Raw genomic sequence first — 72089 nt, 5'->3', positions numbered from 1 at the left:
TAATGGCAATTATTCATTCAAACAATCACCTCACCTCCCCCAAAATTGATTTTGCTTACTACTATGGCCTGCAGGACAAATCTGGCCTATTGCACAGCCTATCTCTTAAGAATGGTTTCTACATTTTTTAAAAGTTACATTTTAAATGGTTATATAAGTGCTTACATAATATCCTCTATCTTGTCTCTTAGTCCACAAAACCTAAAATATTTACTATTTGGCTCATTACAGAAAAAGTTTACGAACCCTTGCTTTAAGCAAAAGTGCTCAGAAGCACTGCAATGTCATGGCTTTGAAGCCTGCAAACTCAGCTCTAGCACTGACCAGCTATGTGTTTTGGGGTAAGTCCTTCATCTCTGAGCCTCACTTTACTCACATATAAAGTGGACTATTAGTATCTAAATCAAATTGCTAAGACCACATGAGGTAATGTACAACGTGTGTAAAGTATCTGACACATCCTAGACATTTCATGTTAGTTCCCTTCCAGTTCCCATAAATTGTTTTGACCATTGAGTGAATCTCCAACCTACTTGTATGTGTGTGGCTGAGAGAAGCAGGGAGAATAGATTACATATTGAACAAAAACTTTTCATACCTTTTGTCTGCATAGCATTTCCCCCCAGAGCACTTTCCCACTTGTGCAATCCAACTGTTAGGAAGAAACGCAATGTATTTTTTTTTAAATCATAACTGTAGATGTTGTAGGTCAGAAAACTATTATAATGAACAAAGATGCACTAAATTAGACATGAGGTTCAGTAGACAGATTCTCCTGTTAACATCCTTCCACTTTTCTCTATTTCCAACAACCATGCTCAAATTTCATCTCTTAACCTCATTCTGGATTACATGTTGCCCTGCAGAGTTTCCTCTTCCCATCAGCCTACATCATCCTATACAGTTTAAACGTTCCATAAATGCTAGCAAACAGGGTCTAGGGGACCAAAAGACCAACCTGTGATAAAGAGTAGAGAATAGATAGAAACAAAGTCATCTTTTAGTTTCATGTGTTCTGTTCTAACTCGCAGAATCTTTGACCAGTGATTCTCAACCCCTTTCTTCCCCCAGCACACCTGAGAGGTATGATACACTCCCACCAGTAAGGTTTTCTCTGGCCACTACGATCTTCAAAATGGGGTTGTATGGCCCTTGAAAACACCTCCCCAGTGATTGTGATAGACCATTAAGGAGGAATTCCGGATCTGTTTGACAACTATTGCTTTAAATTACTTTACCCAATAATTCTAGTGCCATAGAACACTCTATGACATAAATCACAGCAGGATCATTTTTGACCCACCTTCTAGAGAAATGGAAATAAAAGCAAACAAATGGGACCTAATGAAACTTAAAAGGTTTTGCACAGCAAAGGAAACCATAAATGGTTTGTGACCACCTAGAGGGGTGGGATAGGGAGGGTGGGAGGGAGGGAGACGCAAGAGAGAAGAGAGAGCTTCCCTGGTGGCCCAGTGGTTAAGAACCTGCCTGCCAATGCAGGGGACACGGGTTCGAGCCTTGGTCTGGGAAGATCCCACATGCCACAGAGCAACTACACCCATGTGCCACAACTACTAAGCCTGCACTCTACAGCCCACGTGCCACAACTACTGAGCCCACGAGCCACAACTACTGAACCCTGTGTGCCTAGAGCCCATGCTCCGCAACAAGAAGCCACCACAATAAGAAGCCTGTGCAACGAAGAGTAGCCCCTTCTCACTGCAACTAGAGAAAGCCCGCACACAGCAACGAAGACCCAATGCAGACAAAAATAAATAATTAAAAAAAAAAAAAAGAGGGAAGAGATATGGGGACATATGTATATGTATAACTGATTCACTTTGTTATAAAGCAGAAACTAACACACCACTGTAAAGCAATTATACTCCAATAAAGATGTTTTAAAAAAAAATTCTAGTGCCATTTATACCACTCAGACTACTTGAAAAAGAGGGACTAGATCTAACAAGAGTCTTCGCCTGTATGAAACACAAGCAGATTCAGGTTTACCTTTGATTATGGTTCCTTAGAAAATAGAAGGAGGGTGGATTTGGTTTCAATGCCTAGCCTACCTATAGTTGTATTTTATGAGACACCATACCATAACCAGCAGCCCTCCTGGAGAAAATTATAGAGAAAGGTGATAGGCTTATGTTTGAATGGACTGTTAGCACCCACATAGGTACAATGAGAGGTGAATTTTTAAATACAGGTGTGATGAGGAAAAGGAAGAGAGATCTGACAGAAACCAAGGACCCGACAAGTAACCTTAATGAAAATTACAACAAAAAGAGTAGATGCAAACAGATAATCCGATAAGAGTAACCAGATTGCTAAAACACCTGGATTTTTAAAGAAAGTCACACCTACTTTCTCATAACGAGATTCTACTGCAGAGAAGGGACTATGTGATCATGATTTGTGGAAAGCAGAATTTAAGGAAAAACAGAAACAAAACTAAGTTTTTAGCCTGTATATTTCAAGAGTCTCAAATACATGCGTCTGTGTGTTCAGTTATCTAAAGATATTTGTTAAGGAAAAAAATTTTATTATAAGAGAAGATAAAAATGCAATATCCAGCAATCTATCATCAGTTTAAATTCTATTGGACAGCGCTTCCCTGGTGGCACAGTGGTTAAGAATCTGCCTGCAAGTGCAGGGGACACGGGTTTGAGCCCTGTTCCAAGAAGAACCCACATGCCACAGTGCAACTAAGCCCATGTGCCACAACTATTGAACAAAAACAGTCTATGCCCTCATGGAGCTTACATTCTACTTGGAAAGACAGACAATAATAAAATAGCTATACAATTATAAACGGGAATTCCCTGGTGGTCCAGTGGTTAGGACTCCACGCTTCCACTGCCGGTGGCCAGGGTTCTATCTCTGGTCAGGGAACTAAGATCCCACAAGCCACATGGCACGGCCAAAAACAAAATAAAGAAAAAGAAAAAGAACATTTAAAATTTAAAAATATATATATAAAGCCAGGTTGTGATAATGTGCTGTGAAGAAAAACAAAGCAAGGCAAAGGGAGACAGCCAGAGACTCTATTTTAGCCAAAGAGGTCCTGGAAAACTTCTGTATTATCTTCCAAACCTATGTGATGGCAAAGCAGTTTGAGACCTGAGAGTTCTTGTCTCCTGTCTGTTTTGAACTCTGAGCAAGCTTCCCCACTCCCACAGGTTCAACTCTGACCTGTATTAAAAACTCCAAATTCCTACCTCCAGCTCTGACCTTTTCTCTGAGTTCTAATTCCATGATGCCAAGAGTATAATAGACAGAACTAAAACCAAACTAGCTCCCCCTTGGCTCCTTTACCCCCCACCAAAAGACTATCTTCATTTTTCTAGAACTGTCTAGAGGACTTAATGTTTTGTCTCTTTCTGCTCCTTTATTCCACTGTAAAAAAAAAAAAAAGTACTAAAAGTTCCTTCTCCAAAATGCTTCCCACATATCCTGTAGTCCTCATTCTCAAAAGCATCACATTTAAGAACAGCTGGAAGTTTGTTTGGGAAAGCCCTGCTCGACCACAATTGGACCCTAGGACCTCCCATATCAAAACTAAATCTCTATGCCTCGTTTTCATACCCTTCAAAATCCAGCTGCCTCAGATCTGTTATGGGCTGAATTGTGTACCCCCAAAATTCATATGTTGAAGCCCTGGTCCCCAGTATCTCAGAGTGTGATTGTATTTGGAGATAAGAGCCTTTAAAGAAATAATTAAGTTAAAACGAGGCCATTAGGATGTGCCCTAATCCAATCTGACTTATGTCCTTATTAAAAGAGAGACACCAGGGACATATGTGCAGAGGAAAGGCCAGATGTGCACATGGGAAGGCAGCCATCTGCCAGCTAAGGAGAGAGGCTTCAGGAGAAACCTGCTGGCCCTTTGATCTTGGACTTCCAGCCTCCAGAACTGTGAGAAAACAAATTTCTGTTATTTAAGCCACCCAGTCTGTAATATTGTCATGGCAGCCCTAGCAGACTAATGCACTATCTCTTCATAGTACTATCTACTACTCAACATGCAGTCTTACAAACAATCCTGGAAAGCACTACACTAATTCTTGTCCCAAACTTCTATCCAAGCTAGAACTCTTGCCTGTAATATTCTTCATCCCTTCTTAAAAGCACAGGGTTTTGAAGTCAAACAAACTAGATTCAAATCCCAGTTTCATTCACTTAACAGCCATGTGGCTTTAATTAACTTCTCTAAGACTCTGTTTTCTCATCCATAAAATGGGTACATCACTGAATTCAGTCAGTATGTAGGTTAAATGAGGTAGTGTACATGACATGCCCAACACAACACCTGGTACACAGCATACATTCAATGGTGATAGTTGTAGTTGATATTCATTTTTCAAAGCTCCATTTAATACCAGATTGTTAAGCATTCTGGCCTCTTTGGACCACCAGCCCAACCTGAAGAGAACATAGAAGAGGAGAATCATGGAGAGAAGCTTGGAGCCCTACCCTACAGGGCCTGATGCCACCTGAGAACATTGGAGTTAATGTGATAAGCCACGGGGAGCCAGTCAGGGTTTTTGAACCGAGGAAAAGCATGATCAAAGCCATGCTTCAGGAAGGATAAAGTGACAGCTGCGTGTAGATGATCAGGACAGACACCATGCAATACTAGAGGTGACAGGTCATAAAGAACTAAACTTGAGTGGTGCTTATAGGAACGTAAAGAGGGGAGAATTGTTTAGAGAAATATTTCAGACATGTAGTCTACAAGACTGAACACTGAAAGGGAGGACAGAGTCAGAGGTCTCCCCAAGGAAGGCCTTGAGATTGCTTCAGTGCTAGCACCATGAACAGAAACATGGAGGCTGGGTGAAGATGCAGGAGCACAGGGGAGGCATCAAGCTTGATTTTAACTCTCACATTTCATTCCCTGTGCTGCTCCTGCCACTGCATCTCACCCCATATCTGCAGTCTGATCAGGTGCCTTCTTTTCCAGTAAAACTGCAAGAAGGGATTTCAAAATTAATTTACACAAAGATATAAACAGTAACCTTTCTTAAGGGCAACTCTTCATTTTAAGAAAGCCCCTGCTCCAAAGATGAACAACAAGAAACGTGGATAATTGACAAACATAAGTGAGGTATGGGATGGAGACAGCATGTCCTTTAGCAAATATTATCATTACACATTCCACCTCCTGCTGCTACGAACACTTTGGCTGCAGTCTGGTGCCATCCCTAGATTTTGACATTAGTGTTGTGTTTAAGAACCACTTTCTTATCTTAATGCTGGATGCTGTTCAACACTGCAAAAAAACAAAATTGTTTTCGTTGGCTGTTTAAAAGCTGAGACAGCACAGAACAGCAGGGCTGGGAAGGTCCATGATACATCACATCAGCCATCCTTCAGATAGTTCCAGTTCTTCTACCCTGACACTAGAGATGCCAAGGGTAAATTCAGCAGCCTTACCCAGTGCTCGTTTTCCATCTCTCCAAACCTTGTCTTCCACCGCTAATTAAACCCACCTCCTTTACCCTGGACAGAGGTATAAAATAGAAATTTCTTACAGTCTTCAAAATAGCTTTTCACACATTAGAAAACAAACAATTCTTTCACTTCTTTTTTCCACTCTGGGTTATTTATTCAATCAAAATTTATGGAGTGACCATGCACATACACTGCAGAGGTGAGGGAAAGAGATGGAGGAAAGGAAAGGAGGATGAAAATCCAAACTCCTGCAATTCTTACCCTCAACATGTTCTCGGTTCGGTTAATCTTCACTCACATCTGTGGATCACCTTTGTAGCTCTGACCCCTTTAAATCTCCCACAAGCCTTTCTAGGTTTCTTTTAAATGTGGGATTCCATGGTAAATAGTCCACATTTTCAAAAGGATCTGACCCATATTTTCTAAATTCCCAGCCATGAACTTGTTTGAAAAGTGCATACATTGTAATATGTGGGTATGCAAGGGTGAGTGTGTAGGAGAGGCTGATTTAATAGTCATGGTGCTGAATCATTCAGCAGATTATTTACCCTGAACTTCATATCACTTTCTGTCATATATTCACTGCACTCGGCCAAACACTGCACAAAATGTATTAAAAAGAAATCAACCTGGTACTGCTGCTATAGAAAATGGTAATATTAAACATCGAATTACCATATGATCTAACTCCACTTCTGGGTATACACCCAAAAGAATTGAAAGCAGAGACTAAAAACAGGTTATTTATACACCTATGTTCACTGCAGCATTATTCACAGTAGCCAAAAGGTGGAAGCAACCCAAGTGTCCATCGAGGGAAGAATGCATACACAGAACAGGGTATGTACATAAATGGAACATCATTCAGCCTTAGAAGGAATTTCTGACACATGCTACAACTTGGATGAAACCTGAGGATATTATGCTAAGTGAAATTAGCAAGTCACAAAAGGACAAATATTATATGATTCCACTTATATAAAGCACGTAGAGTTGTCAACTTCATAGAGACAGAAAGTAGAACAGTGGTTGCCAAGGGCCGGGGAAGGGATGAATGGAGAGTCATTTTTCGATGGATGTGAAGCTTCAGTTTGAGAAGATGAAAAATGTCTAAAGATGAACAGTAATGATGATTGCACAACAATGTGCATTAATGCCATTGAACTGTATACTTAATGCCATTGAACTGTATACTTAAAAATGGTTAAGATGGGGCTTCCCTGGTGGCGCAGTGGTTGAGAGTCCACCTGCCGATGCAGGGAACACGGGTTCGTGCCCCGGTCCGGGAAGATCCCACATGCCGCGGAGCAGCTAGGCCCGTGAGCCATGGCCGCTGAGCCTGCGCGTCCAGAACCTGTGCTCCACAGCGGGAGAAGCCACAACAGTGAGAGGCCCGTGTACCACAAAAAAAAAAAAATGGTTAAGATGGTAAATTTCATGTTATGTATACTTTATCACAATTTCTTAAAATATTAAAAACATTTAAGGATATAATAGAAGAAAATGTTCCTGAAATAAAGAAATATGAAAAAAAAGGAATCAGCCCTCTTCTAGAAGCAGGTGCTTTAAAAATCCATGGCAATGATGCAGACACAAAGCAAAACACAAAGAGACAACAGGCCAGGGGAAAATCTTTTTGACCTCAATTGAATAAGTATGTGTAAGAGCATTTACAGCTGTGTGTTTCAACCTTTCTTTCATTATTATACCCACTAAGGAAGTTTGTAGATATTTTTTTCCCTAATTGTCTCCTGATGAAAGTTTAAAACCACAGATAGGGACTTCCCTGGTAGCGCAGTCCTTAAGAATCCGCCTGTAGCCCATGCCCCTAGAGCCCGTGCTCCACAGCAAGAGAAGCCACTGCAATGAGAAGCCCGCGCACCAAAACCAAGAGTAGCCCCCACTCACAGCAACTAGAGAAAGCCCATGCGCAGCAACGAAGACACAGCGCAGCCAAAAAAATAAATAAATAAAACCACAGATATACTATATATCTGTTTATGTACAATGGTCCTTTAGAGGACCACAAACCATTGTGATATCTGAGATATTGCCCCCCAAGAACCAATTTTGCCCTCTTGTATGCAATATCACCCTCTTTGAGAAGGCATGACTTGCAGTATTAGCCACTCCAAAAAATGGGTGCCATGACAAATAGCAAATCTGACCGAAATAGAGAGCTGGGAATGCACACATACTAACCAACACTAAAATGTGTCCAAAAGTCTATCGCCAATATTAAAAGTATCTGCACACCACTAAACATCTGAACAAAAAGTGAGAAATTCATTTTTAGTGTCTCCAAGTATCCAGAAATTGCCATTGTAGAGATGATATAACATCTAATTGATTAACAGGTTTTTGAGAAGTTTAATTCAGATATTTGATATCATGTATAGAGAATGCAGCATTACCATTGTAATGGTAACATAACCATGACATAGTTTATTTTTCTACCTGGTAAAATGACATATGCAGATTTTATAGAAAAACTCCATAATTTTTCTTATTACCTGGAATTTAAGGAGCCTTATAATTTTGCTACTCAGAGTGTGGACCTTGCAACATCAGCATCACATGGAAGTTTATTAAAAGTGCAGAATTAGGGCTTCCCTGGTGGTGCAGTGGTTGAGAGTCCACTTGCCGATGCAGGGGACACGGGTTTGTGCCCCAGTCCGGGAAGATCCCACATGCCGCGGAGCGGCTGGGCCCGTGAGCCATGGCCGCTGAGCCTGCGCGTCCGGAGCCTGTGCTCCGCAGCGGGAGAGGCCACGACAGTGAGAGGCCTGCGTACCACAAATAAATGAATAAATAAATGCAGAATTACAAGCTCCACCCCAGATTGACTGAAACAGAATCTGTAGTTCAATGAGATCACCAGGTAATTCTTATGCACATTAAAGTTTGAGAAACACTGCCTTAAAAGACAAATACCATCCAAGTAGATTTATTTATTACTCCACTCATCCTATACTACGGAGCCTTTAGGAAGTGCAAACTGGAAAAGAATCATGCAAAAATTTAAAAAAATCACCAGATACAAAACACGCAAATTTCTATCCTGGGGCCTACGCCCTCAAAGAAGTTAGTTCAGGTAGTTGACTCACTCTTCAATAGCAGGGATGGGGCTTCCCTAGTGGCGCAGTGGTTGAGAGTCCACCTGCCGACGCAGGGAACACGGGTTCGTACCCGGGTCCGGGAAGATCCCACATGCCGCAGAGCGGCTGGGCCCGTGAGCCATGGCCGCTGAGCCTGCGCATCCAGAGCCTGTGCTCCGCAATGGGAGAGGCCACAACAGTGAGAGGCCCGCGTACTGCAAAAAAAAAAAAAAAATAGCAGGGATGGTTGAGAGCAGGTGAACGGGTTTGCCAGATGCCCGCAGCTCCTCTCTTCAGAAGCAGCAGCAGACGGCCCTTCACCAGAGGTGTGAATAGGAATGCTCTTCCAAGCCTTAGCTTTTCAGCATGGAAGAAAACATCCTGCGAGGAGCAATGTGAGCAAGCAGCAGGATTCCCCTTTCTTTATAATCCCAGCTGTTGTGTCCAAAACTGACTCAATAACTAAGAGGCTTCCTCTCCCCAAACATTAGCCCAACCACTCCCATTAATTCCACCATATAGCTTCACTCTTTGGTCTGAAAGATTTTCCCTGTGGTCTTCTTAAAATATGAAGAGTTACGGTGGTTATTAACTACCCTAACTAACTACCAGTTAAAACTGAACAGGGAGTAGATGGTAGCCAGGTGTGAGCTAGGGAAAAGGAAGGACCCTAGGGAAATCAGAGCCCTGGAAAGAGGTTGACCTCTCCCCATTGTACCTCCGCTAATATCCCAGTGGCCTGGTGGCAAGGGCACTGGCTATTGGGACACGGCCCCTCAGATTCAAATCCAAGCTCTGCCACTTACGATCTGGGGGATCTTGAACCAGCTGTCAACCCCTCTGAGCCTCAATTTCCTCACCTATAAAATAAGACTAATTATGCCTGCCTCAGATGCCATTATGAGGGCTGAATGAGATCTTGCTGGTCAACTCGCAAAACAAGTGTTTAATAAATGTTAATTCCCTATCCACTAACTCCCCCAGGAAGCAGTAGCGTATTTTCATCCACTTAGTTTGGAAAGAAATTGTTTTACCTCACAGACAGTCCCAAATTAAAGGAACAGGAAGTGCTTTAATCAGAAACCACGTATGCAAGCTTTAATGACGGGCTTCACCAAAACTGTAGAGGGCATGATGCTCTCTGAGCCTGTTAGAGATTACATAACCCTGAAACTGCCAGTCAGCAGAGAGCTGAATTCCCCTCTTAGATGTATGCATGCGTCCTCTTCTCATGGAAAATAGTGGAAATTCAAAATGGTTAAAAAGATGCTAAACCATCAAAAAAATCTTAGTTCACAAGAAATCACAGTACAATGCCTATAAAGTTCACAGTAACTTTGAGGCAACTTCAAAAATTGATTAAGGGATCCAAGAACCATAGAAATTGTAGAAACACCCCACTGCCCACTTTGACGACATCAGTCAAGGCCCAGGTAACATCTGGAATTAGGAATATCCACCTTTCACACCATCAGGAGTTCAGCATCAGGCCAAGAAAGCCAAAAGGTGAAGTCAGCCTCCTGATCTTCCTATTAACCTGGGAGGGAAAATCAAGAGGCCACCAGATCAATGTCAGCTAAGAGCCAAAAGTAAATGGTTTTCTCAGGAGCAGTTCACTGTGCATCTCAGAATAATTAGAAAATCTTCCCTCTCAGTAGTGCTCTCCACAGCTCTTTAACTTCTGAGAGGGTTTCCTTTGGTTCCAGACTTCTCTCAGGACAAAGTAGAAATGAGAGAGGTTTGCCTCAACTTCCTCAATGAGGAAAAGTCTGTAGCTGGACAACTAAATTATACTTAGCATGGTCATCACCTCCATGCTGGGAAGGACAGCGCTAAATGTTTAACACGAGGTTTTTTGTGCGCCCACTTTTTTTTTTTTTTTGGCCACGCTGCATGCCTTGCCGGATTTCAGTTCCCCGACCAGGGATTGAACCCAGACCCCAGCATTAAAAGCCTGGAATCCTAACCACTAGGCTACCAGGGGACTCCCGTGCACCCAGCTCTTGTGCTAACTCTTCCCAGACTGTCTCTCTTATAGCCTCTGTACCCTATCCAACTGTGTCTTTAACCAAAGCAAATTGATGTTATAATGAAGAGAGGTGGTAGATCATACACTGTACTCTGAAGCCAAATAAAAAGACTTTAGGGTTATCTGAATGTTTAGATGATCTGTGTGGTTGATCTCTATCAGGGATTGTTGAGGGGAATGAATAAGCCTTTGAAATTTTTCTCTTCTTTTATTGTCTAAACAACCTACTGACAGGAGAGGCCAAAAAAAAAAAAATTATTCCACCTGATCAATAATGTGTTTCTTTAGATGCCAGATTTAAAGTGAGGGAATATATATTACAAAGTGCTTAAAATTTACATAATAAATGTCATCCTCTGAGGCACCTCCACCCCATACATCAGTTCCCTAATCCTCCTGGAGACAATCTCAATCCATCCTACCTAGAAATGCACTTTTATTCACACAAAATCCCAGATTGTAATAGATCTGGGGGTTCAGCCAAGTCATCAAACTTCAAGATTTCCTTTGTTCATACAATGGTCTTGTAATACATGTCTTTCATTTTACAAAGGTAATATAAGAACTACATGCTATACAACATTTTGATCTACTCAGATATATTTTTCCATAAAGATATAGTTCTATGCCTACCCTTGGTGAGAAAGTATACCTCTAAGCCCACACTCAAACTTCCTGGGAGATTTCTAACTAGGAGTATCAAAGGCTACTTCACTGGCTAAATAAAAGTTTTTACATTAGATTTATGATACTTTCATCACCCATCCTACCAACCTTTCCCATCAGCATCTTAGTCTTTCCTGGGCCTTCAAGGCGAACAGAAACAATTCATAGTCGTTACCAAACTATGAAAACATCCCAAATTTTCCTTCCCCAAAATACTGCCCCCTAATATTTTGCCCCAAAACAAATATGATCAGCCAAATATCAGAAAGTGACTCCAAAGTAAAGAATCTGAATATGGGAAAAGAAAAAAAAAGCTTTTAAGATACTTTTTCATACTAAATATAAAATAATAAAAATATACCTTTGTGTTTGAAGAGTCAAGTCATACAAATACGTAAAGGCAAATCAACTGTTTCCAGCTGTAATCAGCGATAATAACCCAAGTACGTGAGAGCACGAGAAAGATGATCAGTTTCCTTTTGAGGTTACATGATAAGCAGCAGCGACAGTCAAGCAGCCTTTTTCTCTAAGAACTCGCCGGCGTCTGACCTCTTGGCAAGAGAAGGCCAGGCCCTCTCCCTGGCCCCCTTTATAGCGTTCGCTTGCTGCTCACCGCTCTAGAAAGAGATGGGGGCGGGGGACGCTAAGGACCTGTTTCCTAAAATACAGAATACGGTCCAACACTCATTCGAAAGGGGCTGCGTGGGCACAGAGGAGGGGCGGAGACGGCGGGAAGGGAGTAGCGAGGACTTTGTTCGTGGACTTTTTTTTCTGCACCCTGGAAATTCCCAGGCCAGAAAGGTACCGACCCTAGTCCCGGACATTCCCCTCAAGGGTCGGCTCCAAGACCTGGACTGGAACCGCGCAGAGGAATCAGAAGCAAATCTGTAAGCAAAACTTTTTTTTTAGGGATACCTTTTTTAAACGTCTCAGTGAACTTACTGCCTGCATTGGCCTTGCCCCCTCCTTAGATTCACCTTCTCTGCTTCTTTCGCTTTTTCTGTACAGCCTTTAAGTGCGGGGGCTGAGGAGGGGGATGCTTTCTACAGCAAGGCTTTTCAAATATGGCAACCAGAAAGTAGTGTCCCCATCGTGTGCCTTCACTGACAAACTAAAGGACAAGGAATCTGCGATGTAAGTAAAGCAGTGGTCCTGTAACATGAAGGTTACATTATTTTCATGTGGGGTGAATTTAAACAGAATGAACCATTGCGCAACAGTGAAAGGATACCTTCTACGACATTAGGTTTCACTGTGGCTTCTTTTTCTTTTGGGACACTTTCGACTGTCATCTCTGTACTGCTTCCCGACCCCCCGCCTCCCCAAGGCAGTCTTACAATCCAGCTTTAGAATTAGACAGGAAATATCTGCTTCTCCGATAGGAATGGGCATCTAGACCTAAACACCAGAAGATCCTTAAAACTTTAAGACAGCAGACCGTCCTTCTTATAAGAAGCCTGACTTCCTCTCATTTCACGCAGGATACTGAAGAGCAAAATGTAACACATGTAAGTTCACACGTTTTCTAAAAAGCTGTAAGTGCCCTTCTGAGACAAAGTGAACTTGAAGTGCATTTTGTGCCCTTCTACCTCCTGCGTCCTATAAACTGATGCCCTCAACAACCCTCTGATTTTCCACCCTCACCCCCGTCCTCCCCCAGGATTCCTAGGCACCCCTAGCACTCTGGGACTGTGGTCTCACTTTCTAAGAGGAAAAGAACACTTTCCAGAACTTATTTATTTATTACACACTGAGGAGTCAGGCAAATGCACTCCACTGAAGACATAAACCCTGGAGAGAATAATGTTTAACACTAGAGAATGAATACACTTGGATTTCTGGCATGAGCGACTAGCTAATCTTTAAAAGCTGAATTTACCCAGATCTACAAAGATAATGCTGAGCACCTTTTTTTTTCAGGGGGGAAGGGAGGGGGGTGGGAACGGAGTTGGGAGGTCTTATTTCTGTTGTTTCCCTTGGAGATTTATTTCCTAGTACTTTCTGGGTAACTGCTATTTCCTTTAATAGGGCCCAGAAGCAGACTCACCTCTGGCTTGCAACACACGGATATAAAGGCTTACCATACACGTTCTTGGCAAGTGCCCAGATGGATCAATCTGAAACTTAATACCTGAAGCTGGGAAGTATCAGTCAGTTGGTATTTAACAAAATGATGGCTGTTCAGAAAGGTAAAATGGATCATATTGGAACAACAAACTTATATTTGCTAAAGAAAAGTTACTCTTAACTTTTATAAAATATAATTTTCACAGAAGAGCCTTATTATGGATTCTCCCTTTCACAAGTAGCATCAAATCAATCATTTGAGTTCTAGAATATGAGGAGATCCACTAAATGAAGTTAATGCTGTCATTCCAAAATAAAAATCGATATTTTAACCCAATGAAATTATATATTAATCACCATTTTAATATTTTATTATAAATCTAAATGGCCAACCTATGTAAATAATGATATCACTTAGCTAAACTGTTGGGCAGACTTTTATAATTAAGTCATGAAAACATAGAAAAATATTTGTATGTTAAATTTAAAAACACAGATAAAAATTACATGTTCTCTGTGATTACAGCTGTGTGATTTTAAAAACCTAGAAGAAAATAAACCAAACTGCTAACGCTCATCGCAGATGATAGAATTAGATATGGATTCTATCCATAGATTTTCTTTTTCTAGATTTTACAATATGTTTATTCAATATCCTTTACATTTATAATGGAAACACAACTCTGTGGTATTGGCTTAAAATAAACTTTTCAGAAGAAATTAAAATTGTTCTGAGAATGATTTAGGTAATATTCCAAACTCTACACTTAGTCATTTTTTTTAACTTCCACACGAGCATAGAAAGACACATTAGGACAGAGTGAATGAGAATACTTTAAGAAACTGTGTCATCAGATCTTTAGGACATGTCACTAAATCAAAAATTAACGGGATGGGGCTTCCCTGGTGGTGTAGTGGTTAAGAGTCCGCCTGCCGATGCAGGGGACACGGGTTCGTGCCCCGGTCCGGGAAGATTCCACATGCCGCGGAGCAGCTGGGTCCGTGAGCCATGGTCGCTGAGCCTGTGCGTCCGGAGCCTGTGCTCCGCAACGGGAGAGGCCACAACAGTGAAAGGCCCGCGTACCGCAAAAAAAAAAAAAAAATTAACGGGATGAGATCGTGAGAAATCATTTGCACAAACAAGTAGTACCACTCCGAAGCTCTGGAGAGGCAGTAAAAATTGAAATTCTCCTGGGAAGACATGACTCAGCCTCCTCCAATGATCCTTGAGTAAATGCTCAAAAGTTCTTTCATAAAAAATAAAACCTCTTTACAAAATCCAAAAAATTCTAGTTGAAAAGGGCTATGGACTCTCCCATACCTTAGTTCAAATCTAAACTCAAGTTCCTCATCTATAAAATGGAACTATTATCTGCACTACTAGACCATGATCAGAATTAAATGTTATGGGAAAAGTTCCTAAAATAATAGACAAAAAAATATTATTTCCTTAGTTCTATCTTCCCTCTGTGTTTCTCAAAACATAGAACACCACCATTGCATCAGAACTCCTGGGCATTTGTCACTAAGGTTGATTCCACAATTCCCAGAGGCATAGCCCCTAATTCTGCATTTTTATCAAATATTCCAAGTGAGGGACTTCCCTAGTGGCGCAGTGGTTAAGAATCCGCCTGTCAGTGCAGGGGACACGGGTTCGAGCCCTGGTCCAGGAAGATCCCATGTGTCACAGAGCAACTAAGCCCATGCGCCACAACTACAGAGCCTGCGCTCTAGAGCCCGCAAGCCACAACTACTGAGCCTATGTGCCACAACTAATGAAGCCCACACACCCAGAGCCTACGCTGAGCAACAGGAGAAGCCACCACAGTGAGAAGCCCGTGCACCGCAACAAAGAGTAGCCACCGCTCACCGCAACGAGAGAAAACTCGCACGCAGCAACGAAGGCCCTACGCAGCCAAAAAAACCTAATTTAAAAAAAAATATTCAGAGTGATCCTTAGACATTCTAAAGGTTAAACGCCATTAAAATTAAGCCATCTTAATATATTTAACTACCTGCTCCACTTCAGACTCAGAAAATAATTTTAAATCATATTTATTTATTTTATAACCTTGAAGGTGGCCCTCAAGGCTAGGAAAGAAAGATCTTAAACTCTCTGTTTTAAGTTAAAAACGCAGATTCTTTTTTTTTTTTTTGCGGTACGCAGGCCCCTCACTGTTGTGGCCTCTCCCGTCGCGGAGCGCAGGCTCAGCGGCCACGGCTCACGGGCCCAGCCTCTCTGCGGCATGTGGGATCTTCCTGGACCGGGGCACGAACCCGCGTCCCCTGCATCGGCAGGCAGACTCCCAACCACTGCGCCACCAGAGAAGCCCAAAACCCAGATTCTCTGACCCATTCTTCTAAGGGTGTATCTTTTCATGCTTTAGGCATCTGTCTTCATCTCTAAAGCCTCCCCAGTTTCTTCACATGTTCACTTAGGGATAAACAAAATTATATTGTAGCTCAAAAAGAAAAGAGTACTTACTAAAATGGCACAAATTAATTTAAACTTATTTAAAATTAATAAGGTAAAGACAGTCAAGTAAAATTGATAATTCAATTATTTTAAGAGAGCCAATAGGAACAGCACCTTTTACTTCCAAGCATGACAGAATGTGTGTACCTTATGCCCAAATCAACCCATCACAGATTTCAATATCTAAATTTAATTTTTAATTAGATTTTAATTTCTAATTTGGGTATGCAATTCAAAATAACAACCAAAAAAGAAATACTCAAAATTGATGGAAATAATTTCTACAACTTTATAACAAACAATAGCAATCTTTACATAAAAGTCAATTCTTAAAACCCTCAAACTTCAGAACACAAAAATAAATTTTCCTTTATAGATTTTCCCCTTCCAGCTCCAAAAGTGGTTATTTTAGAATAAGTATTCATCCTGTAAAATTTAGCTGAATCAGATAAGTAGCAATTACCCAATGCAAATATCAATTCAATGCACAGATTTTATATATACTGCTTTCATATTTCCCCTTTGCTTCTTTTCTAGATAAAAGCCAGACACTGTAAATATTCTCATTAGAAAGTTCTGACCAAGGACACTGGCCTTTTCAAGTAATCCAGAAAAAAACTGGATCATCAAGATAAACTTCTAAGACACAGCAGTCTTCAGTGTGTTACGGGAGCCACTGACTAAAAGCCTTGGGGTTAATTCACTTCCCGCTGAAGATGTACCAATTATGCTATTCATGTAGATGTGCTCAATTTCCTTTACCAGACAAGATACAAACACTCCACTGCCAACCAAACTTGTCCCTTCCACTTAGGTCACAACATTTTTCACACTTTTTAGCACAGTATCCCCTCCCCTCCCAGGAGAAGCTAGTTCAAACACACTCATTAGTATCTTTGGTTACGAGGGCAATATAGTGTGTAAATGCTGTTAATAATCGTTCCCCCATAGATAAGTCAAGATGGGAAAAAATCCTATAGGTAGGTATAAATGTAATCTGCATTTTCTAAGCTCCTTACAAGTCATTATATAAAGTCCATCTCTTTTTTAAAAATTTTAAATACATATCAATGGCAGCCATCTCTCCATAGGGCCACCCATAAACTTTCCGTAGTGCAGGTGATAGAGAAGGTCACTGAATGTGATTTCTCCAGTCTCCTGCAGGGCAGACTAGCTCTCCAAGGGGCACACAAAGGACAAGAACATGTCCAGCTGGTTCTTCACAATAACTTCATCTGGATGTAGCTTGTGGGGCAGATAATGGGCCAGGGTCATCTCCCAGGCATCAACAAGATATACCCCAACTCCCGAGAACATCTTCCGAAGGATGGTGTCCAGCTGAAAGTTATACCAGTCGCTGTTGAAAAGGCTCACTTCAGGTCCCAGCTCTTGGGCGTTGGCTGTCCGGATGACTACCACGGTCTTAGGGCTTCGATCCAAGAGCTGGACCACGGCTCGACGGATGTTCCTGAGCCGCCGGATATACACTTCCAAGGGGAAGGTGCTGAAATGAGACCACACAGCTATGGCAACGACTGTGTTCTTCCCTCCCACGATGCCATTCAGCTCATTCGCCACATAACGGAGGTCATTGCTAAAGACGGTCGTGAAGCGGATCGGTGGACCGTGGCAGCGGTATTTGAGCAGGATATTGTGCTTCTGGTCCACCGCAAGGAAGGGACCCACATTCTTCGGGCTACCCAAGTTAAACTCCACTAAATCTGAAACAAGGGAAACTCAGATTCATAAGAATGTTTAAACCAAGCGATATATTTTGATTATTCTTTAGTTAGTGGCTTCAAAGAACAACTTTTTAAAATAAAACAACAAAAAGGTACAATACAAATGTAAAGGAAACACCTACTTCACGTCACTTTGGCCCCCTTGGCTTCAATGGACCTTTATATTTTAACATATTTATTACTTAAATCACTCCATAAGCATGACATTACAAGTAATACCATCAGCAATTGATTCTAGACCTGAGAAGCAAAATAACCTGTTTACCTCTAATTATTAGGCCAAGAAATCTTCCTGTTTGCACTGACTGTTGAATATCTAAACATCGATTTGGCATTTACACATTACTGTTCTAACAGATCAAAATTATTTCTTCCAGGTCAAGAACTATATAACTTCTGCTTTTTTACAAACACATAATAGTAACCAAATACCTCTTTTTGAAATAAGCAAAAGAAAGAAGCAACCATGCTTCTTTTGACTTTCAATTTCACCCTATGGATGGAAAACCCTGTTTATGTCTTAGAAAACTTCTCTCTCTCTGTCATAACAAACACAGCAGCACAAGTTAGAATTCCCTTCTCTCCCTCTACTTTATCTAGGTTGTGTTTCCAAGTCCTGATCCTCTGAAGATCCCAGGAATCAATGATTATTCTCCCTTATTACTCCTCAAAAAGGCTGTACAATTCATCACTGAACATTCACCCCATGAGGAAAGAGGGTCTGTGTCATATCCCTAAATATTCCTATAAGTGCCTTACACAGACCAGATTAAGTAACCCTTGGCAGCCAAACTGAATTCACATTTCCTAAGCACCTCTTCCGTGCCAGCACTATTGTGCTATAAGCCAGCAATGCAGGACTTTGCTGGCGGTCCAGTGGTTAAGACCCCACACTTCCACTGCAGGGGGCATGGGTTCAATCCCTGGTCAGGGAATTAAGATCCCTCATGGCACGGCCAAAAAGAAAAAAAAATAGAATAAAAAAATAATAAAGTAAATTAGAATAGTTTCCCAGCTTTAAAAAAAAAAAGCCAGCAATGCTCAGATGGGTAAGTCACAGTCCTTGCCCTCAAGGAGTTTATAGTCAATTCTGAAGGAGTACCATCAAACTATAATTGTCCCATATTATTTACTCTTAAGGGTTAAAGTCAAGGTTTCACTTTTTTCTCCATGAGTTCCCAGGCTCCTCTTCTAAATTCTCATACCTAATTCATTACTACTTAGCATGTGGCCCCACTTAAATTGAATAGAAGCTCAATTAACCATTCTTTCTTTTGATTAAGATCAAGCCCAACACAAGGCTTTATCGGGTAAAGATCTGTCTGCAAAGGGTAGGGTGGAAAATGCTCAAGACATGCAATGTGATCATTGCTATGAAAGGAAATGCCAAGCTACGTCATTAGAACTTAAGAATCAAGCAACTGGGGCTTCCCTGGTGGCAGAGTGGTTAAGAATCCGCCTGCCAATGCAGGGGACACGGGTTCGAGCCCTGGTCCGGGAAGATCCCATATGCCGCAGAGCAACTAAGCCTGTGCGCCACAACTACTGAGCCTGCGCTCTAGAGCCCATGAGCACAACTACCGAAGCCCGTGTGCCACAACTACTGAAGCCCATGTGCCTAGAGCCTGTGCTCTGCAACAAGAGAAGCCACCGCAATGAGAAGCCCTCGCACCGCAACAAAGAGTAGTCCCCACTCACCGCAACTAGAGGAAGCCCACACACAGCAACGGAAGACCCAACGCACCCAAAAAAAATAAATAAAATAAATTTATTTAAAAAAAAGAAAAGAATCAAGCAACTGCAGGCTCCTGGAGGGCCCTGCCTGGTCAACACCGAACTGTGCCTAGCATCATGTCATACAAATGATTTCCCTTCTCCTGCTTTTGAACTTACGCTTCATCAATTAGAACTCTGCTATGTCTGTTTCAATTTAAAAAAGCAAGCAAATCAAAACCGGAATTAACTTTCTATTTTGGGGAGTCATATCTACTTCCTCCTTTCCTTCCTTCTAAAAATTAAATTTGAAACTAAGTTCATGTAATAAATAAAAGAGAAAAAAGAAAAACACAACCACTCCCAACTGTGGGAAGTTGCTTTATGAAAAGCCCTGTCCATAAACAGCCATCAGAAACAGTTCCCTCTGCTCAATGTTATGTGGCAGCCTGGATGGGAAGGGAGTTTGGGGGAGAATGGATACATGTATATGTATGTCAGAGTCGCTTTGCGGTACACCTGAAACTATCACAACATTGTTAATCGGCTATACTCCAAAAATAAAAAGTTTAAAAAAAAATTTTAAACACACAAACAAACAAAAAAACCCAGTTCCCACAGAACTATTCATCAGCTCTCTAAACTCTAAGTGGGGCCTTTAGTCCTGCTGCCCCAAATCCATCCCTCCTCACTCCATCCACACTACTTCCAGGAAGAGGAAAAGGCCCACTGTGAATAAGGAATGGCCCTCCCATGAGTGGGGTTTTATTCCAAGTCTGGAGAGCTTCCCCAGAGCCCAGCAGGGAGACCAAGAAGCTAAGAAGACTGGGACTGACCAGAATCTCCCTTGCTGGGAGGCAGCTCCACCTCAGAGTCACACCAATGGACGGCCCAAGGGGTGAGCAGGGATGGCTCTGCTGCATGGATGCATTAAAATGCGCGACAGTTTCGCTGCCTCCTTCCACTTAAATCTGTGATAGACTTGGAGTTGGACCGAACAGAACTAGAAGAGAAACAACTGGAAATGTTCACTTCTATCTCACAGCCCAGAATGCTAGAAGTGAAAGACACCTGTGAGGTGACAGTGTCCCGCTGCCTCAGCTCACACTTGGAGAAGTGAAGCCCTGTGAAGTAGATGACTCGTCCAGGGTCACACAGCTCATGAGTGGTATGAACTTCAACAAGCAGCCAGTGCTTTCATCGATGCGTCACAGCCCCACTATTGATCAGAAACTATCACTCATCTCTCCAAGGTTAGGACACCTCTTCAGTCCTACAGAGAAATAACTGCTTCCTCACCTGATGCCTTTCTTCAGGCACCAGACTGGGTCTGCTTATTTCAAAGCTGAATTTTGTATGTGTGGGAAAGAGTTATGAAACAAAAAGCAAAGTACCAACCTGGAACAAATGTAGTGAGGTATTCAAACCATTGCCTGATTGTCGAGTCACCAAATAAATACACCACTTTTCTCTGTAAGCATTCTGTAATGTTGTCAGGGTCATTAAACTGGCGCATCTTAAACTTTCTGGGCCTCCACTGATTTTTGTAATAATAGCCAGAAGGAAAAGTTCCTAAGCCTTGAGATAGTTCTAGGTTGTTGGTTTCTGGAAAAAAAAAAAAAAAAAAGATATTCTGAAATTCTCCTCCAACAAACCATACCTAAAAAATGTTCCAAGAAACACAATTATGCCCCTATGTTTGTTAGCTTGCTGGCTACGGATAACATTTCCTGCCATCACATCTCAAAGAAATCCCAGACTTCCCCCCTCCTACAAAAAGTTCTCCTTTGCACAAAAATAGGAAGATCTGAAGTGGGTGTGAGGGTGTTTGTGGACACACTCAAAGGGGAAAGGGGACGTTGATCATTCCCTCTGATTACGCATGTTTTTCTCAAAACCAAAAATAAAGGCAGGCCAAAACCAAGGAAATGTGTAGATGTAAGCATTGTACAGCATTATCCCAGAACAGGAGAAGAACTTCTCATCCAAATGCCTGTGAGGCAAGTAAAAAGTTAAATTCATATTTTACATATGCATAATAATATTAGTCCACACTGTTTCTCAGCCCATTAAAAAGAAAAGTTTCAATCCATGGGTCCTACAATCAAATATTAACTCGGAAAACCACCACTGAATACAGAAAACAAACCAATGACACACATTCTAAAGATTTACTGCCCACAACACAAAAGGTTCAGAAGTCTTTATGCACAACGAACAATATTAAAATTGTATCAGCAGTGTGTACTCATGGTTGTAGCCTAGCTACACATGATAACACAAGTGCCAGGATACCTTTCACAGAGAAAGTCAACACCTTTCTGCCCTAACACCTCCCTCAGAAAATGCCACTGCAAAAATGGCACGCTTTACATGCTTCAACAGGGATGCCTAATATTTCTTGCAGGTTTACTCTGCACCAGACACTGTTCTGAGCAATTAAATTTATTATCTCATGGGATGCTCACAATAACTCTTTAAGGTAGGTCCTATTATCCCTACCTTTCAAAACATTTAAGCAACTTGATCCAGAGATTGTATGTAGCAAAGCCAGGATCTAATCCAAGCCGGTGAGCCCCCAAGCCCATGCTCTTAACCACTGTGTTACATCGCCTCTCAAATAGAGATGTTAATAGATATCTTTCTTTTTGGCTTTTTTCCTGAAAGAGTACATTTATTCATTTCTAACATTTATTATTCAAACCTGCAATCTTCAAAAAACCACCAATCATTTTATATCACTCCCTTACACAGCCCAAAGTTGAAATCTTGATCATATTCCAGTAATTTTAGAGTCTCACCTGTTAAACCACAATTTAAAATCCAAATGCTCAGAAATTTAAATTTAAATATGACTCAGAAATTTAAATTTAAGTGAGTCTCCTATTTGTGACTATTTTCAGCTTCTTTGACTTCTTGATATTATCTCTATACTAAAAATTATTTTGGAAGGAGACCTTCAAGATGGCGGAGGAGTAAGACAGGGAGATCACCTTCCTCCCCACAAATACATCAGAAATACATCTACATGTGGAACCACTCCTACAGAATACCTACTGAACGCTGGCAGAAGACCTCAGACCTCCCAAAAGGCAAGAAACTCCCCACGTACCTGGGTAGGGCAAAAGAAAAAATAAAAAACAGAGGCAAAAGAACAGGGACGTGACCGGCACCAGTGGGAGGGAGCTGTGAAGGAGGCAAGGTTTCCACACACTAGGAAGGCCCTTCGCGGGCAGAGACTGCGGGAGGCGGAGTGGGGAGCTACGGAACCGCGGAGGAGAGCGCAGCAACAGGGGTGCGGGAGGCAAAGCAGAGAGTTTCCCGCACATAAGATCGGTGCTGACCGGCACTCACCAGCCCAAGAGGCTTGTCTGCTCCCCCGCTGTGGCAGGCGGGGTCTGGAGCTGAGGCTCGGGCTTCGGAGGTAGGTTCCCAGGGGGAGGACTGGGGTTGGCTGCGTGAAGACAGCCTGAAGGGGGCTACTGCACCACAGCTAGCTGGGAGGGAGTCCAGGAAAAAGTCTAGAACTGCCTAAGGGGCAAGAGACCATTGTTTGGGGTGCACGAGGAGAGGGGATTCAGAGCACCACCTAAACGAGCTCCAGAGATGACCGTGAGCCACGGCTCTCAGCGCGGACCCCAGAGACGGGCAGGAGACGCTAAGGCTGCTGCTGCCGCCACCAAGAAGCCTGTGTGCGAGCACAGGTCAGTATCCACACCTCCCCTCTCGGGAGCCTGTGCAGCCCATCACTGCCAGGGTCCCGTGATCCAGGGACAACTCCCCCGGGAGAACGCACGGCACACCTCAGGCTGGTGCAATGTCACGCCAGCCTCTGCCGCCGCAGGTTCACCCCGCATTCTGTACCCCTCCTTCCCCCAGGCCTGAGTGAGCCAGAGCCCCCTAATCAGCTGCTCTTTTAACTCTGTCCTGTCTGAACGAAGAACAGATGCCCTCAGGTGACGTACACGCACAGGTGGAGCCAAATCCAAAGCTGGACCCCAGGAGCTGTGTGTACAAAGAAGAGAAACGGAAATCTCTCCCAGCAGCCTCAGGAGCAGCGGATTAAATCTCCACAATCAACGTGATGTACCCTGCATCTCTGGAATACCTGAACAGACAACAAATCATCCCAAAATTGAGGTGGTGGACTCCGGGAGCAACTGTAGACTAGGGGTTTGCTTTCTGCATCTAATTTGTTTCTGGCTTTATGTTTATCTTAGTTTAGCATTTAGAGATTACTATTATTGGTAGATTTATTGATTGATTTGATTGCTCTCTTCCTCTTTTTTTTAATATATATATATTTTTTCCTTTTTCTCTTTTTGTGAGTGTGTATGTGTATGCTTCTTTGTGTGATTCTGCCTGTATAGCTTTGCTTTTACCATTTGTCCTAGAGTTCTGTCCATTTTTCTGTTGTTTTTCTTTTTTAGTATAATTTTTAGCACTTATTATCATCGGTGGATTTGTTTTTTGGTTTGGTTGCTCCCTTCTTTCTTTCTTTTTATTACTTTTTAATTTTTTTATTTTTAATAATTACTTTTTAATTTTTTATTTTAATTCTTCCTTCCTTTCTTCCTCCCTTCCTTCCTTCCTTTCTTCTTCCATCCATCCTTCCTTTCTCTCTCTCTCTCTCTCTTTCTTTCTTTCTTTCTCCCTTTTCTTCTGAGCCGTGTGGCTCACAGGTTCTCAGTGCTCCAGCTGGGTGTCAGGCCTGAGCCTCTGAGGTGGGAGAGCCGAGTTCACGACATTGGTCCACAAGAGACCACCCAGCCCCACGTAATATCATCAGTCACTGAGAGCTTTCCCAGAGAGCTCCATCTCAACGCTAAGACCCAGCTCCACTCAACGACCAGCAAGCTACAGTGCTGGACACCCTATGCCAAACAACTAGCAAGACAGGAACACAACCCCACCCATTAGCAGAGAGGCTGCCTAAAATCATAATAAGGTCACAGACACCCCAAAACACACCACCGGACACGGTCCTGCCCATTAGAAAGACAAGATCCAGCTTCAACCACCAGAACACAGGCACTAGTCCCCTCCACCAGGAAGCCTACACAATGTACTGAACCAATCTTACCCACGGCGGGCCAACACCAAAAACAACGGGAACTACGAACTTGCAGCCTGTGAAAAAGAGACCCCAAACAGAGTAAGTTAGGCAAAATGAGAAGACAGACAAACACACAGCAGATAAAGGAGCAAGCTAAAAACACATCAGACCAAACAAACGAAGAGGAAATAGTCAGTCTACCTGAAAAAGAATTGAGAGTAATGATAGTAAAGATGATTACTTTAAAATAAAGACTATTACAAGAGACAAAGAAGGACACTACATAATAATCAAGGGGTCAAACCAAGAAGAAGATATAACAATTGTAAATATGCATGCACCCAACATAGGAGCACCTCAATACATAAGGCAAATGCTAACAGCCATAAAAGGGGAAAGCGACAGTAACACAATCATAGTAGGGGAGTTTAACACTCCACTTTCACCAATGGACAGATCATCCAAAATGAAAATAAATAAGGAAACACAAGCTTTAAATGATACATTAAACAAGATGGACTTAATTGATATTTTGAGGACATTCCATCCAAAAACAACAGAATACACTTTCTTTTCAAGTGCTAATGGAACATTCTCCAGGACATATCCTATCCTGGCTCACAAATCAAGACTTGGTAAATTTAAGAAAATTGAAATTGTACCAAGTTTCTTTTCTGACCACAACACTATCACACTACATATCAATTACAGGAAAAAAATCTGTAAAAAGTACAAACACATGGAGCCTAAACAGTACACAACTTAATAACCAAGAGATCACTGAAGAAATCAAAGAGGAAATCAAAAAATACCTAGAAACAAATGACAATGAAAACATGATGACCCAAAACCTATGGGATGCAGCAAAACCAGTTCTAAGAGGGAAGTTTATAGCTATACAAGCCTACCTCAAGAAACAGGAAACATCTTGAGTAAACAACCTAACTTTACAGGTAAAGCAATTAGAGAAAGCAGAACAACAACAACAACAAAAAAAAACCCAAGTTAGCAGAAGGAAAGAAATCATAAAGATCAGATCAGAAAAAAATGAAAAAGAAATGAAGGAAACAATAGCAAAGATCAGTAAAAGTAAAAGCTGGTTCTTTGAGAAGATAAACAAATTGATAAACCATTAGCCAGACTCACCAAGAAAAAAAGGGAGAAGACTCAAAGCAACAGAATTAGGATTGAAAAAAGGAGAAGTAACAACTGACACTGCAGAAATACAAAGGATCATGAGAGATAACTACAAGCAACTCTATGCCAATAAAATGGATAACCTGGAAGAAATGGACAAATTCTTAAAAAAGTACAACCTTCTGAGACTGAACCAGGAAGAAATAGAAAATATAAACAGACCAATCACAAGCACTGAAATTGAGACTGTCATTAAAATCTTCCAACAAACAAAAGCCCATGATGAGATGGCTACACAGGCGAATTCTATCAAATATTTAGAGAAGAGCTAACACCTATCCTTCTCAAACTCTTCCAAAATATAGCAGAGGGAGGAACACTCCCAAACTCATTCTATGAGGCCACCATCACCCTGATACCAAAACCAAACAAAGATGTCACAAAGTAAGAAAACTACAGGCCAATATCACTGATGAACATAGATGCAAAAATCCTCAACAAAATACTAGCAAACAGAACCCAACAGCACATTAAAAGGATCACACACCATGACTAAGTGGGGTTTATCCCAGGAATGCAAGGATTCTTCAATATATGCAAATCAGTCAATGTGATAGGGACTTTCCTGGTGGTGCAGTGGTTAAGAATCTGCCTGCCAATACAGGGGACACAGGTTCGAGCCCTGGTCCAGGAAGATCCCACATGCCGCAGTGCAACTAAGCCCGTGCATCACAACTACTGAGCCTGCACTCTAGAGCCCGTGAGCCACAACTACTGAGCCTGCGTGCCACAACTACTGAAGCCCACACACCTAGAGCCCATGCTCTGCAACAAGAGAAGCCAATGCTGCAATGAGAAGCCCGTGCACCACAACGAAGAGTAGCCACCGCTCACCACAACTAGAGAAACCCATGCCCAGCAATGAAAATCCAACGCAGCCAAAATCAATCAATCAATCAATCAATGAGATAAACCATATTAACAAATTGAAGGAGAAAAACCACATGATCATCTCAACAGATGCAGAAAAAGCTTTGGACAAAATTCAACACCCATGGGCTTCTCTGGTAGCGCAGTGGTTGAGAATCTGCCTGATAATGCAGGGGACAGCGGTTCAAGCCCTGTTCTGCGAGGATCCCACATGCCGCGGAGCAACTAGGCCTGTGTGCCACAACTACTGAGCCTGTGCGTCTGGAGCCTGTGCTCCGCAACAAGAGAGGCCGTGACAGTGAGAGGCCTGCGCACTGAGATGAAGAGGGGCCCCCACTTGCCACAATTAGAGAAAGCCCCCGCACAGAAACGAAGACCCAACACAGCAAAAAAATAAATAAATTACTAAACTCCTTCCCCCAACATCTTTAAAAAAAAAAATTTGAACTACCATATGACCCAGCAATCCCACTACTGGGCATATACCCTGAGAAAACCATAATTCAAAGAGTCATGTACCACAATGTCCATTGCAGCTCTATTTACAATAGCCAGGACATGGAAGCAACCTAAGTGTCCATCGACAGATGAATGGATAAAAAAGATGTGGCACATATATACAATGGAGTATTAGCCATATAAAGAAACAAAATTGAGTTATGTGTAGTGAGGTGGATGGGCATAGAGTCTGTCATACACAGTGAATTAAGTCAGAAAGAGAAAAACAAATACCGCATATATAACACATATATATGGATTCTAAAAATAAAGGTTCTGAAGAACCTAGGGGCAGGACAGGAATAAAGATGCAGACGCAGAGAATGGCCTTGCGGACACTGGGAGGGGGAAGAGTAAGCTGAGACAAAGTGAGAGAGTGGCATGGACTTATATATACTACCAAATGTAAAACAGAGAGCTATTGGGAAATAGGGAGATCAGCTCCGTGCTTTGTGACCACCTAGAGGGGTGGATAGGGAGGGTGGGAGGGATACGCAAGAGGGAGGAGATATGCGGATATATGTATATGTTTAGCTGATTCACTTTGTTATAAAGCAGAAACTAACACACCGTTGTAAAGCAATTATAATCCTAAAGGTGTTAAAAAAGAAAAAAAAAGAAACAAAATTATTTTGGTTTTACTCCCTTCAAAGAAGATGCCCTATTTGACAGTGCATACTTAATCTTTTTTCTTAGGTATCTGCTAATGCTTTGCAGGTTCAGGGTCTAAATTGAAAAGTAAACAGAATTGTAAATGCTCTTTTGGCCAATGTGATTATCAAAGAAAAATGAGGGTTAGGGTAAACACTTGCTTGGCTTATTCAAAAGCAATTTCTCAACATGCCACCAAGTGTGGCTTTACCATGTCACCACACCTTGCCCAAAGCTCCTCACTGTATCATCACATCAAGGCTGCACAGGCCAGAGAGCTCCTGAGCAGACACCTGGGGCATAAAGAAAACATTTACTGGAATGGGAATTAACAGTGATTTTGAAGTCACAATATTTACCACAGTTAAGTCTGTAGACTCAGTAGCTGAGTCTGCTGTCAAATAAGGGTCATAAAGAAACGGGTATATCATACAGGAAACAATTACCATTTCCATTCAAATGTTAATTATATTTACTATCAGAGTTAAGTCAAGCAAAGCAAATCAATTACTGAACCTTACATTAATTCTTTAAACATGCAGCGCTAGATAACAGAACATATTTTTAAAGTGAAATGTGTTTACCTACATTGCCCTCTTATGGTCAACTGGGACAAAAACATTTCCTGACTCATGATTTCAAGCAGTCTGAAGTTGTTTAAAAAGTCAGTGTTGCTTGGAGCTCAGAATGCATTTTCACATAAGATATCTGAGATATGAAAGCCCCTTAAATCAATAATATAATTCTTAATGTACTGTACAAGTGGAATGAAAATAATTAAAAAACAAAAATGAGTTATTACTCAATTTTATGGTTGTCTTGAACATTGACGGTGAAGGAAGTTTACAGGCAGGCGATTGTAAGAGCAGATATAAAGATCTTTATGCAAAATCAGGAGGGACAGTTTTGATTATTTGCAAGTAAGGTCCCTGCTTCTCTAAAATGTCCTGGCTTAAAAAAATTAAAATAAAATAAAATAAAATATCCTGGCTTCTCTTTAAAAGTCCACAGCTTACACTTTCCTCCAAAGGGCATCATCCCATATCATTCATGAGCCATAATAAGGGCTATTTGGACCACAAATGTGACAAAACGAGAGAGAAAAAGGCAGAGATAAATTTTTCTAAATGATCTAGAAAGAGCTGGATGAGAGGGATACTGTGTGAATTAAAGGTTGGAGGTGTGAACACAGGTCCCTTAATTTTCTGGCATGGAGTTAGAAGTAAGAACAGTGAAAGGCTGGCCAAAGGGAGCACGTGGTTCATGAGGGGAAGGAAAGACAAGTCAGAGAAGAAATGGAGGCAAACAATTCCCTGACCAGGGAACATGAGCACAGGAGTGCCGGGCACCACCTCGGGGAGGTAAGGAGTGAGGATAGCATGCCAAGCTCTGGGCACACCCCGTCCAGTGCTGGGAACGTGAGGAGGTCCTAGCTACTCAGCCACCATACTGGCTTGAGTTTCCCCCCACAAAACCTTGGGAAATTGATTTTTTTCCATTCTATTTTAGTCCCCTAGAAGCTATGCATTTTACAAAGGAAAGATAAAAATGCTGTGTGAGGTAGAAATACCTGTAGATTCAGAGAATGTTGAAAGGGACCTCAGAGAATAGCTAGTCCAAATATCTTTTAGAGGTAAAGAAAGCAAGTCAGAGTGACTTGCCAAAGTTTCTCAGAGTTGAAGAGACAGGAGGTAGCAGAGATGGGACCATTTACAGAGACCTACATTTATTATTGAAACGGCTGTGGGCTTCCTTTCCCCAAATGCTATCAGTTTGCTGGATGTTATGTGTAGGATGTGAGTCCTTTGATTTCCTAAGTTAACTGGACCTGGACCTTGGTTTCATTATCTGTAAAGCGGACAAACTACTAGTCACTCTGAAGGGCTGTTGTGAAAATTCGATACTGTAATAGTGTGAAAGTGCAGTTGTCACAATAAGGGGCCATACTGGAACGCTGGAAATATTCTATACACTGTAAACATTCTATATCTTGATCTGGGTGGTAGTTAATTAGTTTTCTATTGCTGTGTAACAAATCACCACAAACTTAACGGCTTAAAAACAAGGGGCATTTATTTTCCCACAGTTCTGCACGTCAGGAATCTGCACGTGGCATGGCTAGGTTCTCTGCTCAGGATCTCACAGGTGGAAATCAGGATGTTAGCAGGGCTGTGTTCCTTTCTGAAGGCTCTGGAGAAAAATCTGCTTCCAAGTTTGTTCAAGTTGTTAGCCAAATTCAGTTCCTTGTGGTTATAAGATTGAGCTTCTCATTTCCTTGCTTGTCGTCAGCCCTTCAGCTCCTAGAAGCTGCCTACATTCCCTGCCCCATGGCCTTCTTCATCTTGAAAGCCAGCAATGAAGTATCTCCCTCACATGGAATCCTTTTCACACTTTCAATCTCTTTCTTCTGGAAGAACCTGGTCCCTGTTAAGGACTTATCTGGTTAGGTCAGATCCACCCAGGAAAATCTCTTTTTTTTTTTTTTTTTTTTGCGGTATGTGGGCCTCTCACTGTTGTGGCCTCTCCCGTTGCGGAGCACAGGCTCCGGACGTGCAGGCTCAGCGGCCATGGCTCACGGGCCCAGCCGGTCCACAGCATGTGGGATCCTCCCGGACCGGGGCACGAACCCGCGTCCCCTGCATCGGCAGGCGGACTCTCAACCACTGCGCCACCAGGGAAGCCCAATCTATCTTTTTTTAAAGTCAACTTTGTCATATAATTGAAGGGACGGGTTTATATAAGGGCATGGATCATTGGGAGTCATCTTAGAATTCACCCTACAAAGATATGTACACATGTAAAACTCTGTCGTACTGTATGCTTATGATCTGTGTGTTCTATTGCATATGAGATAAATTTCAATAAACAGAGAAAACAGCAAAAAGCTATAAAGATGTTGATATTTATTCTATTGCTCTTAAATCTAGTCCTATCCTAAACTTTCAGTAAACTCCCCCAAAAATATGAGCTCTAGTTTAGTTGCTGATGAGGTTAGAAGCCATCAAGGTCCCACACCATTAGGCTATAATGGTCTGAGGACCACACTGCAGATGCTCATGAAAATTCAGTAGTAATTCTGACACTGGAAAAGCCTGTCAGAAACCAGATGCTTGCCTTTGATAAGATAGTCTAGTCTAATTGAAAGCTGTGTTTCTTTGCTTTTGACTGGAATTATGTGTGCATGGGGGTAGCACTGGCAACCTCAAGCAATCCACCAGACTCTAAACATGCACCTGAGAAGAGTTTTACCTTGTACGAAAATCAATTAACTAATATATAAATTATGAAGTGTCATAGGGAAAATAAAACCTTCAAAATACAGGATTCATAAGTGAAATAATGTAAGTAAATATTAAGAACACTTCCAAGGCCTCTGGGCAAAGAAAATATAAGATGGACCTGAAATATCCTGTGGTACCATAAAGTAAGGAAGTGCTCAAAAAAAATAAGTTAATTAGTTAAAAGAATGAGAGCATGTCACTGGGAGGGGGAAGGGTGAGCTGTGACAAAGCGAGAGAGAGGCATGGACATATATACACTACCAAACGTAAGGTAGATAGCTAGTGGGAAGCAGCCGCATAGCACAGGGAGATCAGCTCGGTGCTTTGTGACCGCCTGGAGGGGTGGGATAGGGAGGGTGGGAGGGAGGGAGACACAAGAGGGAAGAGATATGGGAACATATGTATATGTATAACTGATTCACTTTGTTATAAAGCAGAAACTAACACACAATTGTAAAGCAATTATACCCCAATAAAGATGTAAAAATAAAATAAAATAAAATGGAAATAACAATCCCTGTCCTACCTATCACATTGAAAATAAAATTATAAGTGATAGATAAATGTAAGTTATTTGCATTGAATTAAAACATATGTGAATGAAAAAAAAAAAAAAAAGAATGAGAGCATGTCAAAAGGGCACAGAAGCCAAACTAAAAAAGTTCTCAACTACCAAAAGTGGAACAATTTGAACAACTGAATTGGATTATAATCCAAAGAATGAAACAGTCAGGAGTCTATGCTGATAAAACTAAATTAATGGTAAAGAAGGGACAACTCTTACAGAAAAATTTCAATTAATAAATGTCTTAAAAATGAGAGACAGAGCAAGTCACCATTAGAACACCACAGAAATAACTGCTGCAGGGAAGATCGAATGATGAATGCTAAAATTAGTAGATGGTAGTTTAAGCAGAATGTTTACATAGTCTCTGTATTAGTTTCCTGTAGCTGCTGTAACAGATTACCACAAATTTAGTGGCTTAAAACAACACAACTTTATTCTCTTACAGTTCTGAGGCCAGGAGTCCAAAATCAGTATCGCTGGGCCAACACCAAGGTGTTAGGAGAGTCACGCTCTCTCTGGAGGATCTAGGGAAGAATCTGTTCCCTTGCCTTTTCTAGAGCTATATTCTTTGGCTCATGGCCCCTTTCTCCATTTCTAAAGCCAATGTCATGGCATCCTCAAATCTCTCTCTGCTTCCATCTTCACATGGCTTTCTGTCTTCTGTATGAAATCTCCCTCTGCCTCCCTCCTAAAAGGACACTTGTGATTGCATTTAGTGCCCACTCAGATAATCCAGATAATCTCCCCCCCAGCTCAAAACTCTTAACTTAATCACACCTGTAAAGTTTCTTTTGCCATATAAGGTAACATTCACAAATTCAACGGATTAGGATCTGTATATATTTAGGGGCCATTATTCAGCCTACCACAGTCTCAAAGTACCTCCCCAGAATACTGAGTAAATACAAAGATAAAAATAATTAGTTTAGGGAATTCCCTGGCAGTCCAGTGGTTAGGACTCCATGCTATCACTGCTGAGGGCCTGGGTTCAATCCCTCATCAGGGAACTAAGATCCCACAAGCCAAGAGGCACAGCCAAAAAAACAAAAAAGGGAAAGAAAGAAGGAAAAATAATTAGTTTACAGTGGAAAACCGAGGTAGACACCACTTTAACCAAGTGATCAAGGTTAACATTGTTAGCAATACATATCAACATCATGTACCCCCTCAAAAGGATACAACATCATTTCTGTCCTATTCTTTCCAAAAATGCATAACCTCATTCCAATCAAAAGAAAACACTAGACAAACCCAAGTTTAGAGAGATTCTAAAAACTATCTGACCAATGCTCTTCAAAAGTGTCAAAGTCATGGAAGACAATAAGAGCCTGAGGATCTGTCACAGAGGAAAGACTAAGGAAACATGCAACTAAATGCAATGTGAGATCTGCACTGGATTCTGAAACAAAAAAGGACATTAGTGGAAAAACTGATGAAATCCAAATAAACTCTATAGTTTAGTTAATAACATTATATGGATGTTAAATTCTTGGTTTTTATAAGTGTTCTGTGATTTCTTAAGAAGTTAGCATAAGGGGGGACTTCCCTGGTGGTCCAGTGGTTAAGACTCCACACTCCCAGTGCAGGGGGCCTGGGTTCGATCCCTGGTCAGGAACTAAGATCCCACATACCTCAGCTAGAGAGCCCGCATGCCACAATGAAGACCCAGCACAGCCAAGCAATCAATCGATTAATCAGAAATTAGCATACGGGAAACTTGGTGAAGGCTATATGGGAACTTTGTACTATTTCCACAACTCTTCCTTAAGTCTAAAATTATCTGAAAACAAAAGATTTTAAAAAGAGAACAAAGGGAATGAAGGAATTAAGAGAGGAAGGCAGGGAGAGAGGGAAGAAGGAAGGAATTAAAGAAGGAAGAATGTGAGCCCTTCGTTTAGCATCTTTGAGTGCCCCCTGCTGGTCACTAAGGTGAATTTAGGTGAAGTTCCCCCAAGCCGGACTTCGTTGATTTATAAAGTAATTGTCCTCTTTTCTTTCCGATTATTTACCTGCTCCAAGACAGTTTTATCAAAGCCAGGCTACCCTGCTCCTACTGATTCACGGTTTCTTTCTTCCTCTAAAAATCCATCAAAAGCCCCACTAGTTACTGAATCTTTCTTCTCTCTAAACAGAATGTACATCACAAACCCACAACCACTTCCTGGCTGAATCCCAAGACCTGTCAGGTGCAAGTAAACCATCCAAAGCTCCTCCCACTGGACAGCCAGGGAATCACAAGGTGGGTGAGCCAGACAACCAGGGCTGTGGAAGAGGGGGATAGATCTGGTAGTGGGACGGGGCCTCCGGAGGTGTCAGATGTGAGCATATGAAGGGTTGAGCACTACTGGGTGATCCCATGTTTACTGATATCTCAGCTGTGGGGTTGAGGGCCAAGCAGATAAAAGGTAAGCAATTTCTATTAACGATGTTTCGCATATGTACCCTCTAAAATTAGTAACTCACTGGGTTCAAGTAAATCAAATACAGCTCTTCACTAGGAAAAGATCGGGATTTCTTGTGGCACATGACAGTGAACACCAGAGATACAGACTGACAGTGTCCTGCCTGCATCTGGGCCTCAAATTTTATTTAGCCCACACAATAGTTTTAAAGTTTTTAACTGGATGCCAATGTTTTGAAATCTGGAGATATTAACATTCAAAAATTGATTTCTGGTTTTTCATGGAAAAAAATCTATAGATCTGGCTATGCTGGGTCTACATTTTTGCATAGCAACAATGTTTGCATAGCAACATAGGAACTGAGGGGACATCCCCTTTAGATGGTCCTTGCTCTGTAGTTCCCCCTTTAGATGGTCCTTGCTCTGCAGTTCCCCCTTTAGATGGTCCTTGCTCTGCAGTTCCAGTGTGGGTCAATACCCACACTGGTGGGTTCATATGTGTTATATACCTCATCCCTGTGGCGTTGGTGTTTGCACTATCTGCTCTGTAGGATACTACATACATGCTTTCAACAGCTAAAAGGACCTCGACTGCCATCTGCACTTGATCTTAGCCAAAAGGCCAACGAGTGATCACCTTCCATCTGCATAACCTCCTTAATAATGTTCATCCTTTCTTTCTACAAGTCACTATAGCTCATTATACCTATTATGCAAAAACAAAACACATACATTTACTCTTCTAAATTTCATTCTTTTACTCTTAATAGTATCCTATACAATGGATCAGAATCACCTGGAACGTTTGTTAAAACACAGTTAAAACCGTGCCCAGCAGTAACCGGGACATATTAAAAAAGGAAAAAAAAAAAGGGCTTTGTAACATCAGTGTAACTACAGAGCCTCAACACACTTAGCAGGAAAAACAACAAATCATCAAGCTCATTCCTTTTTACCTTTTATACTGCTGGGAATCACAGTCACCCAATCAGGTCCACTGGAGTTGATTGGCATTTTGATATTGACACCACTTGAAAGAGGAATAAAAAGAGTACAAGCTTAGATTCAGGAACATTTATTTTCTAATATGTATCTTTATTTTCAAATTTTTAAATGGACAGGATTTCACAAAGCTTTACTAAGATGAAATATTCTTATAAATGTTACTCAATAAAATTGATAATTAATAAACTAGGTGTATTATAATAAGCAGGTTATATGGATACATAAACTGAATAAGAATTAAACAAGTTTTTAATTTTTCACTGCTTCACCCTTAGAGTGCAAACTCCAAAATGACAAATTCTGTTTGAATTACTTACTTCCCTTGGACTCAGAGAATGGCTCACACTGATGAGAATGTCTATTTTGTCACTACTTAGTTTTCAGGCTGCAAGACTACGGAGCATTAAGTCATACGTCAGATTCCTTAGGCCTTGCCCAGAGCTGAGTCCTACCTGGGGACATGTGTCCCCAGATACGTGCTCATGCATGTACTCTGTTCATCATTACTATGGCTCTGTAGTGTCTGTTCCCCTTAATAAAACATGTACTCCTCAAAGACATGGATTATGTCCCACTCATCTTTCATCTTCAGTACTTAGCACAGGCCCTGGACTAGAGTCCATGCTCAGAAAATACCTGATAGAGGGCTGTGTGAAAAGGTGGGGGACAGTGGAGTCCAGGAGAAGTATACTGAAAACATGTTGTAACTATTCCAGAAACTGGCTCATAATAATTAGGCCTCTTGCACTTAGACCAAAAACAAACAAAAAAATAAAATGCTAACTTTCCAAACTCGATATGGGAACTTGCAGTCACGATATTTCATTTCATCAAAAATCAATTCAAAACAGATTTGTTCTTAAATAATTCTTAAGCTTCTACTATGTGCCAGGCACTATCCTAGCTACTAGGAATATGACAGTAAACAAAACACACAGCATCGGGAATTCCCTGGAGGTCCAGTGGTTAGGAAGCTAGGCTTTCACTGCCAAGGGCCCAGGTTCGATCCCTGGTTGGGGAACTAAGATCCCACACGCCAAACAAAAAAAAAAAAACCAGCATCTCCTCCTTCATGGCACTGACATTCTAATGAATGAGGGAGACAGACAACAAGGAAGGAAGGAATTATAGGGGGCTATGTTAGAGAATAACAGCATTTCGTGGATTATAAAAGTGACAATTAATATACATGACTTTAAGAGAGCACATAAAAAAAAAAAGAGAGCACATATAAACTACTTTCATGAGTTTAAAGCTTTAAGGTAAGGAAAAGAAGAAACCTTCACCACTGTAATTTGCTTGTAAAAATGTTTACTCTCAATCTAATCACGCAGAAACAATAAAGCAGCAAATCCAATTTAAGCAATATTCTACAAAAAGAGCAACATCAAAATTGTCAATGTCGTAAAAACCAAAATAAGTTAGAGAACTCTTCTGGACTAAAAGATTAAAGAGACAACTAAAAAGATTGTGTGTGATCAGAGACTCAGTTAAAATAAAAGAGATAGCAATAAAGCATATTATTGGGACAACTGGATAAACTTGAATATAGACTGCATATTAAATAACAATGTTGTGTCAATGATAAAAGGCCCAAGTGTGATCACTGTGTCATGGTTATACGTTGGAGAAAGTCCTAGGAGATGCATACGCCTGGGGTGCAGTGCCATGATGTCTGCACCTTACTCTCAAATGGTCTGAGGGGAAAGAATTATACACAAATACACACATATAAACACATAGAAAGAGAGAAAGCAAATGCGGCAAAACATAACAATGGTGAGTCTAAGTTAAAGGTATATGGGTGCTCACTGTTGTTATTCCTGCAGGGTTTCTACAGATTTGAATTTTTTTAATACAAAGTTAGAAAGAAAAAAAAAAGTATAAATCATGCTAAAATAAAAGGGAAGCTTTTAATGTGATAAGCTCATTCTTTCAAAAGATGTCCTCTTACTATCAGAATCTTTTAAGCAAAGTATTATGGTTCTTTCTAAAACCAACACTTTTTTTTTTTCCTTGAGAGATTAGATCACCTTAATTGTCCAACTGTCATTTGGGAACCAAAGACCAAGGCTAAGCTTCTTAATCCTATCTGAATTAAGCAACATTACGAGCCACCAAGGAAGAGAGGTAAAAATGAGCGTAGCTTAACATATTCAGGCCATGAGCTCAAAATACTACACTCAAAGATCCCTCAAATGATCAATTCAATCTTTCTCTTTTTCTTTTCAGTTAGCCTAATGCAAAATTTCAGATTTTTAACTGAGCAAACAATGCAAAAAAAAATCTGTAACAGGACTCTGTCAAATGTTTGGTTTCCAAAAACTTATGCCACCTCAAACGCTTTCCCGGAAAACTTCCAGGTAAGTAGAATCTTTTTTAATGATTCTACTACAAAGTACCCTCAGCCAGCCTCATCCAGGATATGCAAGTAAAGGCAGGGGCAGACATTATTTTATCCTTCTGGATTCACAGGTGTTCTTTGGTTTTAATGGTAGGATTTAGTGTTAGGAACATTTTAAATTTTACACGAACTTAATTCTCTAACCTTTTTTCCACGTGGAATTTCAGTAAATTACATGCTATGCTTCCTCCTCTTTGCTAAGCCACTAAGTAGACTGACAACACAACTCTAAAAGGGAGTAAGACTTTAAAAAATGGTCCACATAAAAAAAAAAAATCTTAAAAAAAAAGTTATTTAAAATAAAATAAAAGGGGGTAACTGAACAGTCTTCATACATAGGCAAAAAGTACACAGAAATAAAATCATCTGCTCATAGTCATTGATAAATAATGTGCCTAAGATCTGAACCCAAGAATAAACCTAAAGTCCTTTTGTACTGAGCCACAAATAACTAGGCAGTCCCCTCAAGAAGAGTGCAGTGAATACACTGGGAGTAGTGCTCCCTCTGCTGGCCTTCTGAAAGCATGGCATCAAATATGTACTTAAAACTTACCACCAAAAGCTGACTCAGAAAGTAAAAAATCAGAGTTTTATTTTAGAAGCTCATACAGACCACACATCTTATGTGATCCCTCTCTACAAGGGAATATTTTTTTATATAAATTTATTTATTTTTAATTTTTATTTCATTTTTGGCTGCGTCAGGTCTTTGCTGCTGCGTGCGGGCTTTCTCTACTTGCAGCAAGCGGGGGCTACTCTTCGTTGCAGTGCGCCGGCTTCTCTTTGCGGTGGCTTCTCTTGTGCAGCATGGGCTCTAGAGCGCAGGCTCAGTAGTTGTGGCGCACGGGCTTAGTTTCTCCGCGGCATGTGGGATCTTCCCAGACCAGGGCTCGAACCTGTGTTCCCTGCACTGGCAGGCAGATTCTTAACCACTGTGCCACCAGGGAAGCCCAAGGGAATATTTTTAAAGTATAGATTTCATTTAAAAATAAAAAATGTTTTACATTCTCTCAAGTAATTGTACTTTCTATGTTATTTTTCTTTTTATTCCTTAAGAATGTTATTTTATTTCAGAACTATATGGAATGCAATAATTTTAACAACTATTAACCTGCAAAAATACAGTTTGCTGTGATATTCCTGGCTTCCCATGCTTATCATTATATCAGTCCAGCAATGTTACCATATTCATAGTCTTTTTCCTATCAATTAATGTTTATATGATTTTAACAACTAATAATATGTCACTTAAAACTTTTTTCAGTTTATTAGACATGAAGCTAAAACACTACCCTGACTATAAGACCTCTAGCAGCCCTGTTCTTGGATGATTTTTTTTTATCTGTTCTGTGAATAAGTGATCTTGCTTATACAGATATACTATGCAATTCTGAAGTTAAAGATATCAGGGTAAAAGAACAAAAATTTAAGGTCATTAATTTGAACTGAAATAAGCACACTAATCACAAAATATAAATATTTATTTTCTTACCACCTCTCCTGAATTGGGCCAAGTTCAGAAAGATATAAGAAGCACATAAGCAAAACAAGAAAGTCTCCTAAGTAGGACAAAGACAATGCAAAGGGACCTCTTAAATTACCCCCTAGAGCCAGGAGCACGTACCTCTGGAAGAAAGCATTCTCTGCAGCAGTTAGGAGGCCCTTCAGGTATCCGCCCTTGAAATGGTTAATTCTGCTGCTGCAAGGGAGCTTCTTTGGTTTGAAGCAGAACCAGGGTTCTCCGGTATAGAGATCTGTAAAGTTGCACAGAGGAAGACTCCCAGGAAGACACACATTACACTCTGTAGTTTCAGAAATTCTTCCTGAACGGAAGAGGCTCTTGAAATAGACCCTGTCTGGTTTCTCTTCCTGTAGATTCTGAAGAACTCTGATCCCTTCACTGGGGTGGACCAGAGATATGGACACTTTAACTCTGCCTGGCCAGAGCAGAGTAAAAAAGACCTTGTAAAACCCATTCTGGTAGTCTACCACTCTACCCACGGCCCCTGCCTGCAGCTTAGGGGAGTGGATTCTGGCCTGCAGGTAGTCTCCACCATACTTCTTGGGCTTTCCTTGAAAATCCTGTACATGAACCAGCACCTCTAGCTGGCTTCCCACCTTGAAGAAGGCTGCAGAGTTCAAGATGACAAAGTAGCTGGAAGAAGGGTCAGTGCTCTTCAAAAAGGGGACTGGGCCCACATCAGGCACCTGCCACTGTAAGGCGGCCAACAAGGAGTCCTCCTCCAGGCGCTCCCGGCTGGACAGAGTCTGGTGCTCATAGCCACAGTAAGGATTCCGGCTAATTCCTGTCACCTGGGAGAAAACAAACTGTCCACCACTGTCGATGAATGTGGCTGATGCAGTCTCATGGTCCAAGTACTGAAGAGAAAGACACAAACAACAGAAACCACAGCTACAATAAATCTCCTTATAGTCAACAAATAAATCCCTGCTTCAGCTTAAATTTTAATAAAACTTACTTGAGATGACATTGTTTCAAAAACCACAGCTCACCAGTTTTACAGATTCCCACAGCAAATATCAGAGAAAAATCCCTTTGGTGCTTCCAGAAGCAGAAAGGGAAAAGGAATCATTTTGAAGGACAGTAGTCCCCCTTTATCCACAGGAGATACTTCCAAGACCCCCAGTGGATGCCTGAAACTGTGCGTCACATCAAACCCTATATATACTGCTTTTTCCTATACATATATACCTATGATAAAGTTTAATTTATAAATTAGGCACAGTAAGAAATTAACAATAATAATAAAATAGAACAATTATAATAATATACTAGAATAAAAGTTATGTGAATGAGATCTCTCTCAAAATATCTTTTTTTTTAAATTTATTTGGCAGCGCTGGGTCTTAGTTGCGGCATGCAGGATCTTTGTTGCCGTGTGCGGGGTCCTCGTTGCCATGTGCAGGATCTTTCAGTTGCAGCATGTAAACTCTTAGTTGCAGCAGGCGAAGTCTTCGTTGCAGCATGCATGTGGGATCTAGCTCCCCAACCAGGGATCGAACCCGGGCCCCCTGCACTTGGAGCACAGAGTCTTAGCCACTGGACCACCAGGGAAGTCCCTCTCTCAAAATTTCTTATTGGTGTATTGTCCTTCTTCTTGTTGTGATGATGTAAAAGGATAAAAGGCCTACGTGATGAGATGAAGTGAGGTGAATGATGCAGGCATTGTGACGTAGTGTTAGGCTACTACTGACCTTCTGATAACACGTCAGAAGAAGGATCATCTGTGTCAGGTGATCGTGGATTGAGCTACAGTGATGTCAGTGGTTGAGGATCCTGGGTGGGAAACAGCAGGATGGCACAAGATTTCATCACGCTACTCAGAACAATGCACAATTTCAAACTGGTAAATTGTTTATTTCTGGAATTTTCCATATAATATTTTCAGATCATGGTTGACCATGGGTAAATGACACCACAGAAAGCAAGACAGTGGATGGAGGGGGTACCGAATACCAGAGTATTCCATTCTTCTTAAGAAGGCCTGCCCTCAAGCCAAACTATTTTACCAGAGCCTAACCTACTGAGGTTTTACCAGAGCCTAACCTACTGAGGTTTTATCAGAGCCTAACCAAACTGAGGTAAGGGACATACCCAACTCCAGCCCACTCTAACCATTCTATCCAATTTAAGGGTTGGGGGTAAGACTAAGAAACAATTCTGAAGTTCACAGACTCACTAAAGGACTGAGGATCATAGGACTATAAAATGTTTCACCTCCCTTACACCTCACCCCCACACCACTAAAAGCCTACTTATTGGAGTCCGTTTTACGAACATGTCCAGCTTTCAACAAAAATTACAAGACATACTAAAAGGAAAAAAATACAGCAATTATCAAGGGACAGGAGGGAGGAATTAGGAATATTTTGTTATTAATAATGTACCTGCACTACCCATGAAGCAGTACGGTGTTATTTGATAGTGGACTTGAGTTGCTTGTAAATGCATACTGAAAACTCTAGGGCAACCACTTAAAGTAAAATGAGAAGTATAACTGATACACTAAGAAAGGAGACAAAATGGAATCTATAAAATGTTCAATTAGGGACTTCCCTGGTGGTCCAGTGGTTAAGATTCCGCCTTCCAATGCAGGGGACACAGGTTCCATCCCTGGTCGGGGAACTAAGATCCCACATGCTGCGGGGCAACTAAGCCCAAGGCCACAACTACTGAGCCCAAGAACCTCAACTAGAGAGCCCGCAGGCCACACTACAGAGCCCACACACTCTGGACCCTGCGCACCACAACTAGAGAAGCCCGTGCGCCACAACTAGAGAGAAGCCCGCACGCACGCCACAACAAGAGAGTAGCCCGCACGCCACAACTACAACTACAGAGTAGCCCTCATGCTGCATGAAGAGCCTGTGCGCAGCAACAAAAGATCCCTCATGCCACAACTAAGACCCCATTCAACCAAAAATAAAAATAAATAAATAAAATATTTTTTTAAAAAATGCTCAATTAAAACCACAAGAGTCAGAAAAAGAGCAGAAGACAAAAATAGGAACAAAGAACAAGGACAATGAATAGAAAACAGTAACAACTATGGTAGATATTAATCCAACTATATCAATAATCACCTTGAACACCAATGGACTAAAGACACCAGTTAGAAGACAGAGGTTGTCAGACTCAATTATATGTTGTCTCTAAGAAACTTACTTTAAATATAAAGACTTATATAGATTAAAAGTAAGTGGATGGAGAAAGATATACCAGGCTAGCACTAATCAAAAGAAAGCAGGAATAGTTATATTAACTTCAGACAGAGTAGACTTCAGAGCGAGGAAAGTCATCAGAGATAAAGAAGGATATTATATAATAATAAAAGGGTCAATTCTCCAAGAAGACATAACAATCTTTAACATGTATGTGCCTAACAACAGAAAGTCAAATATGTGAGGCAAACACTGATAGAACTGCAAGAAAAAATAGATAAATTCACTATTGTAGTTAAAGACTTCAATACCCCACCATCAGAAATGGATGGATCCAGCAAGCAGAAAGTCAGTGAGGACACAGTTGAACTGAACAGCACCACCAATCAACTAGATATGATGGGCCTCTATAAACTACTTACCTAGCAACAGCAGAATACACATTCTTCTCAAGCTCACATGAAAGATGCAGAAAAACAGATCATATTCTGGGCCATAAAACATACCATAAAAAATTGAAAAGAACAGAAACCATACAATGTCTGCTCTCAGACTACAATGGCATTAAAGTAGAAATTAATAACAGAACGATAGCTAGGAAATCCCAAAATACCTGGAGATTAAACAACACGCTTCTGGGAATTCCCTGGCGGTCCAGTGCTTAATACTCCACACTCTCACTGCTGAGGGCCCAGGTTCAATCTCTGGTCGGGGAACTTAAAAAACCCCACAAGCCACGAGGGGTGCCCAATAAATAAATAAATAAATAATAAAACAAACTAAACAACACACTTCTAAATAAAACAAGGGTCAAAGAAGAAATATCAATAGAAAATTTAAATCTTTTTAGTTAAATGAAAATGAAAACACAACTTATCAAAATTTATGGGATGCCATAAAAGTAGGTCTTAGAGGGAAATTTACAGCACTGAATGCACATTATTAGAAAAGAGGAAAGATCTAAAGTCAATCATCTAAACTCCAACCTTAGGAAACTAGAAAAAGAAAAGCAAATCAACTCCAAAGTAAGGAGAAGAATAGAAATTAGAGCAGAAATCAATGAAACTGAAAACAGGAAATCAATAGAGGAAAGACAATGAGGCCAAAAGCTGGTTCTTCGAAAAGATCAATAAAATCAATAAGCCTGCAGCAAGGCTAACTATGGAAAACAGACAGGACACAAATTACCATTATCAGAAATGAAAGAAGAGACATAATTACAGATCCCATAGACATTAAAAGGATAATCAAGGAACTTCTCTGGTGGTGCAGTGGTTAAGAATCCGCCTGCCGGGGCTTCCCTGGTGGCGCAGTGGTTTCCAATGCAGGGGACATGGGTTCAAGCCCTGGTCAGGGAAGATCCCACATGCTGCGGAGCAACTAAGCCCATGCACCACAACTACTGAGCCTGCACTCTAGAGTCCGCGAGCCACAACTACTGAAGCTTGCACGTCTAGAGCCCATGCTTCGCAACAAGAGAAGCCACTGCAGTGAGAAGCCCGCGCACCGCAACCAAGAGTAGTCCCAGCTCACCACAACTAGAGAAAGCCCGTGTGCAGCAACAAAGACCCAACACGGCCAAAAATAAATAGGTAAATAAATAAATTAATTTTTTAAAAAAGGATAATCAAGGAATACCACGAACAACTCTATACCCACAAATTTGATAACTGAGATGAAATGCTCCAATTCCTTGAAAGATACACTCTGCCAAAACTCATACTAGAAGAAACAGATCATCTGAAGAGGCCTATAATCTCTAGTAAAGAATCTGGATCAATAATTAATGACCTTTCAAAAACAGACACCACCAGGTCCAGGTGGGATTCATTGATGAATTCTACCAAATATTTAAGGAAGAAATTGTATCAATTCTCTACACTCTCTGTCAGAATATAGAAGCAGAAGGAATACTTCCTAACTCTTTCTATAAAGCCAGCATTACCCTAATACCAAAACTAGACAACGACATTACAAGAAAACTACAAATTTTCCTCATAAACACAGATGTAAAATCATCAACAAAATATTAACAAATCAAATCCAACAATGTGTAAAAAGAATTATACACCATGACCAAGTGGGATTTATCCCAGGTATGCAAGAAAGTGCCTTAATAGAACTCCAGTGCTTCCCAAAGACCATGTTTTACACCCTCTTAGAACTGGTCCTTAATCTTCACTTTGGCCTTTCTGCTTAGAAGATGACCTTATAAGGACTTCAGTCTTTTTTAGTTTGGACATTAATTGCTATTTATATTGTGGCATTTTGCTCTATATACCGTACAACACAATGGCTTTCTAATATTTTGTATCTCAAAATTTTATACTCTGTCTCTAAATTTCAGATGTTTAAGCTCTTTTCTTATTAGTGAGCAGATCTGCCTATTTGACAATAAAGTTTTCTACCAAAAAAAAAAAAACTCACCTTAGAGCCTTGTAAAATTTCACAGGTAAAGAAAAGGTCCTAATAGCTTCCAGAAAGAAGAACAATGTTACCAATAAAAAAACAAGAATTAGATTGGCATTAGCCTTGTCTTTTGCTACACTGGACACTAGAAGACAGTAGAGCAAAGTTGTAAGGTTCTGAGGGAAAAGGATTTTGAATATAGTGTTCTAAATACAAATACAAATCATTTATGAGGGCAAAATAAAGACAGTTTCAGACATGTAAGCTTTGTTCCCATGTGCTCTTTCAGAAAAACATTATTTGAAGATTTAACCCAGTAAAATGGAAAGAAAAATCCAAGGAAGTGAAAGACATGAGCAAGAGTGAAACCAACCCAGGAATTCAATGAAAAGCAAACTCAGAATAACAGCTGGGCAACAGGTCAAGACAATAATCAGTGAACAGTGAAACAGGAAGACAGAGGGCTCTGAGGAAAAAGAACCAAAATGCCTTGAAGAAGCAAGGGGAGGGACTTCCCTGGCAGTGCAGTGGTTAAGACTTCGCCTTCCAATGCAGGGGGTGAGGGTTCGATCCCTGGTCAGGGAACTGGGATTCCTCATGCCTCGCAGCCAAAAAACCAAAACATGAAACAGAAGCAATATTGTGGCAAATTCAATAAAGACTTTTAAAATGGTCCACATCAGGGGCTTCCCTGGTGGCGCAGTGGTTGAGAGTCCGCCTGCCGATGCAGGGGACACAGGTTCGTGCCCCGGTCCGGGAAGATCCCACATGCCGCGGAGCGGCTGGGCCCGTGAGCCATGGCCGCTGAGCCTGCGCGTCCGGAGCCTGTGCTCCGCAACGGGAGAGGCCACAACAGTGAGAGGCCCGCGTACCGCAAAATAAAAAAAAAAAGCCCACATCAAAAACATCTTTAAAAAAAAAAAAGGAGAAGCAGCAAGTGGATTCAATTCAACAAATCATATGAAGGAAAATCCTCATGACACGTTACAGAAGGTGGTACTTTCTCTCAACAGAAAAAAAGGCAATTAGCACTCCAGAAAAAAAAAAAAAACAAGAAGAGGTACAAGAAAGTCATCATTAAAATATGAAGCAAATTAAAATGCAGCATGATTAAGCAACTGAGGTACTGTATAAAAAAGATCCGTTTGACCTTGCTGTTTGGGAAATTCTCCATCAAGAGATATAGATTTGGTTTCAAAGGATCATGTTCTATATTGACTAACATTTACATGATATTCATAATGTTATTGTTTTTAAGTATAAGAATCGATCCAGGGCTTCCCTGGTGGTGCAGTGGTTGAGAATGCCTGCCAATGCAGGGGACACAGGTTCAATCCCTGGTCTGGGAAGATCCCACATACCACGGAGCAACTAAGCCCGTGCGCCGCAACTACTGAGCCTGTGCTCCAGAGCCCATGAACCACAGCTACTGAGCCTGTGTGCCACAACTACTGAAGCCTGTGCGCCTAGAGCCCGTGCTCCACAACGAGAGAAGCCACCGTAATGAGAAGCCCGCGCATCGCAACAAAGAGTAGCCCCCCACTAGCCACAACTAGAAAAAGCCCGTGTGCAGCAACAAAGACCCAAGGCAGCCAAAAATAAATAAATTAAATAAATAAGTTTTTTTAACAAAGAATCAATCCATAAAGATTGATATAATTAAGGCTACACGTTAGCCTTAATTATAGTTAGAGCAATAATACTAAAGATTATAAAGCCTGATGATGCAAAAGTTATACGCTAGCTAATGGAAGTCAAATGTAAAATAATGCAGAAATGATTTTCTTCCTCACTTACAGGAGGAAGTTAAAATGTGCTATCTAATGCTATTAGGGAAAGAAAAGGTCTAAATACATTATTTTAATGCACAGAAATAAAGATAATTTTATAAAGTTTAGAAAAGAGTGACAGAAAGTGTGAGTCAGCAGAAGACCTCATCTTTCATTTTCTTAACAGGAACAGCAGTATCAACCAACATCTACTAAGCACCTATGTGCCGGACACTCTTTTGAAGACTTTACATAAATCTTTTAATACAATGTTTAAATTATCCCATGATATAAGTCCTATGATTATGCCATATGATAGACAAGGAAACTGAGGCAGTGAATGGCTTGATAATTTGCCCAAGGTCACATAGGTTAGAAGCAGCAAACCTGGACTAGAACGCACGCATTCTGAGTTCAGTCTGTGTTTTAACTTAACCATCCATGCTGTACTGCCTGATGTGGAAAGGTCAGAAGGTACAGTGTAAAGCTGACAAAACAAGATATAACTGTGTAATGTGTAATTAGCACTAACTAAGCAAATAATTAAAAACAAGCAGTTACATCCAAGAAACAACACTGAGAGCGACGACTGGGGAGGGAATTCATTTATGTACTTAATACCACTCTCTATTCTTTCAAGTGTTTTATACTTTTCATTAATTATTTTCTTAATAGACAGAAGGACAGATGAACACATGGATGGGAAAAATAGCTATGTACCTGCAATACTGTGATTTGTAAGAAATATACATTTGGTCTTCATCCACAGTTCCGGGCTCACAGCTCCCAAAATCCTTGGCAGCGATAAGAGCAATGGGAGCATCTTTTGCTGTAATATTTGGTTTCGTGCCCTCAGTTCCTGAAAACACTTCAGAGTCATAAAGGGGAAATGGGTTCCTTGTTCTTCGTTACAAGCCCCTTTCCACCACAGCAGGGTGTGTGTTACCATGGTGGCTTTTGGAAAGCACCTGAGGATGGGGGCTGGTTGGGTTGTCAGGAGAACCAACCATGATTAGAGGGTTGGAACCTTCAGTGCCACCCTGGACACCCACCCCTGGAGGCTGAATCAATAACACCTACGGAATAAAGCCTCCATAAAAACCCAAAAGGATGGGGTTTGGAGAGCTTCCGGGTTGGTGAACACATGGAGATTCAAGGAGAATGGTGCATTCAGAGCATGGAAGCTCTATGTCCTTCCCATATACCCTGCCCCATGCATCTCCTCCTTCTGGCTATTCCTGAGTTATAATTGGTTATAATAAACCAGTAATCCTGTAAGTAAAATGTTTCCCTGATTTCTGTGAGCTGCTCTAGCAAATCAACTGAAGCCAAGGCAGAGACCACTGGAACTTCTGATCTATAGTCAGTCCGAAGCACAGGTGACAACCTGGACTTGTGACTGGCATCTGAAGTTGGGCTTGGGGGAGAGTCTTATAGGACTGAGCCCTTAACCTGTGGGATTTGATGCTATCTTCAGATAGACAGTGTTGTTACCAAACCAAACTTGGGTCCACTCGCCTGCCCACAGTAAAGCCAATCTACTGACACCAGGTTGTGGGGAAGTAAAGTGCAGCGTTTATCATAAAGCGCCCAACTAGGAGTCCAGGGCAGCTAGTGCTCAGAAACACCCCAACTCCCGAATGGGTTTCAGGGAAGCATTTTTAAAGGGAAGGTGAGGGAGGGGAGTCACAGAGTATATGATCAGCTCGTGCACGATTCTCTGATCGTGATGGTGTGGTAGCAAGGCGGTGTCACAGGGGTTAATGTTACCAATCTTCAGGTTCCAGATGGTCTGGGGGCTGTGTGCTCATGATCATCGAATAGTTAACTTCTTCCATTTGGTGGGGGTTTTAGCATCTGTAAAGCAGCTCAGGAATGTGGATCAGATACTGTTATCTACGTATTTCAGGGAGGAACTATGGATACTGTGACTGCCTTGTGGCTGATTTACTGTTTCAATTGTTACCAGTTCTCCTGGCCCAACTGCTACTTTTGTCACTATATTGTCCTTTCAATCATTAATTCTTGGGCCAGGCTTTTGTGACTCTCGGGAGGCCTGAGAAACTACAGCTTTTCTACAAAGGAGAGGCCAGCAGAGGACCTGGGGGAGGGGATCTGTCCAGGAAGGGCCCATAGGGTCCTGCTCAGTTACAGTGTCAGAATTGATTTGAACTGTAGGTCACCCTGCTGGTGTCCAAGAGTTGCCTGGTGGTATGGAAAAATTCCCTCTACCCACATTGGAAATTGGGTGTAGGACTTTTTTAGTACCTAACCCAGGGAACTGCATCTGACATTATGCAATAAGTCAAATTGCAAGGGAAAACAACAATAGCAAAGCAAAACTGAAAATCACTCTCCTCAATAGCTAGTATTACCTGTTATAAACCACTTAAACAAGGCCTCAGGCTCCCCATGACCCCCTGGAGGGGTGGGATAGGGAGGGTGGGAGGGAGGGAGACGCAAGAGGGAAGAGATATGGGAACATACGTATATGTATAACTGATTCACTTTGTTATAAAGCAGAAACTAACACACCATTGAAAAGCAATTATACTCCAATAAAGATGTAAAAAAAAAAATCCTATACGAGGTAAACGTAATGCCAAACAAGGTAAAAATAATCCCAAAATACAAAAGGATTTTTAATGATCTTCTTAGATTCTGTATTTTTTCCCTTTCATTTTACACTTGTATCCAGACACTCTCAACTGGAAGAATTTCATTGGGCTCCTTCATTTTAAAGGAACACACAGTATTATTTGTTCATTAAAAAGGGTAATAATGACTTTGAAAATTTTTCCCTGGCAGAGTTGACATCAGCGCCATGACATGGCATAAGACATTCCTCCTTTTTTGTCCTCCTTTTTAACAACAAATTAGGCACCCATCCAAAAAACAAAAGTGCCTCTGTGGGAATTGAGGGATCCAGTACCACATGCCAAGGGACCTAGGAGGAGTCTCGACCACATGTGTATCTGGTAATAGGCAGATACACCTCAGTAAAGACAGCATAGCCAGTGAACTTGTCCCAATCCCTCTTGGCCATAGTCAGGGAAAACCTGGAGCATGCTGACCCAGGCAGATACGAACAGATGAGAAAGAATTTGTAGAAATCCAGTCTTCCCAAGGGGAAGGAACTTTGCCAGCACTGTCCCTCCCCACACATAACAAGCCCAGGGCTGAACAACCCAGGAGCGCCCTCTTCCAAGAGGGAAAAGGAGAGTGGCAAGTTAGTGCCCAGCTACCCCCAACGTGAGAGAAACCCACTTAACTCAGCAGCACCCCAAGTACTGAGGTGGGATCTCCATGACTGGAGCGGGGAAGGGATCAGGAAAGAGGCAGATAAGAATACCAAAGGGCACTGAAGGGATGCAGTTCCTGGTAACTGTGCTCAGGACTTTAGCAGGGAGTCCGCCCATGAGCCCATGGGAGACCCTCACCCGACAATCTTTCCACAGAGCCCACGGGCACTCCCAATGCCCTGAGTGCTAAACCCACACCTCCCCACACTCTGCATGCTCCCAAATGAGGCAGTGAGACTCTGCTAAAGAGGACACTATCAGTCTCTGTGGACAAGGGAGAAATACAAACTTAAGCCATAGTGCCTCCTTCTGGAAAACAAAAGCTTAACAGCAGCTAGCCTGGCGGATTGTAAGAAAAGGTGAAGAACTGCGCCACAAGAAGCAGCAAGACATGGGAAGCAAGCGTACCCGTACCAGGGCAGAAACAACCACAGATAAAACAGGACTAATGAACATTTTATCCCATCCAAAGGCAACTAGTAAGACAAGAGGAGGTATCTGCTATTTCAAGTGTGAAAGCAGCAATGCAAATGTACAAGGAACATAAAGAATCAAGGAAACATGTCATCACCAAAAGACAACAATAATCCTCCAATAACCAAGCTCAAAGGCACAGAATTAACAACCTAGAAGATAAAGAATTCAAAATAGCTGTTTGAGGAAACTCAATGAGCTACAATAAAACATAGACAAACAAATCAAAATATACATGAACAAAATCAGAAACTTACAAAGAGATAGAAATCATAAAGAAGAAGCAAATGGAAATTTTGGAGCTGAAAAATTCCATGAATAAAATGAAAAAAATGCAATAGAGAGCATCTATAGCAAAGGAGATCAAATGGAAGACTGAATAAGGGAGCCAGAGGACAGGAACTTTGAAATAAACCAATCAGAAGAGAACGCAGGAAAAAAAAGAATGAAAAAGAGCATAGAAAGCTTACATGATCTATGCGACGCCACCAAATGTACAAATATTAGAATAATCAGGGTTTGAGAGAGAGGAGAGAGGGAAAAGGGGGCAGAGTTTATTTAAAGAAATAATAGCTGAGAACTTCCCAAACCTAGGGATATACTTGGACAACCAAGTTCAAGAAGCTAATAGATCACCCTATTATCTCTATGCAAAAAGACCTTCTCCAAATACATTATAATGAAATTGTCAAAAGACAAGCATAAAGAGAGAATCCTAAACACAGCCAAAGGAAAAAATATTGTAATCTACAAAAGAATGTCCATTCAGCTCTCAGTGGATTTCTAAGCAGAAAACCTACAGGCCAGGAGAGAGTGGATGACATATCCAAAGTGTTGAAAGAAAAAAATTGCCAGCCAAGAATACCCAGAAAAGTTATCCTTCAGATGTGAAGGAAAAATAAAGACTTTCCTTGACAGACAAAAGCAGAGGGAGTTCATCACCACTAGACCTGCCTTGCAAGAAATGCTGAAAGGAGTTCTTCAAGCTGAAATGAAAAGATGCTAGTGATATGAAAACATACAAAAGTATACAACACACTGAAGATAAATATACAGATTTAGAAAACTCTAATTCTGTAATAGGATGGTGTGTTAACCACTTAACTATAGTATAAAGGTTAAAGAAAATAACTACAGCTACTATAACTTGTTAACAAATACACAGTACAAAAAGAGGTAAACTGTGACATCAAAAATATAAAAGGGAGGGAATAAAACGGTGGAGCTTTATGTGCAATTGAAGTTATGCTGTTATCAGCCTAAAATGGTCTGCTTTATCTATGAAATGTTTTATGTAACCACGAAACAAAAACATAAAGAAAATTCACAAAGGCGAAAGAAATGAAAACCGAGCAACCACCATGGAAAATCACTAATTTACAAAAAAAGGAAGGCACAAACAGAGCAGAAAATAAACAATGAAAATGCAAAACAAATAGAAAGCAATTAATAAGATAGCATTAATAAGTCCTTATGTATCAATAAATACTCTAAATGTAAGTGGATTGAATTCACCAAAAGGCACAGAGTGGCTGAATGAATAAAAAAATAAGACCCAACTACATGCAGCCTAGATTCACTTTAGATTTCATGACACAAAAAGACTCAACATGAAGGGATGGAAAAAGACATTACATGCAAATAGAAACCAAAAGAAAGGGGGTTGTCTATACTTATATGAGACAAAATAGGCTTTAAACCAAAACCAGTAACAAGAGATAAAGAAGATCATTATATGATGATAAATGGGTCAATACATCAAGAAAATATAACAATCATAAATCTATACCTACCCAATGTCAAAACACCTAAATCTATTATGCAAATACCAACAAAACTGAAGGGAAAAACACACATGAATATAGTAATAGTAGGGGGTTTCAATACCCCAGTTTCAGCAATGGATGGATCCCCCAGACAGATAATCAATAAAGCAGCATTGGACTGGAACCATATATTAGATCAAATGAACCTAAGAGACGTTTATAGAACATTCAATCACAGCAGTAGAATACACATTCTTCTCAAGTGCACATGGAACATGCCCCACTTTAGATCACATGATAGGCCACAAAGCAAGTCTTAGCAAATTTAAGAAGAATGAAATCATACCAACTATCCTTTTTGACCACAGTGGTATGAAACTAGACATCAACAACAAGAGGAAAGCTGGAAAATCTACAAGTATGTAGAAATTAAACAACGTACTCCTGAACAACCAATAGATCAAAGAGTAAGTTGAAAAAGAATATTTTTAAATATCTCAAAACAAATGAAGCTGGAAATAACATACTAAGACCTATGGAAAACCTACCACAAAAGCAGTTCTGAGAGGGATGTTCATAGCAACAAATGTATATATTAAGAAAACAGATCTATCTCATGCAACCTAACTTTACACCTCAGGAAAGAAGAATGGCCAAGTGGGATTTACCCCTGGGATGCAAGTATGATTCAGCATACACAAAACAATAAATGTGATACACCATATTAATAGAATGAAAATGTATTTGATAAAATACAACATCCTTTCATGATAAAAACATCGCAACAAACTGGGTATAGAAGGTAAATTTAATAAAGGCTATTTACAACAAACCCACAGCTAATATCACACTCAATGGTGAAAGATTAAAAGCTTTTATTCTAAAATCAAGAACAAGACAAGGATGTCCACAGTCACCACTCTGATTCAACATAGTACTATAAGTGTCAGCTAGAGTAATTAGGCAAGACAAAGAAATAAAAGGCATCCAAATCAGAAATGAAGAAGTAAAATTGTCATTATTTGAAGATGATATCATCTCATACAGTTGACCCTTGAACAATGCAGAGGTTAGGGACACTTACCCTCCACACAGTCGAAAATCTGCATATAACTTAGACGCCCTCCTTATACACGGTGTCTCCATATCTGTAGTTCCACATTCATAGATTCAACCAACTGTGGATTATGTAGTACTGTAGTATTTACTACTGAAAAAAATTCATGTATAAGTGAACCCATACAGTTTAAACCCATCTTGTTCAAGGGTCACCTGTATTTAGAAAATCCTAAAGACTCAATCAAAAACCTGTTGTAACTAATCAACAAATTCAGTAAAGCTGCAGGATATAAAATCAACATACAGAAATAAATTGCATTTCTATACACTAATAACAAAACATCTGGAAAAAAATAAAGAAAACTATCCCATTCACAGTAGCATCAAAAACAATAAAATAATTAGGAATAAATTTAACCAAGGAAGTGAAAGATCTATACAATGAAAACTTCGATGAAAGAAACTGAAGTAGACATAAACAAATGGAAAGAGAGCCCATGTTCATAGATTGGAAGAATTAATATTGTTAAAACACCTATACTAACAGAGTCATCTATAGATCCAGTGAAAACCCTATCAAAATTCCAATGGCATTTTCCACAGTAATAGAAAAAACAATCCTAAAATTTATGTGGAACGACAAAAGATCCCAAATAGCCAAAGCAATCCTGAGAAAAAAGAACAAATCTAAAGGTATCACATGTCCTGATTTCAAACTGCACTACAAAGCTATAGTAATCAAAACAGTATGGTACTGGCATAAATACAGACATATAGACCAATGGAATACAATCAAGAGTTCAGAAATAAACCTCCACATAAACAGTCAACTAATATTTCATAAGGGAGCAAACAAATACTCAATGAGGAAAGCATAGTCTCTTCAAAAATGGTGCTGGGAAGACTGGTTAACCACAAATAAACAAATGAAATTGAACCCCTATCTTACACCACTCACAAAAATGAACTCAAAATGGATTAAAAACAAACATAAGATCTGATACTGTAAAATACTAGAAGAAGAAGTGTCTTGGCATCGGTCTTGGCAATGATTTTTTTAGATATGACACCAAAAGCACAAGCAACAAAAGCAAAAATCAACAAGGGGTATTATATCAAACTAGAAAGCTTCTGCATTGCAATAGATAGCTCCAATAAAATGAAAAGATAACCTATGGAATGGGAGAAATATTTGCAACCTATATATCAGATAAAGGGTGACTATCTAAAATATATAGAGAACTCATACAACTCAATAAGAATAACAACAAAATCCAATTTTAAAAATGGGCAGAGGGTGACTTCCCTGGTGGCACAGTGGTTAAGAATCCGCCTGCCAATGCAGGGGACACAGGTTCAAGCCCTGGTCCAGGAAGATTCCACACGCCATGGAATTCCACATGCTGTGGAGCAACTAAGCCCATGCACCACAACTACTGAGCCTGTGCTCTAGAGCCCACGAGCCACAACTACTGAGCCCACGTGCCTAGAGCCTGTGCTCCGCAACAAGAGAAGCCACCACAATGAGAAGCCCATGCACTGCAACAAAGAGTAGTCCCCACTTGCCACAATTAGAGAAAGCCTGTGCACAGCAACAAAAACCCAACACAGCCAAAAATACATAAATAAATAAACGGGCAGAGGAACTAAATAGACATTTTTTCCAAAGAAGATATCCAAATGGTGAACAGGTACATGAAAAGATGATCAACATCACTAATCATCAGGGAAATACAAATCAATACCATGATAAGATATCACATCACACCTATTAGAATGGCTACCATAAGGAAAATAAAGAAGATAGGGAGAGGAGGGAACCCTTATCCCCTTATACACTTGTTGGGAATGTAAATTAGTTCAGCTGCTACAGAAAACAGCATGAAGGTTCCTCAAAAAATTAAAAATTGAACTATCATATGATCCAGCAATCCCATTTCTGGGTGTATATCCTAAGGAAATGAAAAAAGGTATAAAAAAAGATATCTGCACACCCATGTTTACTGTAGCATTATTCACAATAGCCAAGATATGGAAAGAACCTAAGTCCATTGATGGATGAATAAAGAAAATGCAGTGTGTGTGTATATATATATATATACACACACACACACAATGGAATATTATGCTAAGTGAGATGAGTCAGACAGAGAAAGACAAATACCCCATATCACTTATATGTGAAATCTAAACAAACTGAACTCCGCAATTCCCTGGCAGTCCAGTGGTTAGGACTCCATGCTTTCACTGCCAAGGGCCCAGGTTCAATCCCTGGTTGGGGAACTAAGATCCCACAAGCCACGTGGTGCGGCCAAAAAAAAAAAAGGAATAAAATGTTAAAAAAAAAAAAAAAAGCTGAACTCGTGAAAACAAAGAATAAAATGATTACCAGGGGCTAGGGGATTGGGGAATTAGGGAGATATTGTTTAAGGGTACAAGCTTGCAACTAGTAGATAAATAAGTCCTAGAGATCAAACGCATAGCATAGTGACTGTAGTCAACAATAGTGTATTATTGTATTAATATAAATATAATAAGTTTATGTAACAAACTTCAAAGTTGCTAACAAACAAGATCTTAATTGTTCTCACCATAAAAAGAAATGATAATTATGTGACATGATAGAAGTGCTAGCTAACACTATAGTGGTAATCATATTACAATATATAAATGTATCAAATCAACACATCACACACCTTAAACTTACACAACGTTATATGTAAATTATATCTCAATTTTTTAAAAACAGAAAAATTTCCCTTACCTACTGATTACGTTTTAGGAAATATTCCAGCCTCCCTCTCTTTTTAGTTGTTGTGAGGCTATGACAAACCACTAAGGACCAAACCATGCACTGTGTGCTCACAGCATGCCTCCTTCTCCTTTCTTTTTCCTCTCTTCCTCTCCCATGGCCACTCTTGTTCCTTGGGTAGCCACCAGCTACCAACTTAAGGCCAGTAAACTGACCCATACAGCCCAATCCAAGAATCACCAGATGCTTGGTGCTAAGTCACCTGAATTTTACTTAAAAATGAAAAAGAATGCAAAAATGTCAATTTACTTAATTTTCCCAAATGATAACCCTATTCTAGGCCAGTAACAAGGGCAGCTTCAAGGTCTGCCATCTTTTTAGATTCAGAGCCAAGAGGAAACACTAATGGTCACTCCTGGAGCCACTGTAAGGTATGGACTGGAATGAACACTATGCTTGCCTGTCCCACAGGCCTGTTTTACTCCTGTCTACTGAAACACAACACTGCTGTTTACTGACCTGTCAGCTCAGGGGCGGGCCTGACTGATCAAAGAATAATCCCAAGTGACTGATTCAGGAATGGGCCTGTGACCCAATTCTGTTCTATGAAAAGCTGCTGCATGTTTCTGATGGATTCATGCACCCAAATCCATACACCACCAGTACTCTGGGAACAGCTCTCTGAATTTTACTTGCCAATGAAAAAAATGCAAGTAACTCTTGAGAATATTTTTGGGGAAAAAATTGTATCTCAAGCTGGACATGTACAAGAAAGCAACCACCTGTTGCTGTGGCAGCAACCTAAAATCCAGCCATGAAAGAGGATGCCACAGACAAAGCTAATGCACAGAGGGCACAGCTGAGAGACTTACAGAGAAATGGAGCCTGAACTATGCTCAACTTAGCAAAATGAATTATGCCCAACTATACCTCCTGACTTCTACTCTAAATGAATATTATTCCTTAATATTAAAGCCAGATTGAATCAGCTTTATTTGCAGCCAAAAGCCCTAATACACTGGTATTGTTTTCATAATCAGAAAACATATATATTTAAAATATCAATGAATAAGGAAAAAACAAATAAATACAGGCCATGCTCAATGAGAGGTTATCAGAGAACTAACAGAGAATTCTCCCTACAAACTTTTGCTAGATATTGATATACATCTCCTTCTCATATGTGATATTTTTTCTCCCATGGTTTCTACCTGCATCATTCTAATCTCCACTTCCATCATCATATCACCTCCACCTTCTTGCCACTCTCTTATAAAGACCCATGTGATTATATTGGGCCCACCCAAATAATCCTGAATAATATCCTTATCTCAAGATTCTTAACTTAAACTTGTCTGCAAAGTCTCTTTTATCAGATAACATATTCACAGGTTCTGAGAATTCAAACACTGACATCTTTGGGGGCTTTATTCAGCCTACCGTATATACCAACATGATAATAAGTCCTTTACATTCAGAGACGTCTAGAAATTCAGAAATCTGAGAATTCACTATAGTAGTTGCTCTACTCACAATCACCTAACTAGAGAGGTTTTGCTAGTTTGTGGATCTTATTTGTTCCTCTATTTGTTTAACTGAATTTGGCCAAATCTTAGGAAATGTGGGGATTTTGGTGTGATACATCTGAGATGGAGCAGACAGGATGCCCTAGGGTTTGTATTTTTTAAACACCCATGAATTATTTCGAATTTATTCAACTTTCATTCAATAAATCTTTATTAATGTTTCAGAAGCTGAAGAATTTAAAGTATCTAACCACATTTTATGTTGGAAAACTAAGTAAAAATGTAATAGTCGTGACAAAGGAAATATTCCTTTCTTAAATTTCAAAAAACTCCACATATACAATATAAGGGAGGCTAACTTGAGCATGAGATGAGGAAACAAAAACATGAAAGAGACCTGTTACCAATGGAAAGAATATTTGCTGCATTTAGTGTTGTTTGTTTGTTTTGTTTGTTTATCTTAACCAACTCTGAATTTGGCATATTTGAAAATGCTTTTTCTCCCCTTATCACCTGTGATGGTTAATTTTCTTATGTGATATTTTTAATTAAAATTGAATCTGTGCTTTTTAGAAAATACTCAGATACTCTAATTGCAAGGAGAGTACAATCAGGATCAGAAGCCTAGGACAGACCAGGGATTAAGGGACAGGAGACGGCCAAGGATCAGAGCCTTTCCCACTCCCCACTCCCCACCCCAAGCTTCTTTAAAAATTATCATCATAGTAATAAATTGAACAGTTTAAAAGTCATAACAATACTCTCAGCCTGGACAAGATAACCTCTTTAGACGAGGGGAAGTGTCTCACCCCACTCCACTAAAAGATTTATTTATATTTTCAATATTAGAGTTGTCCTACATCATTTATATTACTGGCACCTCCCTTCTCCATTATTGTTCAGTTTGTGTTCGTGCAGATAGCTACAGCTGTTAGCGGACATTCTCCAGAAGTTTCCAAGAACTACAGCAGGGCTATTAGGGGAATTCCTAACAATAATTCCTAACATTTCTTCCTGAGTATAATGACAATTAAGATGTGGGACTATGGCCTAACCTCTCAAGTCTCTCTTTCTCATACCTCCTCGGCCGTCCTAGACCTACACAACTATCCTCTCTTTTCTTACACCCAGGCTATTGAACGTGGAAAAACAAAACACACACTCACAAAACCAATGCAAGTAAGCGCCATGCACACATATGATCTTGAAAGTTATTGCCCCTCTATCATCGTGCAGGGTCAGCTCCATCTTCCACCCCCATTCTTTCAAGCCCCTACGTACCAACCTCCTGGGCTCCACCCTCCTTCCACCTTCCGCCTCCTGTCTAAGCAAGAACTCCCTCAATGTCTTACCTTCCAGCAGCAAATGTATCTACATTGCCAACCATTATGATATTTTTCCCTCTTAGGTCAGAGGAAGGAGCATGGCTCCTCCTACATAATTAATAATAAAATGATAGCAAGAACACTCACAATGTACCATGTCCCTCATTCTACATAGTTATTGCTCCATCTGTACTCTAGGTCCCATCCTCTCCTCCTCCCCTTGGTCCATTAATCCTTCTCTCCAGCTCCTCTATGAACTCTTTCGCCTCAAATGCAAGTCCCTCAGACTTCCACTTGCAGCCAAGATACAGAAACAGTGAGATCCACTCCTCCACATGAAACAGTGGTTTTCCAGACACTGCACATCAGACAACAAAAGACATGATGCCTGAAAGATGGGAAATAAAGGAAGTGATCCCTATGACTGATTGCCCTTTGCTTACAGCCTTGAGAGCATCTCCAGGCTGCAGCAGCAAGAGGGGAACGCAGGTGGAGCCTGGAGAATCCCCTAAATTGAGGAGATGAGCTGAGAGTCTTAAAAGACCAAGCTGATTAGAATCCACAGGACAGTAACAGTAGGAGACAGCTGCACACAGAACTCAGTCCTAATTAAGTATTCAGCAGAGTACTGAAGAGCGCATGTGTGTAAGGAAACTCCTGGAGGCTGGGGAAAGAACCACACGAAACCATGAGAGAAAACAGTAACCTGAGCTCCCACAGGGCCGGGATGTTTGAGAGACACAAACATTCAGTTTACAGCAAAATCCAAAAACCAAAAAAATACCGTAATTAAGTTCGACCTATAACCTGAGAAGTACCACAAGCCAACAAAATTAAAAGTACAGCATCAGTTTAGATAAAAAATACTCCATAAATTTTGGTGATATGTGAGTTCATGAAGGGAATGGAAGAGAGGGGGAGAGGCGACTACTACTAAGTACCTCCTCGGTGCCAGACACTTGTGAGGGTTCAATAAGACATGGTCCCTGTCCTGAGCACCACACCCAGTCTTCAAAACAGACTCATCGGACTTCCCTGCTGGCGCAGTGGTTAAGAATTCGCCTGCCAGTGCAGGGGACACAGGTTCGAGCCCTGGTCTGGGAAGATCCCACATGCCGCAGGGCAACTAAGCCCGTGTGCCACAACTATTGAGCCTGCACTCTAGAGCCTGTGAGCCACATCTACTGAGCCCGCATGCCACAACAACTGAAGCCCGCACGCCTAGAGCCCGTGCTCCGCAACAAGAGAAGCCGTCGCAATGAGAAGCCCGCGTACCGCAAGGAAGAGTAGCCCCTGCTCGCCGTAACTAGAGAAAGCCTGCACGCAGCAACAAAGACCCAAAGCAGCCAAAAATAAATTAATTAATTTAAAAAAAAAAAAAGACATCATCATCTCCCTCCCCTGAAATACTCCTTCAGCTTTCTGCCAGGAGCCAGCTAAAAGGTCCCCTCCTTGAAAAGACTTTCTTTCATCACTCTAAAGCTACTCTAGAGAACCCACTTTCTTTTCTCTACAGTACCTCTCACAATTTCTAATTATCATTTATTATTATATTCTATGATTACTTATTACTCTTACTTTCTCCCATGCACATTTAGAATACAAACTCCATAGTGAAGAAACCACCGCACCTTTGGTGACTAGCACAGTATATAACCATTGAAGGCACTCAAACACTTATTGAATGAATGAAAACAGGAACTGTGACTGAGATAAGTTTCCGGATGATCAACATTTTCCAGGCCAGTTAGCCCCAAATCCCTCGACTTCATTCCCTTAGTTATGCTGAGTACTCACCTCCACCTGAGTGACATTGATGACCAGCACTACCACCATCAATACTGCAAGCAGACAGCAGAAAAAACGTAGTTTGAAGAAACTGATCCACATTGTCTGGCTGTGTCTTGATCACCCATGGCCGACACCATGCTCCCTTCACTCCTTAAAACGCCATGTCTTTGTTTTTCTGAGCTGCAGATGAGCTTTCAGCTTGACTTGCTTCTTTTCTGCTAGTTTACTTACGAGTTCTTTGTATAAAAGAGCAACTGGGGTTGATTTAAGAAGCACATTTTTCTCCAAAGGACTCCTTCGAAGAGGGGAGATGAGAAAACAGATTACCAATTACAACAGCTTAGAGTGGAGTAAAAGGAAAGACACCGTATTTCCTCTTCCTTAACCTTACTGAAGACCCAAAGTCATAAGAGAAAGCAAAGAAACAGAGCACAGTAACATCTATTCCATATCTGGACAATTTACTTAAACCCAGCTCCAGGCTTCTGTGTAAATACAGAGATATTTGTCCTACGACCTATTATTTAGGTTTTAACTTTTAAGAGAGCAAAGAAGAATATCTTCAAACCCTTAGAAATTACAAAATTCAAGTGTTAGTTTTCTAAAGAGGTCTAAGTAAATAAAACCACTTCCCTTCCCTTACAGTTTAAGTTTTATTACATTACTAGAGTAATTATATTTAAAGAGCAGTAAGAAGAAAACCTGTGATTTTATGAGAAGATCTGGGATTAGGTGCAAACCATTCTGATAACCTCTGGAAAACAGGGATGCCATCCCTCTGTACGGCAGGAGACAGGAAACACCCTTCGGGTTTCTGGCTCCCTCATCACACATGTGGTTCTGATGCTCCCTCAGCTGAGTAACAAGGCACAGGAGGAAAGACACCTGCCCTGAAGATGTAGGAGAGGAAAGCTAAGCTTCAGGAGTAACAGCTCACCCAAATCCTTCATCACACCTGCTAGAGGCAGAAGACTTGAGAGTATATGGCTCCTAACTGTTCTTCCACGTAATTATTTTAAAATGCTCTCCCCAGCTGCTTTTATGATATAGGTAAGCAGTGAAAATGTTAGTGTTTAGTTCCCAGTGAGGCTTTCCATGCAAGGCAGGATAGAGAGGTAAAGGTGAAAAGGGTGCATAACCACAGTGCAGAGGACCTCAGACTCCCTCAGCTGCACCAATACTCCTACAGTTTTGTGTTGGACCTGGCAAGCCCCCTCTTCCCTCACTCCTCCACTCTTCTGGTCTAATACGTTCCCATACCACAAGTCCCATACCACAAGGACATACAACAACACTTCCTCACCCCAGCTTCATAAAGGAGACAAGGCTAAGCTATTCCAGTATGCTCTCCATCCTCAGAATTCCCACAACACTTACGTTTTTCACTTCTCAGCTGATCTCTGTATTTCTATGCATTTCTCATCTCCCCAACTACTCTATACCAATTAAGACTATATTTAAAAAACAAAAACAAAAACAGAAACTATATATCAGAGAAAAGCAACTTAAGGATAACAATGTATCATACTTTTTCATTCCTTCCCAGTACTTAGCTCTTTACATGATATACCAAAGATAATACTCCACTGCACCACGGTAGCCGTGGTCTACGTACTGTGGAAAGGCCAGCAGCTCAGAGGACGTCAGTGTGGTTCAGAGCTGTTCAGTAGCAGCACAGCAATGGTCAGTGGCACAGAAGGACGGCACAAGGGCAGCAGACTTCAGAGCTAAAGGAACGAAAGGCCTTATAGGCAGCAATGCAAACATGCAAGAAGCCCCTCACAGCCAGGGACTTCTTATAAAAATCATTATGGAAGGTCATGCCAGGAATCTGACTTCCTGCTACAAGTAGGTGGAACACTGAGATTGAGAGATCCATCTGTACACCTAAGTAGATACAGCCTGAGGTGTACTAGACAGACCTCTCTTTGAAAAGACACATACTAAAATGTTGATAGTTGTCACCTCTGGGTGGTTTTTGTTTTTCTCCTTCATCTTCACCAGGAAATAAAACTCACAAATATAAAGAAAAAAGCTGGTTTCTAAAAGTAACAATTAAAGATGAGCTTATAAGGAGAAACAAGGCATTAAATCAGATATGAGAAAACAAATTTAAAATGAAAGATTCCAGAGTGAAAAAAGAAATCTGTAACAGATTTCTGGGTTTTTCCTATAAAAATAAAACCTAGGCATTATTGCAAGAAATCTATTTGCAAAGAGAGCAGGAAAATATCATTTGGTATCTCAAATTGCCTTAGAATTGAGTAAGAACAATAGTGCTAGATAGGAATGACTCTAAAAAAAAGTTTCCTAGATCAACCAAAAAATAAAAAAATATAATTGAATTTAATTTACCTTTTTTTTTTTTTTTTGGAAATTTCCAGTTCCCAAGAAGAGATACTTATTAGAACTAAGAAATTAGGGTTTACATCTAACTTTCCTTCCAGTGTAAAATCTGAACTCAAGCAATTGTGAGAGCCCTTATTCTTTTCTTGTCACATTCGAAGCACATGTTGAAGTTTTTCATTTTTATACCATTCTTCCTGCTGCAACAGAGACAAGCACATGAAATACAGGTTAAAGATACTGAAAATGAAGCAAAGGAAAATATATTTGAAATCAAGAATACAATTTATAGCAAAGAGATGTACATAGATTTCAGTACAAAGTAGTGGGCGGAGTAAGGATAGGAACATTTCCTTTCCTAGTAATAAATAAAAAAAAAAACCCAACAATAAGTGGCTATTTATATTCATGAACTTACATAGGGCAAATCATTCTCAGATCTGAGCTAAAGGTCAAAACCTTATAAATAGCAACATAACTGGAAAAAATATAAACCACAGATAAAAGCTCCATGTTATTTTTCTTTTTTTTTTAATTTTTATTGGAGTATAGTTGATTTACAATGCTGTGCTGATTTCAGGGGTACAGCAAAGTGAATCAATTATACATATACATGTATCCACTCCTTTTTAGATTCTTTTCCCATATAGGTCATTACCGAGTATTGAGTTCCCTGTGCTATACAGTAGGTCCTTATTTTCTTATAGACTAGAATAATCATGTAGTTCAATGATCCATCCTACCACTAGAGAAAACAAGAAGTATTTGGACACATCTAAAAGTTGTGATCACTCCATGAGGAATCTCAACTTGAGCAGTCTTGTTTTCAAATCTTTCTGAAATGTTAGAGCACCACTTACTCATGCTTTATATTTATGTTCAAATGACAAGCAAAAAGTAAAATCCATGGTCTGCTGGGTCTGTTTTGCCAAATTTTGATTAAGACTATTTACCAGCCAATCTAAATTCTTTATGGCCTGTGGCAACAGCCCTATACTGCCATTAGGTACCTGACCTCCTACCCCCATCTCACAAGAGAATTACAAAGTGATTGCTTATATCACTTGGAATTACAATTGTCAGTAACACAAATGAAATACTTGAGTTCAGTACTAAAAAGAAAATTAGGGGCTTCCCAGGTGGCACAGTGGTCAAGAATCCACCTGCCAATGCAGGGGACATGGGTTCCAGCCCTGGTCCGGGAAGATCCCACATGCCACGGAGCAATTAAGCCCGTGTGCCACAATTACTGAGCCTGCGCTCTAGAGCCCGCGTGCTAAACTACTGAAGCCCGCTCGCCGCAACTAGAGAAAGCCCGCGCGCAGCAACACAGACCCAATGCTGCCAAAAATAAATAAATAAAAATTAGGCAGCAAACCCACCCCCTGGGGGAGCTAACGTTCTTAGACAACCACTACACAAACACAATACATTATTGAACAACCACATACCCAGTTTCTGGAACGGTCCCCATCCTAAATACTCTGACCTGCCAGCCACATAGATGTACTTGTCAGAGCAAGTATCTAGAGTTTTAATTCAGAATACAAGGACCCCACACATAAAAGACAAAAGCACAGATTTACATGGAATATATCCCGACTTAAACGTTCATATCTCGAGCTTTCCAAAGATCAGCTGTATTTCATAGGGTGCTGAGTAAAACCTTGAAACTTAACAGGGGAATGTGTAGGGAAGGAACTGGAGACTCATCCAAGACCATGATGATGATGGGTCAACCAAATAAGATCAATCCTTGGATAAAAATGAAGCAGGGACAGAAGTGTACACAGGGACAGAAGTCTACAGGACTTGTTTCCCCATATTCCATTCCATTTCTCTTTCATGTACCCCCATCTCACATGCCCAAAATGCTGACTCACCTAGGCCTTCTCTTCTTTCAAAGCAGCACCCCAATGCTTTCATAATACCTGGGGGCAGTAGGGTAGAGAAGTAAACAAATCAGTTAAATAAGTCACAAAGCAATAAGTGCTATAAGAAAAAAATAGGGCATGTTGATAGGCGGTGGTCTTTAACCTTGCATGCCCATTAATTATCATCCCAGAAGCTTATAAAAATACCAATGCCTGCATTCCACTCAACCAACTGGATCAGAATCCATAGGAGTAGGGCCCGAGAAACAGTTTTTATTTAAGGTCTGCAGATAATTATAATACACTGCCAGGTAGGAGAACCAATGGTATAGAGTGACCAGAGGGTCTTATTTGTACAAATTGCTCAGGGATGGCCTTTCAGAAATGATGCTTGAATTGTAACTTACATTGTCCCTCCAGGACAACCCGATTCTGGGTCAATGGGGATAGCCAACCCTACTTCAGGGATCTATCCCTTCGTTTCCTTTCTTAGTAACAAATAACTGCACTGTATCAGGCCCAGAGAGATTGTGAGGATGAAAGACACAAAAGATGTTAAACACAGTCAAGGAAAGCGGAGCCCAAACACTATGGAGGAACAGTGTGCTGTTCTACTGCGTGGACTGAGACAGTTACCAGGGTCTGGGAGTGCCGCCAGCTTCAAGAGCACGCTGATGTTCCAAATGATAATTAACCACAGTGAGAAGGGGAGAGATCCATCAGAGCAGCGTGATCCTTTATTCTTTAGAAAATGTGGCAACAATCCTCCTTTAGAATAAATAATGAAAGCAAGGAAAATTTTACAGACAATTACAAATTTCGTATAAATCCTGTGAATCCCTCTTACCACCTCACTAGCGGTCTTTGATCAAGTGGAGATGAGCGACAGGCCAGGCAGAGTCTCCACATCACACCCTGTAGAATCACACTTTACCCAAGTGACCTCAATCTGATGTCCCAAAACGACAGCTCAGTAAAACCAAAATAGTCCAACGCATTAGAGGACCGCCAGCCAAGAGGCAGCTGGGTCTCGGAGCAGCGATGAGACTGGAGATGCGGGCAGAGGAGGGAGGCGTCTCCAAGTGCCCCGCACTCGCTTAGAAAAGGTGTTAGGGGAAGGGGTCTTTAGCGGCCCGAAAGTCTGGGCTCCGCCGCGCTGCGGCTGCTCCTGCGGGTGTTGCAGCAAGTCGAGAAAGCTGAGGATGGAGATGCTCGCGCCCAGCCCCGCCCAGGGACCGGCTACAGCTCGGGCTACTCCGGACCAAGGCTGCGGCAGCCGGTGGCTTTAACTCTGCCCCGCCTTAGGCCGGAGCCTCCCGTTCCAGGTTCAGATGCCCCAGCCATGACCCCGGGGCTGCAGCTCCTCTGCACCGGGCCGGGAGCTCGGGAGCCGAAGCGCGGAGGAAGGGGCTTAGCAGCCGAGAGGCGCCCGGGAGGAGCCAGGCAATGGTTCGCTCGGGCGGCAGAGGCTCGGCCCGGCCCGGCCCGGCCCTGGAGCACAAGCCGCAGGCTGGCACTCACCTCCGCTCTGGCCTCCCGACGTGCGCTCTCCGGCTGCCGGGCACCCCAACGCTCGCCGCCGCTGCACCAGGCCGCCTGGCCCCGGCTTCCGGGACCAGCTGTGTCGCCTCACCCCCGACCCCCGGCTGCGATTGGTTAAGCTCTGGGAGGGGCGGACCGAGGGCGCTGACTGACAGCCGCGGGCTTGGAGCGCAAGCGTCCTCCGGAGTAAGGACGCAGAGTTGGCGCCTGTCGAGCTCCGCACCGCTAGGCTCACGCGCGAAGGTGTCCTGCTGCTGTCGCCCTGTGGTCTGAGCTCTGGCCCCTATCAGGACCCCAGCTCTTGTCGCCTTCAGACATCAGGGTTTCCCCAGGGAGCATCCATTTCGAAGCTTTTGTCTTCTCTGCCTAAGTGACCAAACCCCAGATGCCCCTACTTGGGCCGTCTTTCCGCTCAGTGGCGCAATGTTTTGTTCCCTGAACCAGAGAAATAAGATTTGCCAAGCTGGGGCTTCCCTGGTGGCGCAGTGGTTAAGAATCCACCTGCCAATGCAGGGGACAACGGTTCCAGCCCTGGTCCGGGAAGATCCCACATGCCGCAGAGCAACTAAGCCCGTGCACCACAACTATTGTGCCTGTGCTCTAGAGCCTGTGAGCCACAACTACTGAGCCCGCGTGCTGCAACTACTGAAGCCTGCGTGCCTAGAGCCCATGCTCCACAACAAAGAGAAGCCACTGCAATGAGAAGCCTGCACACCGCAATGAAGACCCCAGGCAGCCAAAATTAATTAATTAAAAAAAAAAAAAGATTTGCCAAGCTCCAGCAGAGAGCCATTGGGTCCTTGAATCTTTCCTTGCTTGAAATTAGTGGACATATTCTGTTAGCCCTTAAAACAACTCTTTTGCTTTTACTCGCCCTGTACGTGACATGGGTCTTCCAGCAAAAAGACCTGAATACTCGCCCCACACACACCCGAATTCTAGGTAATCCTATTTTGGACTTTCTTCTAAGCAGTAAAACGTCTGTAGCAACTATGTGAAATTCAGGAACTGAGAGTCCTTCGAAGACAGAAGCACTTGCTCAGGAAACCGGAAGAGATGGCAGGGGTGCTCCGTGTTCCTCAGGGCTGGGAACACAGTGGGGTTAACCCCAGTTTATCCCAGCAAAACGCAGCCTCTAAAAGTAGACTGCCTCACCCATGCGCTCTAGGGCCCTCCCTTGCCAACTGCTGAGCAGGTGTGCTGCAACTACTGAAGCCCTGGCCCTAGCCAATGGTCCACAACAAGAGAAGGCACCACAGCAAGAAACCCGACACCACAACGAAGAGTAGCCCCTGCTCGCTGCAACTAGAGAAAGCCTGCTCACAGCAACGAAGACCCAACACAGCCAAAAAGACAAACAACAACAACAAAAAAAAAAACAAAAGTAGACTGCCCAAGACTATTGTTCCAAGGTCAAAATATTTGACATTTACTGACCACAATGGACTCTATGTGCTCATTCAGAAGTTTTCATATCAGACCTGCATGCATGGGTGACCCATATGACTGGAATAAAAGGAGGTTCTACATGGGGCAGTCTCTTCTGGAGTAATCATTTCATTCTTCTTTCTCGAGGATCAGCCTTTTGGACTCATAAAAGGTGGTTTCCATTGCCTCTGTGCCTAACGATCAACAGCCCCATAAAATAGGCTTCTGCTCTAAGTCCCATCTTCCAGTAGGTGGACTCCCTGCCACCTGTCTTTCACAGTTTGGCAAGTGGCTAATACTTAAATAGGACATGCTGGCTCCTAGTCATGATTTTGGACCATTGGTGAGCCTTATTAACCCCCATTCACACAGGCACAGAACCCTAAGGCATTTTAGTGATCTTATATTTTACAGTTATTACAGACACAAACAAGAGTGGCAGGGACCAGAGATGCCTGTCCATCACTACTAGATTCTTAAAAGATCTCTGACTGCAAAGTCACCACACTCCCAGTGGAGAGTACTACTGTACAAAAATAACATGCACTTTGGATCCTAGCCTGACTCAGTCTAATCCACAGCTTTGTCTCTTATTAGCAGTGCCATCCCAAACAAAGTACTTAACTTCTCTGAGTTCATTTCCCCAACTGTAAATTAGGGGCAACACCACCTGCACTTAGGAATAAGTGAGAAGACAAATGAAAAGTACCTAAAAGAGTGTCCCAAATCTCTTCCTCTTGAATTCCCTATCTCAGGTTATGACATAGCATAAGGAATTTCTAAATGTTGCATTTATGATAACCTAACTTTGAGCTGGGAGAAAAAAATGAGAACATAGGTTTGTATATTTTGTTATGAAACCAAAGGAACTGGTCATTTCTGACCTGTCTGCAGAAATGGTTTAGATGCTAATGTTAACTAAATTTTATTTCTCTAAGTAAAACAAAGATGGACCCTAAGTTTAGATAAACAAAAGCAAATTAAGCTTGTTTATGATGCAGCTCACTTGAGGGGCATTCACCAGCAAGTCTGGCTCCATCTCTGATGGCAGAAGCTTGCTGCATAAGCACTCCTGAGTCCATGTCAGCTCCTGATTCAGTTCCTTTGCTTCCTCTTTTTGAACAAGTGACTGAAATTTGGGCCAGAAGAACCATCGAGCCATTGTTCAAAATAAGTGACTGCTGTCACATGGGATACCAACCACCTTATTCCAAAACACCACAGACAGTGAGAGGACGCTGCCAAGGGTGGAGACTAGAAGAGGTATTTGGTGCCTGTATTGGTCTGCTCAGGGTGCCATAATAAAATACCATGGGCTGAGTGGCTTAAACAACAGAAATTTATTTTCTCACAGTTCTGGAGGGTGGAAGCCCCAGTTCAAGATGCCAGCTGATTCAGTTCCTGGTGAGAGTTCCCTTCCTGGCTTGTAGATAAGCCTTCTCAATGTGTCCTTACATGGCAGAGAGAATGACAGCTCTCTGGTGTCTCTGCCTCCTCTTGTAAAGACACCATTCTCATCAGGTTAGGGCCACAGCCTTATGATCTCATTTAACCTTAATTGCCTCTTGTTGGGAAAGGCAGTCTTTCAGGCATGAGGCTTTGGCTTGGAACACTTCCTGACCAAGAGATAAAAGCTTGTGGCTTGTGCTGAGCTTGTTGCCTTGTTTGGGAATTTTTTTCCCTGTTTCAGACTTAATGCGTATTCCTTTGCTCCACTCTCTCCAGAGGGTTCCTTCACCCCTTCCACCATATGATGACACAGTGAGAAAATGACCGTCTATGAAACAGGAAGCTGGCCCTCACCAGACACTGAATGCCTTGTTCTTGGATTTCCAGCCTTCAGAGCTGTAAAAAATAAATTTCTGTTGTTTATAAGCCACCCAGTCTATGGTATTCTGTTATAGCAGCCCAAACGGACTGACACTTACAGTATACAGTCAAAACAATTTTCCAAAGTTACTTAGGTCATCTCCCTTTTTCCTATCCCCTTCAGTGAGTTTATGTCATACATCTGTAAAACATATTCATTTGGGGCTTTCCTGGTGGCGCAGTGGTTGAGAGTCCGCCTGCCGATGCAGGGGACACGGGTTCGTGCCCCGGTCCGGGAAGATCCTACATGCCGCGGGGCGGCTGGGCCCGTGAGCCATGGCCACTGAGCCTGCGCGTCCGGAGCCTGTGCTCCGCAACGGGAGAGGCCACAACAGTGAGAGGACCGTGTACCGCAAAAAAAAAAAAAAAAAAAAAAATTCATTTGTCATAGTCCTCATTCCATCTTGAGATCCCCTGATATCCTAGTTAAGATGGGGGGTAAATTTTACATATAGTAAAACTTCAGTCTTTGTGTACTGTTGCATAGGTTTTGACAAATATCTAGAATCATGTATCCACAGCCACAGTACTGTATAGAATAGTTTCATCACCTAAAAATTCCCACGAGCAGCCTCACCTGCCCTCAACACTCGGCCACCACTAATCCTGTTTTCTCTCCCTATAGTGTTGCCTTTTTCCAGAATGTCGTGTAAATGGAATCATGCAATATGTACTCCCAATATTTTGATTAGCAAAAAGTTTGGAAACGATTACTCTTGCTGATTCAGATATATCTAAAACAATTACCAATATCCACCTAATCACCAAATTGGCAGTCAGCTTCAATTTACGGCATTTTAAAAGGACTCTTCTCTCGGCTCTGTATGTTAAATTATCTAAATTTGGAAGAATCTTTTTTTTTTGGCCGCACCATGTGGCATGCAGGATCTTGGTTCCCCAACCAGAGATCGAACCTGTGCCCCCTGCAGTTGAAGTGTGGAGTCTTAACCGCTGGACCACCAGGGAAGCCCCTGGAAGAATCTTTTTTGAGGTGCTAAAAGATTTTCTTTTCCTTCAAAGACAAAAGAGAAAGTACACAGAAAGCCGTGTTATTCGGCTGACTTGCTTTCAATCCCCTCTGTTTTTTTCTTTGGCTGTGTTGGTTCTTCGTTGCTGCATGTGGGCTTTCTCTAGTTGTAGTGAGCGGGGGCTACTCTTTGTTGCAGTGCATGGGCTTCTCATTGTGGTGGCTTCTCTTGTTGCAGAGCACAGGCTCTAGACACGTGGGCTTCAGCAGTTGCAGCGTGTGGGCTCAGTAGTTGCAGTGCACGGGCTCTAGGGCTCATGAGCTTCAGTAGCTGTGGTGCACAGGCTCAGTAGTTGTGGCGCACGGGCTTAGTTGCTCCATGACATGTGGGATCTGTGTAGGCTGCGGTCCTCTGACCCCCGAGGCCCTCCTGGTTCACTCATTGCTAGGCTCCTAACTTTTACCATGGGCCCTTGTTATCTGGACCTCTTCTCCCTGGTCACCAGTCTCCCCTTAGATATCCACAGGATATCATGCAGCTGCATCCATAGATAAGAGACCTTACACCCTGCCTGTTGGGTAGCCCAAGGGATGCACAAAGTTCAGCCTGAGGCTGCACAATCCCCTCCCCAAGGCAGTAGGATTCATTACTTCCACTTTGGCCAGATTAGGCTTCTCAGTCTTCTCTGATAAGCTGTGAATTTTCCCCACTGCGTCATCCAGTGGCTGTTGTGTCATCCTTCCCTGGGCTGTCAGAGCACATGGCCTGAGCCTCTCTTTGGTCCTTATCACAGGCTTCCCTGTGTTATTGTCCATGTTCCGACCTAGCCTGGGCCTCTGCTAGGCTGTGAACTCCTTGAGGGCCAAGTTTGTCTGACTCCTTTCTGCATCCTTTTTACCTTGAATCACGACAACTTATTTATAAATATATTTTTCTATTATATTCTGAATTCCCTGCAAGTAAGGACTGTGTCCGATTCCTCTCTTTGTCCACTGCACCCGGCACAGGGCCTGGCACAGAGTAGACAGCAGTAAAGTTATGCTGAATGAACAAAGGAGTCAAAGGCCCTTGGCCTTCTGGAGCTGAGAGGCCAGGGCAAGTTTCCCCATGGGAGAAGCAAGTTGTGTCCCTCTGTGGCTTGCACTCTCAGCCTGCTGAATACTCCTAAATGAGTCTTCTCTGTGGGGGCCTGTATCCAGGCCAGTCACAGTACCTCCTGGGAATGAGCTGCTCTCTGGCTTGAGCTTGGTCCTGCCTGGGTATCCCAGGATCACAGCCCAAGTCTAAAGCCAAGCCTTGACCTAGGGTTCTCATTTCACTGGCATTTCCCCTCTGTCCCTGTTTGGATTTTCTGTAACTGACCGCCTCCAGGGAGATGCTGGGGCTCAGCGTGTTTGAGCGTGCCTTGGCTCTGTGCTACCATGTGCCAGAAATGATGTCTGTACTGTAAGAACTACCATGACTCTTTGAAACAAGGAAGATGAATAAAGAGCTTTATTCTGATGGCAATAAATAAATAAATAACCTGGTTTCAAGACTTAGTGTAAAGCTATAGTAATCAATATAGTGTATTACTGATATAAACAAATAAATAATGGAACAGAATGGAATCTAGTTATATTTTAAAAACAAAAAAACAAACTCATGGAAAAGGAGATCAGATTTGCAGTTACCAGAGGTGGGAGGTCAGGGGAGGGGGTGTTGGATAAAGATGGTCTAGTTATAACATAAATAAGTACCAGGGATGTAATGTGAACACTGCTGTATGTTATGTACGAAAGTGGTTAAAGGAGTAAATCCTGAGTTCTCATCACAAGGAAAAAATTTTTTCTTTAAGTTTGTATCTATATGGATGTTCACCAAACTTATTGTGACAATCATTTCACGATAAATGTAAGTCAAATTCTTATGCTGTATACCTTAAACTTATACAGTGTTATATGTCAATTATATTTCAATAAAACTGGGAAAAAATTTTTTCCAGACAAGCAAAAGGTGTGTGAGTTCATCCCCACGAGATCTGC

The 72089-nt window shown here is 41.5% G+C and overlaps 1 protein-coding gene and 2 long non-coding RNA genes across 8 annotated transcripts; 1 reads left to right on the top strand and 2 right to left on the bottom strand.

The window, feature by feature from the left end:
* Positions 1-9641: 9641 nt before the first annotated feature.
* On the bottom strand, positions 9642-11737 carry LOC112409262 (uncharacterized). Its single transcript, XR_003005130.1, has 2 exons — positions 11615-11737; positions 9642-10095 (listed from the first exon to the last, which is right to left on the bottom strand). It is a non-coding gene; the product is annotated as an uncharacterized LOC112409262 (long non-coding RNA).
* Positions 11738-12033: 296 nt separating this feature from the next.
* LOC112409261 (uncharacterized) lies at positions 12034-14213 on the top strand. The gene is made up of 3 exons (XR_003005129.1): positions 12034-12140; positions 12262-12387; positions 13282-14213. It is a non-coding gene; the product is annotated as an uncharacterized LOC112409261 (long non-coding RNA).
* Positions 14214-15984: 1771 nt separating this feature from the next.
* Positions 15985-66035, bottom strand: NXPE3 (neurexophilin and PC-esterase domain family member 3). Of its 6 annotated transcripts, XM_024759265.1 has the most exons (11): positions 65780-66035; positions 64895-65026; positions 64268-64315; positions 62394-62584; positions 61654-61765; positions 60045-60333; positions 40399-40480; positions 38807-39561; positions 34730-34803; positions 20650-20856; positions 15985-17517 (listed from the first exon to the last, which is right to left on the bottom strand). In XM_024759265.1, exons 7-11 carry the CDS (start codon positions 40426-40428, stop codon positions 16967-16969), a joined length of 1617 nt encoding a protein of 538 aa, XP_024615033.1. In that variant the 5' UTR covers positions 40429-40480; positions 60045-60333; positions 61654-61765; positions 62394-62584; positions 64268-64315; positions 64895-65026; positions 65780-66035; the 3' UTR covers positions 15985-16966. The 6 variants fall into 6 exon arrangements, with proteins under 6 accessions (XP_024615033.1, XP_024615029.1, XP_024615034.1 ...); XM_024759261.1 differs by lacking the exon at positions 40399-40480 and having other exon boundaries at positions 65780-66031; XM_024759266.1 differs by lacking the exons at positions 20650-20856; positions 40399-40480.
* Between the last annotated feature and the right edge of the window lie 6054 nt (positions 66036-72089).

Source organism: Neophocaena asiaeorientalis, unplaced genomic scaffold, assembly GCF_003031525.2.
Source record: "Neophocaena asiaeorientalis asiaeorientalis breed wild unplaced genomic scaffold, Neophocaena_asiaeorientalis_V1.1 scaffold197, whole genome shotgun sequence".
NCBI lineage: Eukaryota > Metazoa > Chordata > Mammalia > Artiodactyla > Phocoenidae > Neophocaena > Neophocaena asiaeorientalis.
This window is presented reverse-complemented; position numbering and strand designations above follow the sequence as displayed.

What these genes read in the sequence shown, in the direction of transcription:
- NXPE3 (XM_024759261.1), bottom strand. Translation starts at nt 60,137, where the DNA reads ATGTGGATCAGTTTCTTCAAACTACGTTTTTTCTGCTGTCTGCTTGCA. An exon ending in GATTCCCAGCAGTATAAAAG is followed by an intron (nt 20,857 to 34,729) that starts GTAAAAAGGAAT and finishes TTTTTTTTCCAG; the next exon opens with AAACCAACAACCTAGAACTA. An exon ending in CCTCACTACATTTGTTCCAG is followed by an intron (nt 17,518 to 20,649) that starts GTTGGTACTTTG and finishes CCCTTGTTTCAG; the next exon opens with ATTTAGTGGAGTTTAACTTG.